General features: G+C 38.6%; 4 protein-coding genes across 8 annotated transcripts; 2 read left to right on the forward strand and 2 right to left on the reverse strand.

Annotated features, from left to right (window-relative positions):
- Positions 1–24503: 24503 nt before the first annotated feature.
- cbx5 (chromobox homolog 5 (HP1 alpha homolog, Drosophila)) lies at positions 24504–34164 on the reverse strand. The gene is made up of 6 exons (XM_053482282.1): positions 34045–34164; positions 32560–32636; positions 31306–31514; positions 30966–31185; positions 30652–30752; positions 24504–27141 (listed from the first exon to the last, which is right to left on the reverse strand). Exons 3-6 carry the CDS (start codon positions 31443–31445, stop codon positions 27000–27002), a joined length of 603 nt encoding a protein of 200 aa, XP_053338257.1. The 5' UTR covers positions 31446–31514; positions 32560–32636; positions 34045–34164; the 3' UTR covers positions 24504–26999.
- A 549-nt stretch (positions 34165–34713) lies between these two features.
- On the forward strand, positions 34714–38309 carry LOC128510186 (heterogeneous nuclear ribonucleoprotein A1-like). Of its 3 annotated transcripts, XR_008356102.1 has the most exons (12): positions 34714–34801; positions 35335–35448; positions 35611–35757; positions 35837–36047; positions 36122–36214; positions 36288–36365; positions 36463–36519; positions 36636–36815; positions 36892–37041; positions 37120–37221; positions 38090–38155; positions 38231–38309. XR_008356102.1 is itself a non-coding variant. In XM_053482281.1 (11 exons), the coding sequence occupies exons 1-10, from the start codon at positions 34790–34792 to the stop codon at positions 37206–37208; spliced, it is 1131 nt and encodes a 376-aa protein (XP_053338256.1). In that variant the 5' UTR covers positions 34714–34789; the 3' UTR covers positions 37209–37221; positions 38090–38254. The 3 variants fall into 3 exon arrangements, 2 of the variants coding, with proteins under 2 accessions (XP_053338256.1, XP_053338255.1); XM_053482281.1 differs by having other exon boundaries at positions 38090–38254; XM_053482280.1 differs by lacking the exons at positions 38090–38155; positions 38231–38309 and adding an exon at positions 37356–37628.
- A 4974-nt stretch (positions 38310–43283) lies between these two features.
- Positions 43284–47339, forward strand: LOC128510210 (heterogeneous nuclear ribonucleoprotein A1-like). Of its 3 annotated transcripts, XR_008356103.1 has the most exons (12): positions 43284–43421; positions 43886–44005; positions 44152–44298; positions 44515–44725; positions 44824–44916; positions 45004–45087; positions 45239–45301; positions 45408–45596; positions 45677–45814; positions 45886–45968; positions 47083–47151; positions 47248–47339. XR_008356103.1 is itself a non-coding variant. In XM_053482323.1 (11 exons), exons 1-10 carry the CDS (start codon positions 43410–43412, stop codon positions 45951–45953), a joined length of 1125 nt encoding a protein of 374 aa, XP_053338298.1. In that variant the 5' UTR covers positions 43284–43409; the 3' UTR covers positions 45954–45968; positions 46124–46408. The 3 variants fall into 3 exon arrangements, 2 of the variants coding, with proteins under 2 accessions (XP_053338298.1, XP_053338297.1); XM_053482323.1 differs by lacking the exons at positions 47083–47151; positions 47248–47339 and adding an exon at positions 46124–46408; XM_053482322.1 differs by lacking the exons at positions 47083–47151; positions 47248–47339 and having other exon boundaries at positions 45886–46408.
- nfe2 (nuclear factor, erythroid 2) lies at positions 47081–52213 on the reverse strand. Its single transcript, XM_053482321.1, has 4 exons — positions 51931–52213; positions 49663–49741; positions 49360–49512; positions 47081–48731 (listed from the first exon to the last, which is right to left on the reverse strand). The coding sequence occupies exons 2-4, from the start codon at positions 49708–49710 to the stop codon at positions 47532–47534; spliced, it is 1401 nt and encodes a 466-aa protein (XP_053338296.1). The 5' UTR covers positions 49711–49741; positions 51931–52213; the 3' UTR covers positions 47081–47531.
- Between the last annotated feature and the right edge of the window lie 8735 nt (positions 52214–60948).

Here is a 60948-nt window from a genome sequence, read left to right on the forward strand (position 1 = left end):
TATTGTATTAATGCACTTGTTCAATAGCAACAGCTCATTCACAGAGACTTTTATGGCAGTGAGAAGATTTCCCCAACAAACCTTTAATTAAAATGACAAGCTACTGTTGGAGTTTTTTTATTACTAATGACAAAGATCTGAGTTTAATCCTTGTGTAGATTAGATTTATTAAGTTTTTTTGTTAAGCCTTTCATTTGTTAGTATAAAGGTATTTATTTACAGTGGGGACGGAATTTTTTTTTCCTCATTATTGTACACATAGCACCCCATACTGTATTGACAGAAAAAACACAGAATTGTTGACATTTTTGCAGATTTATTAAAAAAGAAAAACTGAAATATCACATGGGCCTATGTATTCATACGGAACTGGCCAAGGTTACAAAAGAAATTCTGCTGCACTTAAGGTTTATAAGAGCACAGTGGCCTCCATAATCCTTCAATGGAAGAGGTTTGGGACAACCAGAACCTTTCCTTAAGCTGGGCGTCCGGCCAAACTGATCTATCGGGGGGCGAAGAGCCTTGGTGAGAGAGGTAAAGAAGAACCCAAAGATCTCCTCAGTGATTATAAAACACCTGAAGGACTAGAAGATGGTGAGAAATAAGATACATTTCCCAAAAGGACTTATGGCTGTATTAGATCAAAAGGATGCTTCTACTAAATATTGAGCAAAGGGTCTGAATACTTAGGCTCATATGAGATTCCAGATTTAATAAATCTGCAAAAATGTCTACAATTCTGTGTTTTTTTGTCAATATGGGGTGCTGTGTGTACATTAATGAGGAAAAAAAGAACTTATAATTTTAGCAAATGGCTGCAATATAACAAAGAGTGAAAAATTCAAGGGGGCGTGAATACTTTCCGTCCCCACTATAAGTACCAGATATGTCATAATTTAGGATGAGTCAACTCTGATGCTGATGAATTCTTGATTCTGATTGGTCAGTAGGTGTAACTTCCAAGCAGATGATATTAGGATGTAACTATAGTATATGTGTATATTTATAACTATATTATATATTTATATGTGACTATAAACGGTTAAAAATGTACGTTTTTATAACTCCACTTTTTCAGAAACATGACACAAGAGAAAACAGAAATGTACAGCTGCTATAATGTAAGTGATAAGACATATATAAATATTCCACAGCATTAAGTGGATAGATTGAAAACAGTATGATGTGTCAATCATATCAGAATATCTTAAATAAATAGTGCTGGCAAATCACTGTAAACCCTTAAGTGCTTTAATCTTTGTGTAAAATGACTGAGTATGTATAAATGTGAGCACTTTGTCAGTTGATAAGCATTTCACTTGAAATATGGTGACTTGCGGGTACATGCCAGTATTTATTAGATGTTAGCTGATATGTGTGTCATATCATATAACTTAATCTGACTAATGGTATTTTGATTGTGGTGCCTCAAACAAAATCCCTTATTTCACTTCAAAACTTTCTTAACTGACCAGCTGTTATGTTACATTTACTCAATAAATTTATTTGTTCTGTTCACATTTTCTGGCTTCGGGACCTGCATGTCCTCTTCTCTTATACCCTTTTTACGCTACAGTAGACAAAGAGGCATTGAAAAGAGCCCCAGATACAAGGAGAATGGCTGAGCCAATGATGACGACGTCAAGGCAGCGAAGTCATGAGGTCGAGCCAAAGCAAACAAACCTGCCTTCACGTCATGCCAGAACACACTAACATATTGCAGGCCTTGCCTTGCAGGTTGGCACTGTGTGTCAAGCGGGTCACGGCTGGCGGGAAAAGCACCTGTGGAAAATTGGGAACACGTACGCCGACAGGAGCCGGGGGAGAGCGTGCAGCAGCGATGGGCCATCTGATGGATGAAGTGGAGATGAAACAGGTGCGCTGCTGTCTCTGTGCCTCTCTCGCTGTCTGTCTTTCGTCCTCCATATCAGTGTCCATTGTCTTGTTCCTGTGTCTCTCTCTCTCACTCTCTCTTTTTTTCTCACTTTTGCTCAGCCATCCAGGTTATTAAACCTAACCTATGTACAAGCAGCGTTTTGTTGAGAAGACGTGCCATTATAGCAAACACGCTGTGCGCTCTGGTGTTCTGGGTACGTCACAAAGAGACTGGGTCATACCTGGGTTGTGCTGCCTACTCTTTGTCTTCCCCACCTCCTCGTCTGCTTCTCTTTATTTCTTTCGCTATCTGTTTTAATTAGGAAGTGGCATCTTGGGGATCAGTAGCAGTAATTTATCTACAATAAAGATGGCTTGAATCTTTTCACACACACAAACGCATGCACATACGCACACAGACACACTTCAGGCTTTTTGTTTCCCTTCTGCATACATTTGGCACGTTTTGTGCTACATCTGCATACCATCTTTTTTATATCCCACCCACTTAATTTGTTTGTAGCTGGTCTGTTTCTCTCTCCCTCTCTCTCTCTCTCTCTCTCTCTCTCTTTCACACACACACACACACACACACTCTATCTTCGTTTTATCTCAGATCTCCCTTTCTAATTCCCCACTTCTACTTCACTGTCTCCCTCGCTTTCTTCCTCCCTTGTTTGCCTGATCTTACTCTCTCTCTCTCTCTTTCTTGCTTGCTCACACACTCTCTCTCTCTCTCTCCTGTGCTGATGAATCACCTTCCCCTCCCGTTGAACTCGACTGATAATCCAGGGGAAGCAATAAAGGCGCATCGATCAGCGTCGCCGACAGCCCCACAAGCCAAAGCACAGAGGCAACATGGAAACAACAAGCTGCTGCTCTTGGCTGTGTATGAATGCATGCATGTGTATGTGTCTATATGTGCTGGTTTGTACCAACATTGTTCCTAGGGGCTAGAGTTCCCGAACACTCCTGTGCGTAAATTAATATTACAAGGACACCAGGCTGTAAGACTCTAAATGAAAGCATTAGGCGGCCTTGGCCCTGTAGATTCTTCAGTATTAGCAGTGTGTGTGTGTGTGTGTGTATATATACACATACGCAGAATATGTGGGTTCAGCACAAGCATAGACCATAAATCAGTCGCATTCTTTTGGCCTATAAAAGGAGGAAGAAGGCGGAAAAAAATGCACATGGCCGAGAGCACAGCCAGTGTCTGGCAAAAATAAAGGCTTGGAAATCACAACAATATGTTTGAGGACACATATTGCAAAAGCTAATATTTAAATATTAGATAAATATTTAACTGGCAGAACCCTGGAAAAGTTAAAAGCGTGGCCATGACTGTAAATAAAATCCAAGAGATGTCTAAAGAGAACACACTGCTTTGACAGTACTAGACAGAGTTACATGGAGGGTTTGCACACTCTTTTGAAGTAACACGAACAACACATTTTATAAAAGGAAGTGCGATGGAAAAGAAAGTATTATCCTAGTTATTGTCGGAGGAGGCTCTCTGCACCACTGAGGGGTTACAACAGCGAAGCTGCTAGACCTGAGATAATGTAGATAATCGGGTTCTGAGACCTTTGGGGCTTGAATTTGATTCTTGCTGTGACACGGTGTCAGAGGAGTGACCGCAGTATGGGGCTGTCGCATGAGACAGTTTCAGGAGGTTATGAACCAGCATTAATGCTGCGGCTGCTCTGAAGTCACCGGCACTCCACTATCACAACAGAAAGCTACTGGATTATTAGATATTATTGGATATCACATATATAGCTAGTAGTATGGGATTATTCTAATAAAAAAGTGAGGTCCCAAAGAGGCATCAATAATGTTAGTTCTTCCTGAAATATATTTATTCTGTAGATAACTTCAAGTTGCATGGCAAAGGAACTAATCTATTTTGTTGCAGTGATTTAATAGTGATGTTGTTGACTGTGCAGATGTTATTCAATTCATTGTTTCAATTCAAGTTTTACGATATTATTTGTATGGCAGTGGTCACTGTCGCAAAGCAGCTTTACAGAAAAAAAATTGTATGGATATAAATTAGAAGAATGTAAAAGATTATAACGATTAGTATTCAACATCGTCATTCGGGTGACGCTTCGTCAGGGGGAGACGCTTTCTGAACTACACAGACCAGTACTGAACATTTGGAGTGCTATTAAAGCATTGAAATCAGAATCAAATTCCATGATACTTGATTTTTATTTCTTTCTACATTGTTAAACAATGCTGAAGGCATCCAAAAAATGTAATAATTTCCTTTGAATAGTTGATATTGAGATGTGTCTGCTACGTATGCTCTATAAAGCCTTCATAACGGCTCTAATCAGAGACGCTGGTTGTTAATTGGTTATTTCTGAGGCTGGTAACTCTAAATAAACTTTGACACAGCGGCAGAAGTAGGTTTTGGTCTTGTTTTCCTGGGATTGTCTTTATGAGAGACAGTTTCATTACGGTGCTTGATGGGTTTTGCAAATGCACTTGACACAATACTGTACTGTTCTTGTAAGAACTTTTCCAGCTGACATTTGTGTCTTAAAATAACAACTGATTGTTGTTGTTGTTGTTGTTGTTGTTATATCAATTTACAATATGCAAAGTAAACAAATGGAAGAAAAATCTAAATTAAATCAGTATTTGGTGTGACTATTTTTAAACTCTCAGCATCAAATCTTGCACACTTTCACACTTTCACACAATTTTACCAAGCAGGTTCTAATGATCATTGATTTCATATGGAGGTTGACACACAGTCATTCACTGAAACAGAAACAACTGTGTAGGACACTTAAAACTGGTTAAGGAACAGCAAAACTCAGCTAATCTGCTACTCAAGGTGAGGTTGTGGAAGACTGGTAATGTCACAGGTCATACAGGTGAGACTGAGCACAAAAACAAGATACTGCATCAGCAAGGCCTCTTCCAGGTAATGATTTTCAAGCAGGCTAGGATTTCAAGAAGCACAAAGAAACGAGCAATGTTGAGGATTGTAGTCCGAAGAAGTTTGGCAAGAAGTGGTCTTCATGCTAAGCTAAGTATGAAATGACAACTATGTATGAAATTGTAGGAACTGGGGTGCAGAAAAATGGCAGCAGGTGCTCTTGAGTGATAAGTCAAAATGTGAAATATTTTCCCGTAGCAGAAGGCAGGTTGTTTGCCGAAGGGCTGGAGAGCGGTACAATAATGAGCGTCTGCAGGCAACATTGAAGCATGGTGGAGGTTCCTTGCAAGTTTGGGTCTGCTTTTTGCTAAATGGAGTTGGAGATTTGGTCAGGATTAATGGTGCCCTCAATGCTGGGAAATATAGGCAGATACTTATCCATCATGCAATATCATTAGGAGGTGTGTGATTTGCTCCAAATTTATTCTGCAGGAGGACAACCACCCCAAACGTACAGCCAATGTCATTAAGAACTATCTTCAGCATAAGAGAAGAAGAAAAAGACGTCGTGGAAGTGATGGTTAGGCCCCCACAGAGGCCTGATGTCAACATTTGTATTATTAGTTCTCCAAGATGGAACAACCTACCTTTTCTTTTGTTCTGTGCAAGTGTGCCTAAAAGAATTGTGCTTTTTTGCAGGCAAAAGGTGGTCTTATTTCATATGCATGTAATCAAAAATCATTCACACTCCAGTTGTATTAAAACTTCTTTTGGCCGCACTGTCTTATCTTTGTTTTCCATTCAAGGTTACTGTCTTCTCAGTCACTACTGCGCCAGTGTGAACTATGGGGTAAGCAAAAATGGACACCCCACTAGTGATTTGCATGAAAAAATGAACAGCGTGCAGTGATTCGGTTTTTGTTTTCTGAGGGTGTACCAAGGTCACATACGTGTTAGCGATCGAGAAGGAGCCAGACGCCCTTCCAAATACACGGGTGATGACAAACGCCCGCTCACTTCTGCCCACACTGCCGGCATTCGTAACAAGTTTTAAAGCGTCCTCCCTGAAGTTTGTTGTTCCATTAGGCCCGGTTTGGTCCGAGCAGAGACAGCAATGCATTTGTGGCTTGCAGCTTAGCCTAAAATTATTTTTAATTAGGAAAAACCAAAGCATTTTGACAGATAAACAAAGTTTATTGGAAAGCGAGGGTATTATGAGGAAAAATGATGTATTTGTGTTTTCAAAATCTCTTTCTTGACCGCTCACATAAATTTTACATATGATCACTCAAAATCTTAATAACTCAGAAATACATAGCAACGTTGTTCTAATATGTTCAGACATAAACTCTATAAATATGCAAAATAATAACATACAATATTATTATAATATCGTGTATGTGGATCCCTGGCTATAGTAAGGCAAATTGTCAACTTTCCTACTAAGCCATGGTCATTTATTGATTAGAATTATTTCAGCTTACGACACGGTGTCAGAATCACTTGCCTTGAAAGTGCATATTCTCCGTTATTCTTAATAAAAGCTCAATAAACGTGCTACTGACAGAATGAACAGTTTAATCATTGTTGCATTATTTTTCACTTGTTTGCTTGTTTGCTTGTGTCGTTCCCGGTCTTACATTAGAATTATTCTTTCCTACTGTGCTGTTTATTACCAGAAGACTTATTTACTCGTTCTATATACTCCTTTCCCCCCAAGTACATTATTGAACGCACTATGCACCATATATTATGAAAGACTAATAAATAATATGTTGGGGAAAAAATTTTTAGTTTAAGTGAGAATAAATTCATCACCCTGCAATTAAAGTGCACCAACTTGGGTATTTTCCTCCCATCTCCATTTCCTTTCTCTTGTGATGCGTGGTGGAGGTGCAAGTCTGCGTGCCTCCATTCTGCTGCTAATGTACTGGCAAAGGCAGACTCCATTAGGCCCTGCATGCACCAAACACATTTATGGCCCTTCCTCATTTCCTCCTTTTCATTGGGCCATGATACATCAGGCCTGCTCACATTGGCCTGAATCTGAACTTCTGGTTCGCAATTTGAGAGCAAGGCACCACCTAGTGACCAGCCAGAGAATGGCATATGGGTCATTTAAAGCAGATGATTACCCTGTATGGTGGTGGGTCTGATTCACTAAGTTAAAAAGAAGTTTTAAAACTCACAAAAAAAAAAGATTGAGAAGCTGTGATATACCAAGTTTTTACTTGGTATTTCCAATACGATGGTGTTCGTCACATTCCTAGTACACCCTCTTTGCGTAATGCAAACAATTTTCAATAAGATTTGTCCTACAGCTAATTCCTGTGTGCGTATGTGAAAAGTTATGTGCATGTGTGTGTAATACTGTGTGCATAAAAGTTCTGCATGCATGCTGGCACAGGTCAGTGTGGTTTGCATGTGCAGGCAGCGGCAGACGAGGACTTTGAAAGATCGTACGAGCTGGCGCAATTGCAGGGTGTTGCATCCCACTGTCACTGGGTTCATCTGTCACGAAGTTGGCTGTCCCTGCAAGGCAGCACGCTCTCTCCGCCTTTTGATGGCACACAGACCTCACACTCCACACCTAGTCTTGCATCATCGCTTTACAGCGCTTGCACATTCATTTGTGTGTGTGTGTGTGTGTGTGTGTGTGTGTGTGTGTAAACCTGTGTTGTGGGACATGTCATGGAGCTGTCAAAGTTCTACTCTGACAAAGACTGCCCCCTGCAGCTGCTCATCTGTACTGCTACCTCACACGTCACTGGCCACCCATGTTGGAAGCAGTGTGCTACAATAGTGATTGACCACATCCAGCTATTTATATCTTGTAATTTGAGATGTGATTTCCAAAAAAAATTACAAAATATTTAAAAACAATATTTTAAGCTGGCAAATGCATAAAGGTTAGTACCAAAGAAACCCCCTCTCCATCAACCATCCTTAACTACAAGCTATGGTGAATAACTTTCACCAAATGAACATTTTACAGCTCTTGGTGCAGCTGGAGCATTGTAAAATGAATAACAGCTATAGGTCCTTGCAATAACACTTACACTTCAACATGCCTACAAAGTCCCCTGGAGTCAAGCATGCTCAAAATTATATAGACATATAAATTCCACAAAGACTTATTTTATTGTCTATTTATTATTGTATGCATCAAGCCTTTTAGTACTGAACTTTCCACCAACAGTGGGCATGAGGTCCAAGTGAGTAGACAAATTGCTCCAAAACTACTGTAAGCACCCAATGAATATTTATTCTATCGCTTTGTAACTTAATGATAATCACACACCCTTGGCTATGCTTCACAGACCTATCCTCTAGAACCTGACCTGTATTCATGTCACTGACCTCTTGTTTGTCAATGCTGCTCTTAAAAAAAAAAAAAAGGCACACTTTCTACCTTGGACAAATTCCAACTGAGAACATGGAACCTGATTTTATAAAGCAAAATAACATTAGAAACTTAAAATCTTTATAGGTCCATTAAAATCTAAATTATGTTAGATGTATTGATAAGACATCATAATGGATATAAGTGTACTTTTTAAATATTTGCGCACAGGTCTATTGGGTTTTTTGTAGAGGTGACAATGTGAGAGCCCCCCCCCCCCCCCCCCCCCCCAAACCAACACACCCCCGAACCCCCAGTCAGTGCCAGACCCTCGACTGGACCGCACATGCTTTATGGCGGGCAATTTAGCCACAGCTGCTCTCCAAGCCATCTCAGGAATGAGCGCTCTTAGAATCAAGTGCAATAAAGCAGACACCAGGAGAGGGAGGGAGAGGAACAGTGTAGGTGGAGGGGGTGGCTGGCAAAACACGTCTGGACAGCTACTTAGGCCGTTAAAACAGGGCGGGGGTCAGTGCCCTCTTGGACCTGAACAGGAAAGTAATAAACAAAAGTAACAAAAACACAGACTCAGGCCACAGACTTCAGGCCTCTGGAAGGTTCTAACATGAGCAAAGTCTTGATTTTCACTCAGTTTTTTTCTGCCCTGCATTCTCTGTCCTCTTTCACACGCAACCTTTTCCCTTTTCTCTCTCTGGCCCGGGCTTTGTTGAGAGTGGTGTGCAGGGCCCCAGGATCTCGTCCAAAAAAAAAAGAGAGACAGGGCTGTTATTTACATCCTTGCCCCCCTCTAGAATGCTTTATAGCCCAGAGCAGAGAGCCGTGTGACAAAGAGAGCGCTTGTTGAAGAAGAAAGTTCGAGAGACAAGAGTAGGCAAAGAATACCAAAATCGGAAAAAGAAGGGGAAAAAAAGAAACCAGAAAGATAGGGTGCGCACACACACACACACACACACACAGTGCCATAAATCAGCTTGCGTGTAAAGACACAGACCTTCAGTACCAACAACAGCAGGACAGATGGGATGTTTTATTTAATTAAACATTATTACAGGAGCCCAGTGAACGGATTATATATGACCGTAAAATGTGATAATGTTAGCTTTAAGGTCAAATTTTGTTCATTTTAAAACAGTACTTACAAAAGAAAGGAGTCAGGTTCATAATACTTGACTAATACAAAAAAGGTTCAACGGCTTTGAACATGTAATACTCAACATGTAAATTATTAACTGAAGTTGAGCTACCTGGAGACTTTCAGCTGCTAAACACATATGCTAAGCTAACTCAAACTCAGCTGATGCTAGTCATTTAAGCAATATCCCACAAACAAGAGCGCAATTATCAGCTCAGTTTTGAATACTGCAGGGCTTCTGCTGTTATATAAAGGTGAAATTAATATTAACGACCTGACATTTCAGACTGAAAACAGCTTAATTTTTTCCAGTTTATTTTTTTGTCACACTAGTGGAAATTGATCCCAAAGAAGCTATGTAGAACTTAGGTTCGCTAGCTAGCTAACTCACATTAAGCTAACTCACATTCATATTAATTGTGTTCCAAATTATTAAAATTCGCCATGCCAATGCCAATGATGATGGTTGAAACACTTTTTTTTCAACTAAGAGTGGAATTTTATATTGCCAGTACAGAGGAGCTACATGCAGTAAAATGCCCCACAGCAGTTATACTAAATATTAGCACACATGGACAACAGAGCTCATTGTTATGATCGTTTTTCCCCTCAGGTTTGATATTTACATATAAATAATCACACTTGGAACTAAATGCTAGCAGTTAATAGCTAGCAGTTATTAGCTGGTTTATTAGGCTATTGCACTGTGAAGAAAAATAGGAGTGTGCATTTCACCATGAAGAAACACGTAAATCAAAAAATAAATAAATGAATTATTTAAAAATCACACATATGAAAATAAAAAGCAACACATGTGATCACACTGCAGCACTTCTAACATGTACACCCACTGGTTTCCCACAACTACTACCACTACTGCTGCTCCTACTGTGTGCACTGCTTGCTCGTAATATAGCCTTAATTCTTTATGGCATGAATTGCACATGAAGCATTCATTTGAGAATTATAATCTGCATGTTGATACAATTGCATCACATTGCCTAACCAATGCAGATCAGTCATTTGTCATTTGTCCAAGCTTTTGGGTTCAGGTCTTGTGGCTGGGAAGGCCACTGCTTCCAAAGAATTGTATAAGATGCTCAGGTGTCATGATAGTGCAGTGTGTAGCATAGTCACCTCATGACTTCTGGATCTGCAGTCCAAACTATGGATTAATGCTGCTAATGCCACATTCTGAATGTACCATGAGCACACAGGAAAAAAATCAAAGACTCAACAGATCATTTTTCCACCTCTAATTGTTTCAGTAAGTCTATGCTCATTGCAGCTGATTTGTGTTCTAACACCTTTGGAAACTTTTCTGTATTCTGAAAATGCTTTTCAGCTCATTGGGATTGTAAAGAGTGGCTGTGTGGTAGGCCTTCTGAACCTGACTGGTCATTCTCTCTGACTGTTCTCGTCTGTGTAAACCCTTAAGTTTAAAAGACATACTCAAACCAGCCTGGCACGTCCAACCCAGGTCAAAGCGACTCACATTTCTTTTTCCCTTATTCTAATGACTGATGAAGCACTTAACCTGAATCTGCATGATTTAGTTTTTTTGCACTGAGAAGACTGGCTGACTGGCTGATCACAGAATGGTCATATATACAGGAGTTCCAAATAAAATCTTAGTGAAAACTATGAATTATTGTACATACATCTTATAAATTAAAGAGATATATGAGCCATAGTAGTCTATGACTCTCAACAAATTCCATGAATCAATCATGGAGCAGAAAGAGAGAATGTTGTATCGTAACAAATCCAAGCACACGCTAAAAGGCTCTCTCCCTCCTAGCTCGACTTCCTGAGCACATGGGGAAAGAATAGAGAAAGGCTCGTAAACGCCCACAGGTATAAAATCAACACTGTTCACAACGCCGGTTCCCTCTGGACCAGGGAAAGTGCTCCAGCAGGGTTTACTGTTTCAATGACCCATTTACAATGTGTTCGGACATCCTATTCGGCATCTCACATCCATTCATCATTCAGGCCACTCTAGTCAAAGACTGCTCGGCAGGTGCTACTCGGTCGAGGCCAGGGAATGTTCTCTTGACATTCTTCAGCATCAGTAATACTTTTTTTTATTTTATCATCAAGTATTCATGGAACATTCCTCATAATACTGCAGGCTGCCTTGGATCAGCTTGCAGGACCACAAGGCTGAATTACAACGTGTTATGATTTAGCCCAGCACACTATAAAGCAGCAATAACATTTTAATGTGACAATAATGTGTATATTTAATACAGTTGTAAGAACGTTTTGCAAGGCATATATTTCAGGCAAATGACTACATTAAAATAACCGATGCACCAACGGTGACAAAGTAAGCGGGTCAACCGCATGGGCTTGTCGATGCTGGTGGCCTTGTGTGCTTAGTTTTTCCTCCACAGCCAATCGTAAAACCTTCTTTAGAGAATAACATTCAGCCAAACACAGCCAATTCCATGTGTATACACACACATATCCAGCATGCTCTGATTTACACCACTTCGCTCCAACACCTAAACACCTGACAAGGCTCTCATAAATAAGACCAGCTTGCGTCTCCTGTGTAATTTACACCTGCGCTATTTCTTAAACTAACATGTAACAGGTCTCCGCACTATATTTCATCACCACAGCCTGAACCCGAGCCCTGGGAAGATGAACGAGTGGAACGGCTGTTGAGCATGCATGTGAGGCTAAGAAAAAGTGGACTCGAATGGACTTCAAAAGCTCAGAAACAGGTGAGTTGAAGAAGAGGGAAAGGCCTGGTCGGCTCTGCAAAGATTCACAGAGGGCTTATCTTACCTTAGTTTGGCAAAGCCCTCGGGCCTGAACCATGGCCACAGCCCGCATCAGTAAAACATCAAGGCCTCACATCTCAAATCATAAATCCTCCAGGGATCATTGCTTTTTTACTCTCATTCTCAAAAACACATTTTTGTCCCATAACCTTGATTTATTTAGAGGCCATCGAAAGGACTGGCAAATTCAATACTGAGAACAAGGATACTCACTCCAGTCGAGGCGGTAAACTCAAAATAGCCCCAGAAGCCAGATTTAGGGATAAGTTGCTGTCTGAGCCTGACTGTAACTTTAAACAAAGGTATTTAAACATTGACAAAGAGCACAAACACAATTACACATACTACCATCAAAATACATCAAATCAAGCATATGGCCTGTAGAATCCATAGTGCAGGGGATAATCAATTGACCACATCCTCCCTCTAGTGGCCGAAATTACTATTACACATTCTTAACAAAATACAGCACATAGAGTGCAACATTCTATCACTGACAACAATGAACAAAATGCAATCTAAGGCCAGTGTTTTGGGATTTAAGAACTAGAGACCTTGCTCCACTGGCTATCTGGCAATATTTAGAAAAGTTACTTACAACTTGAAACCCTAAACCTTGCACACATAAACTCATTCAACTACATCAGATCAAATATGTGCTACCAAAGGATTAAACAGCAAATGTCTTCATCAGTCCACAAATCAGATTTTCCTCATAATGGAAAGCTTAGTGTGAGGCGTCTAATTGTGTCAGAGCTTTTTAATTTGGGACGGATTCTAGATTATCTATACAGCACATAATAAGTCTGCTGGCATTATCCTGCCTAAAGCAAAACTAAAAGAACTGGGATAATAAAATTAATTATTATATTTTTTATTTATAATTATTGTTATAAGTAGAAGTAGTATTTAACATTAATAATAAATAATAATATTAGGAAATTTGTAGCAAATAGCAGCTGCTGTTAACAAACAACTGAAATTTCTTTTTAATTGCCATTAGTGTCCTTTCTGTCAACATGTCATCAATTTCATTATATTTATAATGATATTGCATAATCACTGGTTCAGCTACTTTTTGCAGTTTGGGCGTGATCAGTGAAAAGTCTCTCACACACTGCCAGTGCTCGTTGTACAATACTACCACTTCTACTACTACTACTACCTACTACCACTAATAATAATAATAATAATATTAATAATAATAATAAGCAAGATTTTATATTTTAAATGTATGATGCACATTTAGAGCAAAAACTCTACAGTTACATGTAAAAAAGCCACTAAAACATTTTAAGAAAATTATTCTGTTGATTTTAATACCATTTTTATCTCTAAAAAAAAAATCCTAATCATGAATGAATAAACAAACAAACAAACAAAAACAAAATAAATAAATAAATAAATAAATAAAATCCTGCAGCTAACCCTACAACTGCATAATTACACAAAATACCATTTTTTTATCAAAAAATATTGTATCTTATTTGTTACCCATATTATAAGCTTTATTGACTGCATACATCAACAAAAAAAATACAGGAATTAGGAAATGACTCATTATGGTGAGCATGGACTAATAATCATCAGTAAAATTAAATAAGAATATTATTATTTTTTCTATGCTGAACTGATTAAATACATAGTTATCAAAATGCTATATTGATTCTTATACAGTAATAATATAATAAAGGAAAGATATAGACCGATGATTTATTCAAAACAGCAAAACAGCATGAGTATACGTATTTTCAAATATACAATGAAAAAAATTATAAACTTACCATTTGTCCAACTTTTTGCATTACCAGAATACGCACAATAACATAGTCAGAAATATCAGAGTGACTCTACTAAGATTTGACCACTAAACATTAGGCCTCAACTGTGAGGTCTCTGCTCTAAGAAAGTATGACGCGAGCCAGCTAGTCAACTAGTTTCATCCAAAACCTCCCCCTGTCTGATTAACAGCAGGATATGTTGGAGGATTACGCTCAGAAACATTTGGGCTAGATCCACAGAAAACACCACTTTAAAGCCTATACAAATTAAACCCTTCAGTAATATGAGCCTGGAGCTCACTCTGCCAAATGCTCATGTTATCATTGTCCAAGAGTACACAGAACTAAAATGTTTCCCAGGATTAAGCGCTAAGACTTAAGCCAGAATGTGGATGTAAAACAAGTTCTACCTTTGACAAACTTTCATCAGCTAAACTGCCAAAAACCAGGCCTGTTGTCATGTGGAACATTTTGACACTGATACTTTTATTATGATAAAGTGATATGTGATGTGTGTTTAAAAACAAATTCACAGGTTTAAACCTTCAAATATCCAGGTATAAAATATCCGGGGTCTTATGTGCATGGAGTTCGCATGTTCTTCCCATGCTTGGTGGGCATGCAAATTTAGACTAATTGCGTTCCCTAATTGCCTGTAGTGTGTGAAAGAGTGTGCATGTATGTGTGTGTGCCCTGCGAAAGATTGACACCCCATCCAGGGTGTACCCCGCCTCGTACACCTAGGATAGGATACAGGACCCCCTGTATACAGGATTAAGCCTGTAGACGTTGCGTGAGAGCTTAAAATATTTTTCCACATAAAACACAAACAACACAGACTTAGAGATCTCCATTAGACCCATCTCTTGACTAATTAACTAGTAATGGAGAGCAATTAGTACTAAGAATAACAGTCATTTGGTCTATGTAAAGATATTTTAACAGGTCTGAGGAGCTTTAAACAAAAAGATAATAGGTTTTTTTAATTAGGGGTTTAAAACTTAACGCTTTAGGCTAACAATATCAACAAAAGACTGTATTTCAAATAACTCTTTTCTTTCTGAAAGCACAGATCCATTTGAGATTTACGATTTTTTTATGACTCATAATTTATTTATACATTCTTTTATGGCTGTTGTCACATGGGCGAGTGCCGTTAATAATAATAAGACAACACCTCCACTGTTTCGACTGTAACTTATCCTGGTGAACTATTTAAGCTATCTGGGACGCAGCCCAAGTCCAACAGACCAGCTTCATGACGTCATATCCTCTTCGAGGGAGTCTAATACAGGTCTGTTTTTTTTTTTTTTTTTTTGGTTTATTTTTTTGTAAATTGATACTGTTTTGTATTTTTTTATATTTAGATATGTTTTAAAGTTTTAAAATATGACAACAAATTATGACAATAAAACCAGAACGAAAGAACGAGATTTACGGCTCCGTACACTTTATATAGAAAACCTGGAGCACCGGAGCGCCATCTGGCGGTTTGTATGCGATAAGACTTTAAATTAGATCAAATATAATAGCAAACGCGTTTATAAAAAAAAAAAGCGAACAAAAAAAAACATAGTTATTAAAAAATGTATCTTCTAAAAAATATTTATAAAAAAAATTATATAATTAGTTTAAAGTAATATTTCATCAGGTTGCTGGTATGATGAATAAAAAGATGGTTGTGTAGGTTTAGTGCAGTAGGTGAAGGTCTAGTGGAATAAGAGAAATGTGCTTCATTGTTAAATGATGGGGTGTTGATTTGGTGTGGGAGCCGATGATGATCATAAAATCTCATGTAGCACTTTACGACAGCTTCTCAAGTTCCAGACCGATGAGTTGAAGGATGAGAGGAAATGCTCTCTCTTTCTCTGTGTGTATGTGTGTGTGAGACAGAGAGGAAAAGAGAGAGAGAGAGAGAGAGAGATGTTGTAATTGCGTTTTTTTTAACTGCCCATATAATGTGTCAATTGCTTTTTTTGAAACCTGCGATTAAATGGATAATTTAGGTTTTTAGATCAGAAACGTGAGCTTTTCCACAACTAAAATGGAAATGTAATACCCCTCAAAACACGCCACACGTTTTTTTCCCCACACGTTTTTCTGATGATTTCGATTTGAGCGCCATCTTGTGGCCTAAAAGTGCAACAAACGTGTACACGGTTTTGTTTTTATCCGTTTTTTTTCTTTTAATGCCAAGTCACGTTAGCGAGAAAAGGTTTTTTACCATCCAAAATAAATACCACACGAAATTAGTTGCCTATGTACCCTAATTAAATTTATATTTTTTAAAATATTTTTGCATTATCTATTTATATAATACTCCAAGCTAAGCGTAGTTCATTAACTCCCGCTGATAGAATTTCCTAAATAATAATAATAATAATAATACATGTACAACCAACGTCTTCCGAATATACGGATATACAGCACACCGTATTTATCCATGTGAGGTTTTTCTACAGCACATAGCTCCTCGTCTGTCTTTCCCGAGAGCTCAGCTCGTGAGACCCTGCCGTGTGTGTGTGTGTGTGTGTGTGTTTTTAGCCGAATGCGATCTAGCGTCTGCTTTCCACCAAGAAGGAGCGAAAATGTTTAATCGGCATACATACGTACATACATACATACATACAATAAACAGTAAAATGTATTATTTTGTATATTTTCAAATATAAAAATTTTTAAATAATGTAGTAGCAGTAGCAGCAGTAATAATAATACATTCATACATACAATAAACAGTAAAAATAGATTATTTTATGATGTTAAATAATCCCATTTTGCATATTGTTATTAAATAATAATAATAATAATAATAATAATAAAACATGCCACAGTTATGCTATATTATATTATATTATATTATATTAATAGTGTTCTTGATTTTGTATTTATTTTGTTTACTATGTATTACTATGATAATAATAAATTAATAATAATGATAATATCACTTACAATAAACAGTAAAATAAATTATTTTGTGATTTAAAACAAAATTTTATTAGTGTAGTAGCATTAATAATAATAATAATTATAATAATAATAATAATAATAATAATAATAATATCATCATCATCTTTGGACATTCCATAATTCATTATATACTGTAGCTTTACATAACATTATATTATATTATAATATAATATATATTTTTTTCGTTCTCTGCAATTCTTAACAACAACAACAATAATAATAATAATATAGTCTTTGACCACATCATCTATATTATATCATATTATATTATATTATATTATATTATATTATATTATATTATATTATATTGATTCATCTTCAGGTACCATTTTATTATGGTCAGTGTTGCAGTGGAAGGTAAGGAGAATGTATTACAAATAAAAGGATGCTTGTCTGTCAGAAGCAATCACACACAAACGCACACAGAAACACTTTCACATTTATGAGTACAGTAATTTGGAATACCTAATCTGTTGACCTGGTAAGAGTAAACCAGAGACCCCAGCGTAAACTCTTGCAGACATGTGAAGAACATTACAGTATTATTACACAAACATTGCTCCGCTCTTGTTGTAAGTGTACAATTTTTGTTGCAAAATACTGACTATTAATAGAAAGGGTCCACCCCAGGACTAATACGACTTGGGCAGCGGATGAGTCTCAGCACAGCAGTTACACTAACATAAGGTGAAGCACCGCTGAGGTTTTGAGCCCTGCGAACATTTCCTGTCTGTATTATCAGATACACCTACCTTGTTGGTTGGCCTTTTGGGCCTAGAAATACATTTAGACACTGCGGTGTATCTTTTTTTCAAATATAATTCGCCTTTATCAGTGTCTGAATCCCACCTAGTGATAATGATGAGCTCAAACCAGCTTTGATATTAAAGTGTCGAAAAACCCCAGGAACTGTTCATACCACCTCATTGTCAGTGTCACTGTTGTACTGAGAACATCCATCATTGGCAAAGAAATTATGCATGGTAATAATCCATACTTTCAACCACTTTATAGCTAAAAAATAGACTCTGTACGATTAACATAGAGCCAGTGGATACACTGCAACAGGGTACAGGAACAAAAGATTCCTAAAATATGAATGAATGAATGAATAAATGAATTATTTCAAAATTAAGATCTGAAATGCTCGTAACAATGTCTTCTCTCACTGATGTTAAAACAAAGCTGCATTTCCAGGGTACACCAGCAGGAAGCAGTGTAAGCAACAGGACCGGTCATGTTGTGGGCCACCTCATAAACAAGCAGAAGCCATTTTTCAATGGCAGATTGTAAAAACAGAGACAGTTGTATTTGGCGTGAATTCCTGCAATCTGGCTGTGTTGCAGCTAAGGCTAACAAAGCGCTCAAATAAGTGCTGGTCTCGTGTTCACATTGCGTCATCATGAATCATTCAGACAGTGACTGATTCTTTCGTCAATTACTGTGATTGGCAAAACAAAATGAGAAGACTTTTTTATGTTGAAACATGCTCCTGATAAAACAGGAGACTGGTTTTGTGGAAGAATCTTTATTAAGGAATTTTTTTATTGGTTCCCTGTCAGTTTGATGTCCATCATGACTGCTATAGTGAGACAGGTCTGATCCCATGCACCCTGTAAGGTTCTGCTCCAAGCTTGGATGTAAATTGGAGAAACCATGCACAGCAGGTGCTGGAAATTTCAGAAGCCAAGATTTGGCAGTAAGCAGACCCGGGTGGTAGCACAATCATTTCCAACCTCTCCTTTATCCTTCTCATCCAAGTCTGGCCACAGCTGCACCTTGATGCTGGTCCAAGACAAGCTCCCTCCTATTAACCTTTACAGGAGAAATTGACACTACAGGTCTGAGATCAGTGTAACAGGGCGGCTTTCAAGCTACAACCACATCAGGCGCCGGCTATAGGAACCAGATGAGTTTGAAGTCTTTTTACGCCATGGCCTCTGGTGACCTTGTGGTCACCACAGCAACACATCTGCCATACATTTTCACATAGTTTGCTGTGACTTTTAAAAGCAGCCATAGCAAGACCCTCGATCACACAAAGAAATGCATTGCAAGCCTTCCAGAAGTGCTATTTTTGGTCTAAATCAGAGCAGGCATTTTCACAATATGATTCTCGAAGGCTTTTAGGTTGGCTATTAGAAGCTGCCCAATTGGTTGATATGAGTCAGCTGACATGAAACCAAAAGGTTATGTCAGATTGAACTGAGTTGCAAAGAAAAGTAGGTTTTTCTGTTCATCTTGGGCAAGAAAAAAAATGGCTATCCACTTTTTGTGTTATGGAAATTTGTCAAAATTCAGAAGCAATAAGGTGAATTTTTACTTTTTACATAGAGCTCCTTGTGCTGGTTTTGGACTAACAAGCTAAAAAAAAATGCAAGAAGGGTTTAGGGAATGAGCTATGCAGCTATTCAACTCCCATCACTGTGCTACATGTGGACAGATTTAACTGTCTGGAAAATGCTACGGAACACTTCGATCAGAGCCCAAATATTACAGCAGGGAGTTTCAGGGGAAAATGGGAAGCGAGGGAAAGGGAGGATGAGAGCTCGAGAATGAGAAGGGAGACAAAAAAAAGGTGATCCGATCGAAAAAGTAGAGGAGAGTGCAATAGGAGAAATAAGTGAAAAGAGGGGGAACAGAAAAGGAAAAAAAAGGAAAGAGAGAGAGAACCGCAGACCTAAACGGGTATGTGTCTGCTAGAAACCGCCATCTGTTTCCTTTCCAAATTCTCTCACGTTTCAGGATTCCTGCCAGGCTGCCGTGCTTTTATTTCACCCCAGTGTGAGCGTGACAACTTTGATGAAGTCTGAGGATGATGAAGACGATCGTAACCATGAGGCATATCATGTGCTATTACTGTGTGGCTCGCCCTCTGATCCTGTGGGCTTGGCACATTTCAGCACCATACGATATCCTAATATATATCCACACCGTTTAACAATGTCTGCGGGTAAATCACGTCATATTTATTGCAAACTGGTTTAATGCCATATAGTTTTGCAAAGGCGTGCTTTGAGATGAAAAATGTTGAGACCTGGAAACTTTACATGCATCAGAAATGGATCCTTTCCCACGTGTTGTGTACACACAGTACTTTTTTCAGCTAAAACCTTTAGAGTGGAGTACGGGAATTTTAATCAAAGCTTACGTCTGCATCGATAAACCAAGGGATTTCACGGACACTCGATAGAATAATCCCCTATTCATGGTGCATCTCTGCTTGAAAGTAATATTAGTCATTTTCTGACAGTTTTACGAGACGTTTGTGACGGGCTGCCGGGTTTTCCATTAGACAGATGTGCCAATGGCCCAGCCTGAAAAATCAAAAGAATCAGAAACTTCTATTAGCTAAACACATTTTCACACATGAGAAATTTGCTTCGGTGGGTGTGTATATGAAGAAAATCCCACACACTAGGTTAGCACCATGGAAAAAAAAGAGGGATTTAGGACTTTTGTTAAAGAGAGTGAAAAAAATATATGAGTTTCTATAATTAGCAGCTTCCAATTTGTGAACAGAGATTTGTAAAATAAAGGAGGAAATAACGTTTAGAAATAAAAGCATGTAAAAAGGTAGGTTTTTTTTTACAACATTCGAAAAAATGTTCGGGAAAGCCTTGAGAAACTTGAAGCAATCCTAAGCCAGGTTTCAAGGCCCACGAGGCTCTGACCTGAGACCGGAAGCGTCTGCTACGAGCAGAATTAATGCACTTCTCAGCCACGAGTCGGGGAAACTCGAGAAGATTTTTTTAACACAGGAACGGGCGCCGAAAAGGCGACATCGTAAATTTTAGAAACCTGTGCTGCCCCCAGCCCCCCGGCCCACCCCCCCAAAAAAAAAAAAAAAAACTGGAATATCCAGCAGTTTTTCGCTTGTGGTAGAGAAACAGAAAATAATATATTTGTGTGATTTGTAAAATGCACACAAATGAGTAACATCCATAACCCACTGTTGATCATCTAACCTTTCTTAAAAATGTGCTTTTTCTTTTTCCTTTCTGTGATTCCTGAGTATACTTCTAAAATTCTCAAAGACAAACAGTGGATGCCATTAGACACTGGTCTATTTAATCTTGCAATGTACTGTAATGAGCCATATCTTGGGTGGGCATGGAGTCTTAAAGAATTGTGCTTACAGACCAAATTGTCACAAGGTCTTCTGCATGCCCCTTTGATATTTTCATATAAGTACTAGAATGCATGCAAAACACAATTCTAGTTATCATGCTCTATATAGTTTTCATTTTCTCTTTCATTTATTCTCTCTCTCACACACACACACACACACACACATACACTGACCCTCCTTTCTTCAAATTAAATTAGCTTCTACACCCGGGACTTTGAATTAGCACAAATCATGATTAAGTGTTGGTGCAGGATTGCTTCTTAATTAAAATATAGATCTGCACTGACATTAGAAGTCTCAGCAAAGTTTCAACATGTGCTACAAGAAAGTAGCCACCTAATCATATACAGAAGGCTAAAAAATAATATTTAAGCTTCAATGACAGGAAATACAAATTAGACCAGACTGAGTAAGAAATAATGAAGCTCTCTCATTATAACAGAACAGATGTACTGTATTTACAACTGTAACCTTTTTGCGACATCCTATCAAGTGCTCTATAGCTCACCTAAACCCTTTAGACGAATGTCCGCGATGTAGTGCTCAACATTTTGATAATTAACACTGACCCGGAGGCAAACGCGATTAATATTTCTACATCGAAGCCTCTTGTGCGAAACGTTGTAAATAATACATCGAAAGCAGTGCAGTGGTTTGCCCTGAGCTCGTCTGAAACAGCCCATGAATCAGTGGGCAGGGCATTACACACTGACATTTATTCTCCCATCATTCTGTTGATGTCCATGGAGGCAGCGTGAGGTGTGGGGTCTAAACCGTGGGTATGTAATACCTCTGAAGGAGTAAAAACTCTCACACTGCTATGGAGCCCTGCCCGTACGCGGTCAGTCCAGCCTCAGCGAACCAAACCGGTGGTGTACTACCAGCACTTGGACAGCACTATAGTGCCCTTTTCCACTATTAATACCCTGAATCACTGGAATGTAATACCACCGACTAGTGGACTCTCTCTCTCTCTTTCTCCTGTTCTCTCACGCACTGTAATATTTAAGCCATGGGTCTTCAATTTTATCCACAAAGAAGCCACACCTGATTTCACTTGTTTAATCGGTTCACCTTGGTCTCCGATCAGCTATGAAGTGTGTCTGTAATTGAGCTGGAATAAAAGCCTGCAGTCGCACCAGCCCACTGCAGATAAGTTCGAAGACCCAACTGCATTCAGTCCCATGCTTTTTCGGGCCCTCCATGATGTCCTCCTTGCAGCATTTTACTCCCTGAGCCATGGGTAGGTAATACCACTTAAGTAGTGCACACACAGAACCATACACACCGAATTATGTAAGCTTCACACCCATTTTACATATCCATTTATAGCTCAGGCTACCAAAAGAAAAAGAAAAAAAAAAAAGATTTGTGCTTTTAGTGCCCGGGCCACTCTGTGATGTCCTTTCCCAGCTTTAACACACTAAACCATGGACGTATAATACCAGTAAAGCAGCGCTCTCCTTTTTGCGATGTCCCTCTCGCCAGCATCTGCACCCCGAACCGTATCGGCTCACGCACGCCAAGCATTAGCATTTGCATTTTATTGGAGCCGTGGAGATTTAGAGTGCTTGATACATCAGCTTCGAGCAGACAGAATTAGTTAACAATGCATTATCTGCCTTTTATGACTGCCATAACTCTCCTGCTCCCTCGGCCGCAGGAGGAGAAGAAGGGCTGTCGGGGAGGGGCTTGTGCAAGCACGAAGGCTTTTGTCTCAGTGCTTTGCTGCACTTTGAACACGACTGGCACCCAAATTGCGGTGGTGCTGTACCATCGTGCACGGATCAGAGATGGTGCGCGACTGAGGTGCCATGGTGTCCTGAAGAAGCAGCCTGGATGGATGGGCTTGTGCTAGCGAAAGACTGAGTAGATCTTAAAATACTGAGAGAATCGTAGCACTGCATATTCTGCTCATGGCAAAGTTGCCTTGAAGGTCAAAAAGCACATAATATATTGCAGCCAGGGGATCTGGAAGGGAACAGCTTTTTTTTTTCTTCTTCTTCTTACTTCAGTAAACAGTGAGGTCCTGGAACCCAAGCACTGTGTGGAGAGAAAGTTTGTGTGTGTGTGTGTGAAGAAAGAAAGTGGTGCAGTGTTAATGCAGCTCACTGCAGCAGCCCTTTCCCTGGACTCGGGCCCCCCGCCACAGCTGCTTGCCAGCCCCCTCGACACTCATCCATTTGGCTAATGTGCAATGGCACCAAAGCCTAGCAAAGCCCAGTGGAGCTCATTTGGTCGAAAGGCTGCAAAGACAAACTGTTTCCTCGTGCATCTCTGCTTTGACTTGTGCTGGCTCCTGACGAAACACCCATAAACACCTACTAACCCGAGCTCCCATTTTAGCTGGGCGGATTTGTGAAGGAGCGCAAACTAATTCGAGGATCAACTTACTTAAATCCAAACGCTCTGTCTTGTTTTATGCTGTTGTGCGAGACTATTAAGACTGTAGTAAATAAGCACATACTCACAGGCAGGCACCTTTTTCTTTTCACAACGCTTATTCAATTCCAGCTGCCTAGTAGTTTTCTTTATTAACACTAAATGTAATCATATGCATGGATTTATGCCATGTAGTATGGTGTAACGTACATAAATGTTTCTATACCTATCTGAACTTGAAAGGACTTTCCCCTTAAATGGAATTTGCTTTTCCAGAATCTTCTTATACAGTCTTGGTTCTCAATCAGGAACATTTGGTCCCTATAAACACACACACTTTACACTCACACTCTTCACTATGTCTAAATGGCTGTTTTTCTTTCCAAACTCCAAATCGGTTGGCTCTCCACTCTTATTTTCTCTGCCTCACCATCAATGCAGATCCAACCCGTCAGAGAGCTTCTCCTCCAGGTGGAGACGTCGGTGTGTCCGGAGAGGCCCGGCTCGCCATAAAGCATGCTGCCTCGTACTCCCTCCGCTCCCCACGGCTGCAAATTTACTGGTGACCTTTGCATTCCATTTGGAGTGATCCAGCTTTTCTCCTTCTCTCCCCCCCCCTACTTCTTCACTTTGGAAAATTCCACTGCCACTGAGGTAGGCAGGAAAGCAACCAACTATGCATAAGAGCTGAAGGGTGAAAAAAATGGGAGAACTGAAAGATGGCTTGTCTTTAGTGCTGTGAGCTGTGCAGAGGTGAGAGGAGCTACAGGCCTCCCAAACACATTATAGAGTTGTTCTGTATTTGGACAGCTCTAGCTCATCTGGATCGTCTGAAACCTGGAGTTTATAGTTAAAGTAGTAGTAATAATTAAAAATAATAATAATAATAATAATAACAACAAACAGACTAACTTAGTTTGCACTTTTTGCCACTACTTTAAAAAAAAAAACAGCAGCATTTTGGATTTGTCTCAACCTTTTTGGAAAAGCTCTAAAATGAATACCATTCATTTTTAAAAATGTATTATTTTTTTATTTTTAAGAGATTATGAATCATTAAAATAATTAAAAGAAATTAGTGACAGTTACCAAATACTTGAGTGTTGTTCTGCCTGAAATTAAGCAAGAAAGCAGCTCTGTCTTCTTGAACCTCAAATCTGTTGTCAGAGCAATCGGTCGTATTTATAATTTCTTTATTTTGATTTGACAGTTTTGACTGAATGTCCGCAGCAACATTCTACACTTACAAACACAGCTGTGGGAAAGATAATTCACATGTAAGCAGTGTGTGGGCTAAATTAGAAAATGCTTTCCAAGAATATCAATAATAGCCACCATGAGGAACATCTTAAAACCAAATGTCAAACGCTGTACCACTAGGTTATGGCGTATAGCTACTGCATGTGTGCTGTGTGTGTATAAAGAAAGTGTATTTTAAAATAAAGGGAAAAAAAGAAATTAAAGAAAAGCATCCATTAAATCCACAAAAACAAAACAAAAAAATAAACCAAAATAATAATAATAATAATAATAAACAGCTCATACTCTTTGAATTTTTTGGTCCTTCTGTGTACATACTCAAGTTTTGTTTTTTTCCTACACCGTTTAGCGAGCTTGGGTTTAAGAGGTAAATTTACAGATCTCTACACCAATACAAGTAATCAATTCAACAAACAACATCCAACACTAGAACAGTTTTATATGATGTGATGTTATGGGCTGCGTTAAAAGTCGAGCTGTAAATAAGTGTGGAGCTGAGTAGCACCACCTGCTGGAAAAATTAAACCTGTGTTTTTCAGCTTACAAACCAAAAGTCACCTGTATCAATGATAACAGTTTTGGTTTCAAGTCTGTCTTTAAACTATCAAATCAAAACATGACAGTATTGTGGAGTTAAAATGAAAAACTTTTCAAATTCATGTGGAAAACTAGGTTTACTACAATTTGATACAAGACATTAAAAAAATCTATAAGTAAAAAGACATTGAAACTGTATTCTGGACATACATGAAGATCTGACGAAATGATAAAAGAAATGGGAAAGTACTTGCATAACATAACAGGACAAACAAAACAAAAAACTCAGGGCTTACATTTAAAAATGAGATACATATTTATACGTATCTGTATATATAGACAACTGCCTTGACAGGTAAGCAATAGTCCAATCTGAAAAGTAAGTAAAACTGGGATTCAAACAGACATTTTTTGTTACAGTATCTAATCAGTCATAGCAGTCCGACGCACAACTGATGGAGTCTGTTTACAAACTTTTACCCCGGTATCTAACACAACCCATCTGAGTGGGTGTTCCCTCCTATTTCGCACACATACAAGCTAAGAAAACAAGTGTCTGACTATATAACCTATGACGTACATACACACAAACAACATGGTTGAACTATTATCTTTTTTTTTTTATCGGAATCAGTAGCTCTGTCATGTCAATGAAAGTCAGGAAGTTTATTTAGTTTATTGGGCTGAATTTATTTGTCCAGTGGCTCTACAAACACAATTACACACCTGAGCTCATAACCCTATTAAAGACAGGTTTAGCTTTGATTCACTTCATGCTGGAAATTTGAGAAGTGAACCTTAGCAGGGACAGAAAAAAAGAATTTTGTTATATCCACAAAAAGCCCAGTGTGTCTACAGGTTTTCACTCCAAACACAGGTGGCACCCAATTTCACTTTGATTTATTTGATTTATTAGTAGGTGTGACTATCTATCTGTCTGGTCACAACAGCCTCCGGGTGAAGGAGGTGGCCACAAAAAGTGTAAAACACTTCAAAAAACAGCCACAAGGTGGAGCACTTGGGTACAAACATCACTGATTCATGCCCTCACAAGCCTAAAGTAAAACACAATTATTAACAAAAGTGATACCTGTTTCTCCCAATACATTTGTAAGATGAACAATGTTTGTTTACATCCTGGGCATGATCAGATTTGTAATTAACATTATTGTTTTGGGGGAGATGCTTTATTTAAAAAAAAAAAAAAAAAGAATAAAATGCTTCATGTCTAGTAAAAAAGGTTCCAGATTTAAGAAATCTACAGTCAAGGCAGTCCTAAATTCTAAGGACATTCTTTGCAAGATAGAGAATTATTGTTGATGTGAGGAATACACCGGAAATGTCATCAATTCTTTTTTTTCTTTTTTTTACGGGAAAAAAATATGGTGTGACTAATCCAGCACGGCAGATACATAACAACAATCTCTGATAAAACACTTAAAAAATATTAGCTGTCTTCAATACATTTCACCAACTGCTGTATGGAATCTAAACTATTGAGTCAACACACACACAGGGTGATTTTTTTTTTTTTTTTTTTTTTAAAGTAATCATTGGGACACAAATACTTTAAAACATGATAAAGAGGGTGGTGAAGCTCTGCAGGTAAAAACACTATCCATATGATTCCATCAGTCTAACACTTCCATTCCCCAAGCTCTTGTCGTAGTTCTCAATTACTCATTGAACTCATCCCTCAATACTTGAGACATTGTTTGATAAATGAGTTGCCGTTCATATGGGAGATGAAAGGAGACTAAAGAAACTGGGAAGTGACCTCTAATGCCAGGAGGCCAGTGGTGGTTTGAAAATGGTCCATAACAAAGGACGGATTGTGAGTGCACTCGTGTCTGTCTCTAGAAGGGGACTGTACCCTTACACGGCTGCAGCACCCTTCTCCTTCTTCTCGCCATCCTCATGCCAAGTCAGACGCTCCTCGTAGAAAGCGATGACGATCTGGGGACACTTGTGATTGGCCTCCTTTGCGAGCACGAGGTCCGCCTCGTCCGAGTCTTTCCTGTGGAGACAAAGCGACGAGGTTATTTTAGAATCAGTGTGTGAAACTAGTTTGCGTGCTCCATCTGCATATCTTACAGTAACTCACGGAAAGATGCTTCATGTTACTGACTTGTCAGCTGCACAGGTGTCATTTTTCACAAGACTGTAAGTAGGTCAAGATTGGGGTTAATTACTTAAAGGTAAACACTTAAAGGTAACAAAGGAGCTTTTACACTAGATATTGATATTAGTGGTGATCCAATCAGGGTTTTTTTTGGGGCAGATCCCAGATAACAGAAATCAGAACCAACTGACACCGATAACTGATTAAATGGAAGATTACAACCCCAACATGCCTGTAAAGGGTTCTATTGATTGTTTATTTACTATTGATTGTTTATTTACTATTAGCAGTAAAAATTATATATATATATATATATATATATATATACACATATACACACACATACATACATACATACATACACACTCACCTAAGGGATTATTAGGAACACCATACTAATACGGTGTTTGACCCCCTTTCACCTTCAGAACTACCTTAATTCCACGTGGCATTGATTCAACAAGGTGCTGAAAGCATTCTTTAGAAATGTTGGCCCATATTGATAGGATAGCATCTTGCAGTTGATTGAGATTTGTGGGATGCACATCCAGGGCACGAAGCTCCCGTTCTACCACATCCCAAAGATGCTCTATTGGGTTGAGATCTGGTGACTGTGGGGGCCATTATAGTACAGTGAACTCATTGTCATGTTCAAGAAACCAATTTAAAATTATTCGAGTTTTGTGACATGGTGCATTATCGTGCTGGAAGTAGCCATCAGAGGATGGGTACATGGTGGTCATAAAGGAATGGACATGGTCAGACACAATGCTCAGGTCGCCCGTGGCATTTAAACGATGCCCAATTGGCACTAAGGGACCTAAAGTGTGCCAAGAAAACCTCCCCCACAACATTACACCACCACCACCAGCCTGCACAGTGGTAATAAGGCATGATGGGTCCATGTTCTCATTCTGTTTACGCCAAATTCTGACTCTACCATTTGAATGTCTCAAAAGAAATCGGACTTATCAGACAAGGCAACATTTTTCCAGTCTTTAACTGTCCAATTTTGGTGAGCTCATGCAAATTGTAGCCTCATTTTCCTATTTGTACTGGAGATGAGTGGTACCCAGTGGGGTCTTCTGTTGTTGTAGCCCATCCGTCTCAAGGTTGTGCGTGTTGTGGCTTCACAAATGCTTTGCTGCATACCTCGGTTGTAACGAGTGGTTATTTCAGTCAAAGTTGCTCTTCTATCAGCTTGAATCAGTCGGCCCATTCTTCTCTGACCTCTAGCATCAACAAGGCATTTTCGCTCACAGGACTGCCGCATACTGGATGTTTTTCCCTTTTTACACCATTCTTTGTAAACGCTAGAAATGGTTGTGCGTGAAAATCCCAGTAACTGAGCAGATTGTAAAATACTCAGACCGGCCCGTCTGGCACCAACAACCATGCCACGCTCAAAATTGCTTAAATCACCTTTCTTTCCCATTCTGACATTCAGTTTGGAGTTCAAGAGATTGTCTTAACCAGGACCACACCCCTAAATGCATTGAAGCATTTGGCATGTGATTGGTTCATTAGATAATTGTATAAATGAGAAATTGAATAGGTGTTCCTAATAATCCTTTAAATGAGTATATATATAATTATATTTATTCTAAACAGACATGCATAAATATAATTAAGATCTCAGAAAGTATCATAAATGTGAACATTTACTTATTGGAAAGCAACTTAATGTTTATTGTAGATTATAATGAAACTAAAATCAATTATGACTATACTATAATCAAGCATGACTAAAGACAAAAACTTTTTCATTCCTTAACTGGCATCAAAGCGCACTCGCAAATAAAATGCTTATCTAAAACGCAACTGTCCTGCTTTATTTAATCGTGCACATTGAACAAGGCTGCATCAATGAAGAAATCAAAACTCTGCACTGAACTCTGCGAAATAAAGACATCAGTCACTTTGTATTTAACGAGGCAATTTTGGCTTGTCAGAGCCAGAAAGATATTTCTTTCTAAATATCAGAATTTCTGCATTTTTAAAAAACAGTGCAATACCTTTTATTATCCAGTGTGCAGCAGTGCTAAATAGTCGCTAACTAACGGTAAGGTAAACCAGGGCTGCCTTAGCCAGAGCTCCAAACTGCAAGTGACGAATTATGTTAATTGTGTTAAAGCTCTTGGCAGACAATCCCTCACGTGGTTTTTCTTTAGAAAAAAACGGAACATTGCAAATCTTTTAAAAAGACTTGGTATTATTGCCAGACTGACGATGGCATGTTAATGTTGATGCAGATTAACATATTTTGTGGCATCGGTTTACGTGATCGGCCAATTGAAAGACAACTGGTCCGTAAAAATAAAAAATGATTATCGGTTTATCCCCATCGGAGGATGATAATGATATGGTTAAATGATATGGGTAAAAAAAAAAAAATCATTTTTAGCAGTGCTCTCATGTGCCTTCCTACTTTATCAGCTATGGCTGTATAAATCAGAGAATGAGTTTGGCACGTGCGGGCACTATGTGCCCGCAAAACAGGGTGTTCCCTAATGTGAAAACACCCTTTCACTTCCTTCCACTAGAACGGTTGTATTTTATAGTATTTCTAACATATTATCTAATATAAGATATAGAAGTAAAAAATAAAGCAGTTTAAGATTATGTTTTGCGATTTATTTTTCATGAAAATCACTGCAGTTGCTCTATAGAGTAACATTACATCAAGGGCATATGCAACTGCAATTACAGATTGAAACAGCTATCAACCAATCTATCATGTACATATACAACTTACAACTGTCCTTTAAGCAATGAAACTGAATATTATTTAACAGAAAGTGCTGCATAACTAGTGCTGCATAACTAGTTCAGAAAACCTGGATGTAATTTGCAAGCCTTGTTTTAAATGTATTTTAGGTTTAATGTGAAATTATTTTGGCTCATGTAAAAAAAGATTTTATTTTGAAATTTCTACAAACTGGAATGTTTCCCCCTCCCCATCTTATATAGCAGTGTCCCAATAAAAATAAAAAAATAAAAAATATGCCAGTTTGCCAGTAGAGTAGGCTCCTTAAGCTCACTTCCTTGTGAGGAAAGTGAAATTAAAAAATACATTAAAATTCGAAAAACACATTACCTGACCTTCATACCCAGGCTAAATAAATATGCATGTGCATTTTCAACGATGTGTTTCACACTTTACTTAATCTAGGAGTAATTCCCACTGAGAAATAACTACCATGATGGCTCAATGGTATAGGGTGAACACTTTAAAGAAACTGCACTAAAGGCAACACAATAAGAGGTAAATTGGCGACCTATTTACCTCAACAAAAGGCGATTATTTTCTGCCCGAGACCTGCTGAGGAAACATTGACACTCTATTGTCATGCAATAGTTCTGTAGGTGAACTGTGTGTTATTCATGAAACTGTCTGGCACTCACCATTTCATTAAAAACATAAGGTCCCCACAAGAATCAGTCGCACCGATGATCTTCTCTGGCTCCAGGCCTCTCTCAAAGCCTCTGGCGACTAGGATCTCATCCTTAACAGAGCACGGAACGATAATTAGGGTTAAAAACTTTTTAGCACTTTCTAAGACAAAATTGTGATTTTCTGAAAGAGAAATAGAGCAATTGAATTTAAGATTACTAATGTGCTTCTCCTTCTGTTGCATTCTAAGCATGTCATCTGCCCTGAAACAAACGAGCCAAGAGTAATCCTATTTCCAAAACAACAGACAGCAAAAGTCCTATACCTCTTTTTTCCGCTTCTGCTTGCTTCCGCCCTCCTCTTCTTCCTCAGAGTTTCTCCTCTTACCGCCGGTATCTTTTGCACGAGGAGGGGTTGCACTGGATGGTTTGGTCCCGCTGCTTGGAGTGCTAGTGCCGCTGCCGCCCTTTTTGTATGTCTTCATGAACTCTGCGATGAGATCTGGACAGTCGAGATTTTTCTCTGGCTCCCATGTGTTGTGCTTGCTAGGAATGACAAATCAACAAGCGCAAATTTTAACTCGTATGTCTTACAAAAAGTGGTAACGTACACAGTACCTACAACAGAAAGCATCCTGTTAGGAAGGAAGTCAGATGGCGACTTACTCTGTAAACCCTTTCCATTTAAGAAAGTACTCCACTCTGCCTTTTACGACCCTCCTGTCCAAAACCTTCTCCACCACATATTCCTCTTCGTCTGAGGATGAAGCCTCATCATCCTCACGGTTCTGGTTCTTCTTTCCCATTACCGTTTTTAAAGTCTTTTTCCACTCACAGATACCTTAAAGAGTAAGTGAGGAAGGGAATGTATCCCTCTGCAATAAGAAAGTAAGGTGTTGTTTTTGTTTTTTAAGAAAAAAAAAACACAAGCACAGAAATACAAGACACTTCAACACTTATTATAAATGTTCATTGGTCTGCATGGGAATAGAAAAAAAAGAGCTTTTGCTTAAATTTATTACTAGTGTTTATATTTACATTGTTTTCTCATCTGTTGTTATTATATGTTCAAAGTCTTTATTCACTTCTCTTATCTTCACATTAAACTAAATTAAATGATGTAGATTGAAATTGAAAAAATAGAAGAAAATGTTTAATGTGACAGGCTGCAAAGTGCCTAAAGAATCAAATTAAAAGTTGGCTGTTTATGAAACAACCTCAGAAGCAACCCAATTTTCCTTCTCGTCAGTTCCAACCACTCAGCATTAACAGTATACCAATCACCAGCCTGATCATCTGCACCTGTTTCTCACCTGGTCATGCCTTAAGTTACGTTTTTTATTTTTTGTATGCCTGAACGATTCATAGGTCACTGTTTGACTTAAAAAACAAAAGACATTCCTCTGAAACTGTTCAAGAAAAGAGAATGGACTGAAAACGATAGACAAAAAAGTTCCTCAGGAAGCCTCGAGAACTATTCCTGAAGACTTTATTAGAAACACAAGAAGGTCTGTTTTTTTGGAAGCAAAATAAGAATAAATTATGAGTGGCTTAAACATTTTGCACAGTTCTGTGTACAACCACACACCATTTTATTTTTGTTGCTTACCCCTATTTGTTTTTTTATATATTCCCAAGGCAGCATTTTCTTATTAATATTTAGTTTAATTCCTTAGACATTTCTTATCATAAAAATTAAACATCTAGGAAGGGGCGAATCTCAAATGGCTTCCTATTCACTTTTTTGGACCAACACATAATATCTAACGTTCGAAAGTTTGAGCTCCAGTTAAAAAAATATATAAATAGATATTTTCTGAATTGTTAGAAAGCATAAATTCTTTTTATTTTCAACTAACACACTTGTGCGTGTCTGTGTGTGTATATATATTATTATGCATTGCATCATTCAGCACTCACCTACGGTCCTGTTTCAATGCAAGCCAACCAGGTCTGATGTTATTACTGCTGTTTAACCTGCAGCACAAACGTCACCCCTAAAAAAGAAAAAGTGACAAGACAATTCGAACGTGTTAATGAGATGGCTTTATGCTTTTTAGCTAAAACTTGTCATTTTGCTTTGCATCTGGCTGTTTTTGAGTGCGTCTGCATTTACAGTGTTGTGCTTCCATTTTCCCTCCAAATCTCTCACTTCACACTTCAACGAACCAAATTTTTTTTGAGGAGCTTTAACACCTTCAGCTCCTTCAAGAACTTTACATTTATGAGTTTTATGTTTACCTGCTACCTCATCGATAGCAGAATTTCTAACATCAACCCTGCACATACAACATCCCTAAAGAGTGTTTCACAAATCACACAGAAAACTCATTATATTTACACATTTTATGCACACAAGCTCAAAGCTGATCTATTGTAACACATTTAAATAATATTATATAGTCCATAGACTTAAGCATGTAAAAATTATGTAGTTTTATTATGCTGAAAGAAAACACGACTTCTAGCTTAAAAGTCAACAATGTTGCAAAGAGCTAACTTAACCTGAATTTGAGTACAACTAAAATTTTAACAAATACCTTTTTAGGTGCAAGAACAGAACTGTAAATATTCTCATTTGAAAAGTAATTATAGTGCAAAATTAGGTCAGCCGGCTAAGATAACTCAGTAACAAGTATTCCCGAACTAAGCTAGCTAATCATGGCCATATGCTAGCGCAAGGAACCGCCATCTTTTCAATGGCGTTAAAAAGGCAAACTCAGTGTTTTAGTTAGGAAATGTGTATATATTATAGGTAGTGTCGCATTGAAGTGTATTACTTATATAGCAGGAAAACACTGCTTGTTATTACAGGCTAAAAACAATATTTAAAGAGGTGAGACACGCGTTAGCTAGGTCTGCACTAGCATCTTTAGAGCCACCACATTAGCCACCAAAAAGTATAAATTTACACACACAAATTTCTGTATATATATTTTTCATAAATAAACAGTGTTTAATTTTTAGAGCTGCTATAAGATGGAGTGCGCACAATGCTTTAAATACTTTGGGCCATTCTGATTTAGCGTGGTAAGTACCCTGATACTTAGCATGCTAGCAAACATTTCTAGCAAATCTCTGCTAAAAGCACGCTCGTGCATGCCTCACGCGTCTTATTCGCTTTAATTCATCTAAAACTCCTGACTCTGTTAGGAGTCAGCCTAGTGAAGGCACTAATCAGATCAGATCTCGTTTATAATAATTATTCAGTCATCTAAATGCATGCATGCTCCTATAAATCACAGGCCTAAGAAGATAACATTTTTAAGCAGAATTAACGTGCATGGATAAAATCACGACGCATGCACCGCTCACTCTAAAGAATCAAGTGCATTTGCACATGCGTTGCATTGCACTGCATGCAAAATGCTAGATAGGTTGTTACTTAAAAGAAAACCAACTCACACCGACGTCTTCTTCGATGCTCGCACAGTTCCTCCACACATACACATGCATACACACACATGCGCACATACACACACAGCACCGGCCACAGCGCGCCAAAAACACACAATGGCACACAAGGCACGCCGGCTGAATGGCAAATCCCACCCCGTTTACTAGTGCACTGCCTAGGCTCCAAATATAATTGTTTATTATTGTTAATTTTTGTTATACATTTAGTGAACTTTCTATCCTAAATGAACCAGGATTGGATGCAAGCTTTGGATGCTAGGCACCGAATCGTACGCATTAACCATACACCAAGTTTACATCTGATTGCCTTCATATTAAAGCAACCCTGTTTAAACGTGATTTCATTTATTACTATATTTAGATTTATATTAACTGTTGCTGTAAGTACTGGAAACATTAAATATTTTTTAGCATTGTTATTACTATAGACAATTTTAGACACTTCTAGTCAACACCTTACTGACATTAATTTTATATATTCTTTAATCTTTACAGAATGCTTTGCAGAACGCTTAAAAGAGTCAAGTTTGGTTGCACAGGCTAGGCAAGCCCAGTTCTATAAATGACGTTAATAAGGACCAATTGAATAAGAAATAAGTATGACGTTGCATTTGAGCGCGAACTGTAAACCAATCGCGGCCTCCATTAGGCGGGGCTCGGCGACTTGATTTAACGTGAAGTCACGGTGCATTTTTTCTGCGATTTCATTGACTAGCGTGTTGTGTAGTTCGCCATGTCGAAAGAGGTGAGTGTCAGATAAAAATAAAATAAAAAAATAATAACGAAGCTTTGGTTCAATAATAATATGTGGGAGTTTAATTTTGTATTATTTATGTAATTGCAGTGCTTTAAATTATGAGCACGTCAATGGTAAATTATTGTGCGCGATGCGCGTTACAGAAGCGTTAAATAGCCGGGTGTTAGCATGACCGCCATCTTGGTTTTTCTCGTTAGGCCACATGGGCTGTAGCAAACTAGCCGAGCCGGATGCATTGATAGTTTAAGTATTTCTAAGCTAGATGCAATGTATAATTGGGCTTTTTAACGTTGTGAACGTTTCGGTGTGTTGCGCTGGATTAGTGTCTTTTATGCTAGCTTTTGTGGACTTGGTTAGCTCGCTAGCTAATGTGGGTGCAGGAGTTCAACATGGCGGATGTGTTTCATGCGTGCTGCGCGGAAAATCTAAACGCTAGCTGCTGGATGAATTTTGCTATTGCTCTCATTTAGCTAAAAAATAATGTAACAACTCGGGTTTTTTTTGTTTCCTTCTATGAGCAGCCACGAGAACCGGAGCAGCTCCGGAAGTTGTTCATCGGAGGCCTGAGCTTCGAGACAACAGACGACAGCCTGCGATCTTATTTTGAGCAATGGGGCACGTTAACCGACTGTGTGGTGAGTCTGTTTGTTTATATAATGTACGTATGTTTTGCCCAAGAAAACATGCATTTATTTTGTAATTTTTTAGAACCTTTTACAAAAGCCTTTCATTTCAGTATTTATAAGCTTAAGGCTACAGTTCCATTTGTTTTAGCTCATGGTCTGTTATTTCCCAAGGTTATGAGAGATCCGAACTCCAAGCGCTCCAGAGGCTTCGGTTTCGTCACATACTCCTGTGTGGAGGAAGTCGATGCTGCCATGGCGGCACGTCCTCACAAAGTCGATGGCCGCCTTGTAGAGCCCAAGCGTGCTGTGTCTAGAGAGGTAAGTGCATATGTTTATTACCTCCCTTACTTCAAATGCACTTTGTTTATTGATTTGACTAGAGGCTTATGTGTTCCAGGATTCCAACAGACCCTTCGCGCACACTACAGTGAAAAAGATCTTTGTGGGTGGCATCAAGGAAGACACAGAAGAGGACCATCTACGGGACTACTTTGAGAAATTTGGAAAGATCGAAGCAATTGAAATCATGGTCGACCACAAGACTGGTGTCAGAAGAGGCTTTGCATTTGTTACATTTGATGACCATGATGCTGTGGATCGTATTGTTAGTAAGTAGTTTTGGCTGATTTGAAACACTTTGTGGTGTTTGCAGACTGTATTTTAACTCTTTGTGTTCTCCTAGTTCAAAAGTACCACACAATAAATGGCCATAATTCAGAAGTCAGAAAGGCTGTGTCTAAACAAGAGATGCAGAGTTCATCAATGAACATGAGAGGTAAGGTGTCGTCACTTCTGAATTACATGAGATGTTCTCTTTGATAGTAAGCTAACTATTTGAATCCATGTAGGCCGTGGAGGTGGAAACTTTGGACGATATGGCAACGACTTTGGAGGAGGCAGAGATGGGTTTAGAGATGGGTTCAGAGGTAGCCTTAAAACCATTTCTATGCTCTGGGCGAAGTGTGTTGATGCAAACACGTTAGCTGTGAACTGATCATGATTCTGTTTGCTTTGTGTAATTAGGTGGCAGAGGTGGATATGGTGGTGGAGATGGATACAACAGTGGCTTTGGTGGTGATGGTATGCGACATTTTATTTTTTCCTCCCCGTTAGTCACTGTCTCTATATTACTTTAGATTAAGGGTTAATATAAAGTACCAACTTGCCCCTTATAAAAGTAATAATCTTTTACTCAGGTGGTTATGGTGGTAGCGGCGGTGGCTATGGGGGAAACCGTGGTGGAGGATATGGTGGCGGTGGACAAGGCTATGGAAGCGGCGGTGGTGGCGGAGGATATGGCGGAGGAGGATATGGTGGTGGTGGTGGCGGCGGCAGTGGTTATGACAACTATAACAACGGCAATGGAAACTTTGGCGGTGAGTTTATTTTATATTTATAATCTATAGCTGTGAATTTTTTGGAACACCAGATATTGACATATCTTATGCACAGGCAACTTCGGAGGTGGTGGTGGCGGCGGCAGTAGTGGCAACTACAATGACTTTGGAAACTACAACAACCAGCAGTCAAATTTTGGCCCAATGAAGGGAAACTATGGCGGCGGCGGAGGTGGCGGCAGGAATAGCGGCCCCTATGGTGGTGGTAAGTTTTGTAGTAAATGCCACGCAAAACATTTTAGCATTTTAAAACCATAGCCTAATCAACTTTTCTCTTCCTCAGGTGGATATGGTGGTAGCTCGGGTGGAGGTGGAGGATATGGCGGTGGCTCCAGTGGTGGATATGGAGGAAACTCGGGCAGACGATACTAAGTCCCTTTTAAAGGTTTGTATTTAAAATGAGTTTTTCTCCTCCCCCAAGTTAGTCCTAGTTAAAGCACCAAAAAACACTGATTTTACAGAAATCTGTGGATGCTCAAAAGCAGTGTATAGCTTAATGTTGTTGTTCATATTCAACAGGACTCAGTACTTAAAGAGGAGACAGGAGAGCGAGAGGGCTGACAGGGCAGCGGCAGGTTTACTCCCTAGATCTGCTCAGCCATTCAGAAGAGATGTACAGTAGTGCCGTCACAAGCGGGACTGTTTTTATGTGTGGATGTGATGTCGTTTTTTTATTTTCTTTATGGGATGCATTCCATGTGAGGTTTTGTAGAACTTTATTCCGCTAAACTAATTATGTGTAACTCCAAGAATTAAGTTGAAATAAAGCAACTTCCAGTTTTTTTATCAAAACAGCCTCTTTTTATTTTTTTTGGTCTAGACCAGTTGGTCACCATAATTGCGGAAATAAGGTGGAATGTTCTGCCAAGCTATCTGTAGAACTGTTTGCCACCCGTAGTTTGATCAAGTAAAATGCAGGTTAGTTTGTATGATTTCCCGTACCTAGCCATGGAAGCAAGATGAGGGAGGAGTAGGAAGACCTTCATCAAAAAGGATAAGGAAGTGTATGATTTACAGGTAGTCTCTGAAAGACTAGGGGACAGCAACAGAATGGTTTTACTGCCATTGGCAGGTAAGAACAGACTTCGTTACTACAGGACACAACTGATTTTATTCATTGTAGGTACAAGTATTAAATTGAGTAATGTAGTCTGAATCCTTACTTAACTAAAGAATTAAATGAAGCAAGTGTGTGTGAGGCTTTGCTTTTGCTGACTGGCTTTTTTTTCTCTCCCCCCTTTTCAAATCTTTAGGAATACATATGGGATTTATGATCCTGAATGGAGATGCAGGCTTGTTTTTCTGCAGGCAATGTAAAGGTAATAAACATTACTTCTGCTCCATTGATGCTTGAAATGGCATCTTTAAATGATCACCTGTCTTATCTGTTGTAGGACCAAAGACCTGTTGGGATGGGGGGGACCTTTTTTTTAAGCTATGTTTTTTTACTGCTTTAAAATAAAGCTTTTATTATTTTGTAACTTGTGTCTTGGCTTTTTTTTTTCCTTTTTTTTTTTTCCCTCGTGTCTTCCAAGTTTTGTAAACATAGCTTTTTCTGCATTGTATAGTATGAACTTGGCACCAGGACCAAGTTTGACCAGATATGATTGACTGTGCGTTTACATGGAGCAAACTGGCAACTTAAGAGTTTAAAGTGGATCAATTCAATGTGAACACCCAATGTAAACACCCAAGACAATTGTGTGACTGTGAGTAGGGATAAAGTACATTAAGTAATGCATTGTGCTTGATAAACAACCATAATGAAGTTTATTATTGTTTGTAAACTGTATTCTATACTGTTGAACAAGTAATTTGGTTAAACATGACTTCACATCACCTAGAGCAATTAAGTCTGTGTGCCTAATGACCACACCTGGTTCTTCTAAGCAACATCTGGGGCCTGTGTCTCACAGGAGGAAATCGCTCCCAAGTGGCCAGAATTCCATTTTGTCCTACTTTCAGGATTATATTTGGAGTAATATTTGTATCTAGAGTCATAAGAGCTGTTAAGCAAGCTTCTTAAAATATGAATTCACTCATCTCCACCAAAATAGGAGACCTCTGCAGGCGTCTTAACTGGTTAAGAGCAGTGAGAAATTTTTTAAAAAATTTTTGCGGTATGTAACTAATTCATAAATTAACATGCCGTATGCTGTCTGCACAAGTGACTTATACAGTTTTTGAATAACAGGAAATAGGAATAGCAGTCATGGAGTTGTGTGCATCATCCATTGGACACGCATTTTTATATATGCAGTGAAACATTGATATACAGTAACTTTGAGTTTTTTGCAAGATAACCAAAATGTATGAAATGTAATTTATTAATTACATCATGTGATCACACCTGATCCAATGTTTTTCTCTTGTGCTGTGGGCTCATGGGTCACTTGTATAATTTACATCAGTGTGCGCGTTTACTTTAACATTGTGACATGTATGAACGTAACTCTCTTTATGTCCAAGTCTTTAACACCTGCAACAAGTCTGTAACTGTGAGGGAGATTAATCTGTTTAATGAAAATGCAATATCACATTTCCCATGAAATCCTCAAAAGGAGGGAAAAACAAGTGTCATTAGAGAGTTTCCCTGTTAAAGGAATGTTGTAGTTTGCTGACAAAGATGCATGCATACGTACACTAATGGTCATTTACTTATGCACGGCTCTCTTAAGGTCCCACCACAGCATTTTAATTGGTTGGGGTCAGGGCTCATATTTGTTAAGCAACTCAGAATCACTAGTAGGAATTGGGCTCAAAGTTCATTTAGGACTGAAAATCTTCCAGTCTAAAAGTAGGACATAAAATGTATTTATTAAAATAAAGCTAAATTCTGCCCTACTCTTCTCTTTAAAAATAAAAGTTGTACAGAGGCAATTTGTAAAAGCATCAATGCCACCTGTCGATTTGCAGCATTTTTATAAGGAATTCAATTTTTTTCCAAACCTATATGTTTTGAGTGTCGCATGCATACTCTTGTTTTTCATGGCCTTGCTCGCTTATCAAGTCAAAACACGCATGGACCAAGTCCTTGCAATCCAAGGTTTCACTAAACATATTAAACAAATTTTGTTTTTGGATTTGTGTTGGCACTGGTAGTTCCTGCTGAATTAACAGTAGGCTGTGTCATCAAATTTAAGTCATACTATTAAGTTCATCAAGGAACGCTTGTGCCAGTGTAGCTGGCACCCCTTACTGTGTAACAGTAGTGTCATCACCTTTTAGATCATATTGTGAGGTAATAATAGTGGTAGAGAAGTCTCTGTCCTGTGGGTCCCAGGCCATTTGCCTGGAAAATAGGGAGCAGACGAGCTGTCTTGAGAGGCAACCCGAAACGAAATTAATGTTGAGGTCAAAGTCAGGGGGAAAGGTATAATGTGGAGAAAGGCAAACCAACAATGGCAACAGAAGGGGGACAATGAATCAAAAGCAAGACATTTGTATTTAAAACAGGCCTAATTAGATTTGATGAGGAAGGGGGGGAAATCAGAAAAAGAATTGGGCAGAGCCATCTCAATAGCAGCCTTGTTGGTTTTTCGGCTGCTCCCAGCAAGGGGTCGCCACAACAGGATATCCGGTCCACACAACAACTTGGCACAGGTTTTACACCAGATGCCCTTACTGACGCAACCCTCCCACTTGGGACCGGCACTGCATCCAGTGGCTGGGAATCGAACCCGGGCCTTCCGCATGGCAGGCAAAACACCTACCACTGAGCCACCAGTGCCCTAATAGCAGTGTTGTTATAGTAGGTAAACACCCAATGGGAGCTTGAAATACCATGAATGTAGGCTGTATATGTTTGCTCTCATGCAGCAAATGTATGTAGGAGAGTCTAGATATGGTGGAATATATTTTAAAACTAGGAAAAGTAGAAGGCAATGTTAAAAGTCTTTTGAAGTCAAAGATCAGGAAAGGAAGTATTTAATGTTGTTTTTCAGGGAGACTGGACTGGAATGTCAGAGATATATAGGTGGTGGTGATGCAACCAGAACTCCAACTAGATGGTGAGAGAAAATGTGTCGAGAAGAAAGACTGGAAGTTCCAGATAAAGCAGGGACAAGATCAGGGACTGAAGCATTAGACATTTTTAAGGAAGGCTGGTATGGAAAATCGGCTTTAAAAGGACGAGTAATGAGGCCTACAGTTGGCAGTAACATAACCAACATACTGGATCCTAACTGCCATAAAACAATGACAAATAAAGGACATTATATCTGCTGAAGCATTGGAGCAGTGTGAGAAGCTGCAGCGAGTTGACCGCACTCTCCGTTCACAGGCAATGGTGCATGCTGGAGTCAGGATCTGCACGTGGACGGAGCCACGGGTAAACCTCTTGTTGCTTCTTTTAAACCATTGCTTTTCCTTTTGGCATTCCTCTTGGCATTGTGTAAACAAACCTGAATTCTCCAGACCAGCAAATTGCCAAAACTTTGCTTTTATGCCTACTGATGATCAATTGCATAGCAGCCCTTGGCTGCAACTTGCACCAAGCAGTAAAAGCGGTGCAGAATTACCTATATGTTTTTTAGGCTTCAACTTTGTTAAATAAAAAAGCACAGTGAAAAATATGTTGTTTGTCTTAGTTAAATAAGAATATCTTTATTCATCCCACAGTGGGGAAAGGTTAGATTTGCCTAAAACTTACACTGGCTATGATTTTTTTGTTTGTTTGTTTGTTTGTTTGTTTTTACACAAAACCTTTCAAATGTGACCATATATCTAAATCCAAAATTTTATTTCTATGACTTAAATAATATGTGTGTCTAATAATGTGGAATTTGTGCAAAGTCCTGTTTTTTCTGCTTGCTTTTTTCTGGTTAAGAGAATCATTGACAGTTCAGAGAAAATGGTAACAGTTAGCAGTCAGCAGATATAGATTTTTCTTTAAACCCTGTACATGATCTGTCATAACATTAAAATCACTGACAGATAAATTGACTTATATCCTTACAATTGCATGTGTAGAGACAGGGGCTGTATCCAATATCAATTTGGCGATCTTATAAATTTCCTAGGAGGAGTATACAAAAATCCATTGTTAACGTTTTGGCAAACGACCCAAAATAACTGACTTCCTGTTGAGTTGAGCCTATGACATGCGAAAGTTATTCGGCTCAATGAGCTATAATTGTGTACCGAGATTTGTGTGCTTACGTGCAAGTGTGTATGAGCTATGAAGCAAAATCTTGTGTGGGGGTCCTTGAGGGACCCAGGCCACGTGACTTTCGGGCATCCTAATGGCAGCAGATTCCAACCTGTTGAGTTTTTGAGCATGTTAATCCCAAAATTGTGGAGAAAATAAAAAGAATTTTTTGAAAAACAAGAGGGTCCTGCGCACCTTATAGGGCTTGGGCCCTAACTAACAATTAGTTTGTGAAGATGTGTTGGAAGCAGGAAAAATGGAAATTTGTAAAAGCAAGATGAAGTGGGTTAGAGCATTTCCAAAATGGACCATCTTGTTCCTGGTATGCCGTGATTAATACTTACAAATAGTACTAATGTTACAAGGGTTAAAGCTGGCTATGATTTAAAAGATAAAAGTATCCACATCTGGTGCATTTTATCTTGCTACATAGAGGTCTGTGTAGCTGTAGACCAAATAAGAGTTCCTATGTTGTCCCTTTACACCCCAGGACCACCTAAAGTGCTCATCATCAAAATTGGACCTTGGATCAATCCAATCCACCATCCATTAAGAGATCCATGGATCCACCATCCCACAATTTATATAATTAAAAAATTTAAATAATCTGCTGCCAATATTTTTGTGCCAGATTTTGTGCAGTTTATGCCTTGATCGCTTAGAGCTGAGGCAGCACAGTGGTGTAGTGATTAGCACTGTTGCCTTGCGCCTCCAAGGTCTGGGTTTGATTCCCATCTCTGTGTGCATAGAGCTTGCATGTTTTCCCTGTGCTTGGCGGGTTTCCTCTGGGTATTTCGGTTTCCGCCCAGAGTTCAATGACCTGCATTTTAGGCTAACTGGTGTTCACAAAATTCCTGTAGTGTGTGAACGAGCATGTGTATGTGTGTGTGTCCTGTGATGGATTGGCACCCTGTCCGAGGTGTACCCTGCCTCATGCCCTAGGTCTCATGGAATATGCTTCAGGCGCCCCTGCGAACCAGAATACAGGATAAAAAGTTCATTGATGAGAAATCAAACCACTTCAGTGCTGTTATTTCAGCAGTGAAAATATTAAGTAATCCCAATCAACATATTCAGTTTAGCTTTTTCATTGGCACATTTGGTTGTTAACATTAGTAAGTGAGTAGCTTATTAGCACCTTATTTTAAATAATAATTTTCTGAAATTACGGGCTGACTATGACGGGGCGGGGTGTAATAGTATGGTTGCGTTACGTACGACGAGGAATTTATTTAATTGACAGGCGTATTAACCAATCATCGGTTACAGATGGTACCCATAATGCACAGCGATAACCAATCACAGCATACAGAAGGCGGCCCCCGTGGGTCTGATTTAAAATACCGTCGCAGTCCATACTTTTTTTTTCAGTACGGTTTCGGCCGCGTGTGTGCTTCTCCGAGCAGTCTCAATAAAATCGTAATATGCCAAAGGAGGTAAATACGTTAAATTAACATGTTTGATGTTTATATATAGGACAGTATTATGTTTTATGTAAGCGTGTATCCGTGTTATTTTAATCAGAAATGCTTTGTGTGTGTGTGTAGCCTAACGGCCATCTTGTGTTTGTTTGTTAGGCCGCATAAACCGAGAAACTGTTGCCGCGTAGTTTTAAGCATTTTATAAATGATATACAGTCAATTATTGGTAGTTTTTTTATTATTGGTTGTATTTGTGAGGTTCATAGCGTCCTGGTTGTTGCTCTTTGTAGCTTGTTCTTTTGTTAGCCGTCTCTTTCGGTAGCATCATGGCCGCCATCTTGTTTCACCTACCGCGTCTTCTTGCACGTTCACACGACGCATGGAAACGTTCCCTTCGCTTTCTTTCTGCACAGCACGTTGCTAATTTATGTAAATTTTGCTAAAAAGATTACTGTAAGGTAAAATGTTTTGTTTTTTAGGAGCAGCCCCGAGAACCGGAGCAGCTCCGGAAGTTGTTCATCGGAGGCCTGAGCTTCGAGACAACAGACGACAGCCTGCGATCTTATTTTGAGCAATGGGGCACGTTAACCGACTGTGTGGTGAGTCTTAACCGTTTTTATTTCAAGAGCATTTGTCTCGTAGCAATTTTCATAATTCTTGTATCTCAGCCTTTAATAATATTTTATGATTTTAAGGGCTACATTTCCATTTCTCAGTCTGTGCTCATGGTCTGTTTCTTCCCAAGGTTATGAGAGACCCGAACTCCAAACGCTCCAGAGGCTTCGGTTTCGTCACGTATTCGTGCGTGAAGGAAGTCGATGCTGCCATGGAGGCACGTCCTCACAAAGTCGACGGTCGTCTAGTAGAGCCCAAACGCGCCGTGTCTAGAGAGGTGAATACTCACTTGAACGTATGAACGTTCATACCTAAAATATTTAAATCAAGTTTTTCCCCTAATAACGATGGCCAAACCCCAGCCGCTGCATGCACTGCTGGTCCCAGTGCTAAATAAAAAATGTGAGGCTTGCATCTGGAAGTGCATCCTCTGTTAAACCAGTAAGAGAAAGACCAACAACCAATTTAAAATGTTTCTGCTTATGTGTTCTAGGATTCCAACAAACCCTTTGCACACACTACAGTAAAAAAGATCTTTGTGGGGGGCATCAAGGAAGACACAGAAGAAAGTCATCTACGGGACTACTTCCAGGAATTCGGAAAGATCGAAGCAATCGAAATAATGATTGACCATAAGACAGGCAACAAAAGAGGTTTTGCATTTGTGACGTTCGATGACCACGATGCCGTAGATCGTATTGTCAGTAAGTGTCTAGCGTGGATGCTGATTTGTTTAAAGTCTGTCAGTTTTGTTGTTGCTTGGTGTAAATTTATTTTTATTTTTTACATTTTTCCCCCTTAGTTCAAAAGTACCACACGATAAATGGCCATAATTCAGAAGTGAGAAAGGCCCTCTCGAAACAAGAGATGCAGAACTCATCAATGAATATGAGGGGTAAGACTTTGACACCAGTTGCATTTTTGTAGGTATACAAGTTATTTGTTTTAAGCTAAGGAAACGATTTTCCATGTCTCTGTATAGGACGTGGAGGTGGAAACTTCGGTGGTCGATATGGCAACAATGACTTTGGAGGTGGCAGAGATGGGTTCAGAGACGGATTCAGAGGTACGCAATTCAGCTACAGCTTTCATTGCAACCAGAACTTTTACCATATTTTCGTACTGGGCGTCTGGGGGATCTTCCGAATACGACAGCACTGAACTGTACATTGATGAATTGTAAATTCCAATCCTAAAAAAATGTACTGTGTGAGCAGGAGGCAGAGGTGGCAGTGGAGGGTATGGAGGTGGAGATGGCTACAACAACGGATTTGGAGATGGTATGTGACTGTCCATTTCGAGTAGCTTTTTTTTTTTTGTTTTATTTGTAAGGGGATATGGCTGGGTCTAAAAGAATCTGGAACAGTAAACAAATACCTTACGCAGGTGGATATGGTGGAGGCGGTCCTAGCTACGGAGGCCGTGGTGGAGGATATGGTGGTGGAGGAGGACCAGGCTACGGTAACAATGGTGGTGGAGGCTACGGTGGTGGCGGATATGGAGGCGGAGGAGGATACGGTGGTGGTGGCGGCAACTACGATAATTATAACAACGGCGGTGGAAACTTTGGAGGCGGTGAGTTTATGCCTTCAATGTCCACTGCTTGAGCCGATTTCATCACGTTTTCTAGATTGTGAATTTTCTCTTGTGCACAGGTAACTTCGGTGGAGGTGGTGGAGGTAACGGAAACTACAATGACTTTGGAAACTACAACAACCAGCAGTCAAGTTTTGGCCCCATGAAAGGAAGCTATGGTGGTGGAGGTGGCGGCAGGAATAGCAGCCCTTATGGTGGTGAGTTTTGTTTAAATCAAGTAAGAGGTGTAAGAATTTTCAGTCTTTTAGCTAACCTTTCTTTTTCTCAGGTGGCTATGGGGGTAGCTCAGGAGGCGGTGGAGGTTATGGCGGAGGCTCTGGTGGTAGACGATATTAAGTCTTTTTTTTAAAGGTTTGTGATGCGTTGTTTTTACAAAAACTGCATATTGAGATGTTCTTTAGGCAAAGTGTCTTCTTCTTCTGGATGATAAATATTTGTACAAAAAAAAAATCTATTAAACCCTGAGAGGCAGTGTATAGCTTAACATTGTTGTTCATATTCAACAGGACTCAGTACTTAGGAGAGGATACAGGAGAGCAAGTGGAGTGACAGGGCAGCGGCAGGTTTACTCCCTAGATCTGCTCAGCCGTTCAGAAGAGATGTACAGTAGTGTCGTCATGAGAGAGAATTTTGTTTTTGTGTGTGGTTGTGATGTCAGGCTTTTTATATATTTTTTTCTTTATGGGATGCATTCCATTGGAAGCTTTGTGTAGAATTACTTTAAACCAGGGTCCTAATTATGTGTAACATGAACAAAATCAAGAAATAAAGCAACATCCAGTTTTTTTTAAGTGTATTGTTGTAGTCACTGGGGGATACTGGGGACTTGAGTTGTATAGTCAGGCATATAGTAGCGTTGTGGAGAAGACTTTGCTGGCTATACATCTCAAGTGGTGGTTGTCATAATGGCTGAAATCTTTTGCCTCACAGTCCAGGCAGGGAAAACTTGCAGACGATTAAAAAAGGGAAATGTTTTGCAGCAGAGTTAAAATGCAAGATCTCTGCCGAGACATCTGTAGAAAAAATGTTGGCCACCTGCTATTTAGATTGGCAAAGATGAAGCAGGTTAGTTTGTATGACTACCATGACTAGCCATGGAAGCAAGATGAGAGAGGAGTAGGAAGACCTTCGCCATCAGAAGAAATCAGGGAGCATTTGAGTGCAGGTCATCTCTGAAAAACTAGGAGAGAGCAACAGAATGGCTTTATTGCCACCAGTAGGTAAGAACAGACTTCTCCATTACCACTGGACACAACTCATTTTATTCATTGTAGATGCAGTACAGTATTCTGAACTTTGCATTCAGTGTCCTAGTTAAAAAAAAAATCAGGAAAGTAAATACAGAGAGAAGAATGAACTGGTATAAACATAAATTTTCTTAGCAGTGTAACTCGATTCTGTCCCTTCAGATTAATGCGTGCAGTATTGTCTTGACGTGTAATATTTTTTTATTTTTGTCCTCTAGGAATTTGATGCAAAGCATTTCAGATCCACGGTGGATGATTTTGGCCTGTTTTCTTCAGGCTGTGTGAAGGTAATTGCTCGTTTTCTTCTGATGTGATTTTGGAAAATTAATTATATGCTAATTTTTTGTCTTTTTTTTTTCTTCTTCTTTTTTTCTGTGTTTTAGGACCAAAGACATGATGTTGGGAAACTATTTTTACTATGTAATGAAGTGTTTTTTACTATGTAAATAAAGCTTTTTAAAGTGGTGAATTTTAATTACTGAGTTAATGCTTAATTGTATATACATTGGTATCGTGAGATTTGGACCACCTTTATTTTTGCTAAGTAAAGTTGCCAGCAAGCTGTGTTGTGGCCCTGAGCATGATTTGATGGCTATATCAAATGACCCATAAAAATGGTTATAGCATATCCAATGTCTTTGGGACATATCAATTATTAGACCTTCATTTATTCAGCATCCAACGAGTTGTTTCTCTGCATAAGGTAAAGGTTACCATCATTACTTTGTTGGAGTGAATAGTCCTCCAAAGAATATGGGTGTCCTTCCTCATCTCGTAACTGGGAGAATACTTTAGCGTAAAGCTCAGAGAGACGACACTTCAGCATGGTTAAATTTTGCTGGAACTCTAGCCGTTCTCGTGCTAGATGCTCTCTGCGTGCTCTCAGCTGCCCCAGCTCATGCTCCAGGTGCACAATGTTCTCCAACTTCCTCTTCCGGCAGTTCTGTGCCGCAACCTTATTCTTGCCGCGACGGCGGATGTCCCGGACGAGTGTGAGCTGGGCCTCACTTAGCGCGTGTCTGCTTAGAAGCTCGTTGAAGTCATCTACAGGCAGGTTGACTATCTTGTCAAGCGCAAAAGGGATTTGGAGCGCAACTGCCCTCCGCTCATCCCTGGTGAGGGGCCCAGACACTCCAGCCTCCTTTGGTTTTGATTGCGGTGAATGGAAAGAGCCTGCTCTTGGTGTGCTTGCATGGTTTGTATGTGGATCATGCAGAGCTGTAGGTAAAAGCTGCTGTTTCATCGACGCCATGTGCTGATGTGAATGAGGAACATGCTGCTGGGCATGATGTGCGTTTGGTGCAAGTGGAAAGTAGGGATGTCCAGAATAGGAGCCGAATGTGTGTGAATAATCCACAGGTGCATTAACATTTGATCGAATGTGACACTGGTCCCTGATGCGTTCACCCTCACCATCGGTATAGCCATCTCGGGGTAAATATGTAAGTGCCCCTTGCACTTCGTTCTCAGGTGAGGCAAGCGGTGGGCTTGAGCCCAAAGAAAGACCTGAGTCTGACTCAAGATCATCTGGATGTCCATTGCAGTTTTTCCCCTGTCCCTGATTGGGGTTGTTCATGTTCACGGGATCAAATGCGTTCATAAATGTGGGTTGAAGAGATTGTGCATTCGGTGGTAATCTGGTAGCCTGGCAGCCATGTCCATAGTGCATCTCCATGTTTGGATTTAAGCGTTGGTATGAGGATACTGCATCAGCGTACCCAGCTTCAAAACCAGCAGCAGTGTTTGTCTGAGCGTTGGGTGGGATAGGTTCTGCCAGGTTGATTCCACAAGTCCCATAATGCACCATTGGCTCCATGGAAATGTATGAACCAGCTTCGAATGGATTCTCATTGGGGACCTCGAATTCCTACAACACAGCAACAATAATTTTAATTGTATCATTACTCTGGCACTCTCAACTATTTTGCAATAATCTCTAGATTCAATCTCATGTCTGTTTGCATATTAAAGTTATTGTCATTCTGCTTTTCATTGTGAAATACAAGGGTTTAGACCGAAGGAGCCTTTTCAGAAGTCGCCTGCAGGTTACAGATCACATCAGCCCACCTGCACAAATGTGCCACCCGTAGCTTATGCAGGGCTCGCTTAGGTCCGCTCGGGTTTCAGATAGAAACAAATGGCCATTGTGCTGCGCAGGGGGCTGCTGGCAACCTACTGCACTCACCATCGTTCTATCTGTCTTTATCCTTGCGTCACTCAATTGGCCTATTGTTGTACATCTTAACGGAATCGCTGCATTTAAGAGGAATTCAGCTTTAGCTAAATGTTACAGGGCTTGATTTTTCATTAAGATAAATCTTCTTTTTTTTTTTTTTAGGTGAGATTAAGAAGTGTTCTTTTATTGGGAAATGCAACAAAATAGTCATTTTGATAGACATAGACAGTCCCAGGACTTTTTTCTCTTTTTTTTTTTTCCATGACCTTTCTCACAAACCAATAAAAACCCAAACAGAAATTTAATGCCTCAGACTGACCTGCAGTTCTGTGATTGCCATTAGTTCCTGCCAGGTCCAGTCCATCTCTGATTGTTGAGGTGAATAATTGGCCCAGACCCTGCCACTTGCACTATTTCTGTGAGTGCTAGACATCGACACTCCCCCATGAAGTCTGTTAGAGTTTACTGGTCCCTAAGGACACACACACACACACAAAATAATGATTATTTCAACATCAACACACGAAGATTCCTATCAGCTCTCCTCGTCTATTCCATCATTTAAACTGAACGGTGAATGTGGTTATGGTCATCTTAGGACTGATTAATTATTATAACTCACCTCACATCTGAAACTAAAGGGAAGAGCGCTGTTTATAGTTGAACACATTCAGACAAGGCCCTAGTTGCAGTGTCCTCTTCTGAAATATATAAGCATGGAGCAGTTAACTGTTAGTATCACCAGCAAATATACATGTCAATAAATTACCATATTTTTTTCTTTTATAGTTACTAAATTTATGGTAGCAGTAAAATGTCCAAATTCCTAGAAGAATTGTAATGTTTTCTCTGACTTTTATTGTTGTGGGTTTTATTTCTCTATTATTAAGAGAAATTCTACCGTAATTGAACATTCATAGTGCATACAAAAAATAAAACACAACTTCACTATTCCTTGCACAGTATTCGTTCATTTCTAATTAGTATATATAGTTATATATGGCATATAATTAGTATTAGTATAATAGTTATATATGGCAAATTTTCTGCATGATAATCAGTCCAATCTTTACAAAGTAAATAAGTGCCTAAATTTTCTTCATCAGCTTTATAAACAAGGACTGTGTTTGGATTGTAATATATAATTAAATAATTTTTATAATAATTCTATAAATTGTTTACTAGAGGAGTATTAAAACACTTAAGTATGAATGTTATTTATACAGTATGTAATATCTGCACAGTTTGTTTATTACTGTCTTTTACAGTAGCTTTATCGTTTAGATAGAATTTTTGCAACTGTTTGCTTTGTAGTAAATTAATAGGAATATTTTTTTTCCTGTATTTGCCACTGCAATTTCCGAAAAGGTGAAGCAATTTGAAGGAATTTGTATTTTGTTGTTTCCATGGAACTATATATATATATATATATATATATATACAGTATACATACACACACACACACACACACAGAGCCAACTTAAAAAATGTATACACACTTCAAGAAAAGAAAAACTTTATTATAATTACAATATTCTAACATATATCTATGTATAACTTTATACAAAATTTATTATGATTATAATATGACATTATTAATATTATATTAATATAACATATATCATACTATTTTTCTTTTCTTTTGGCTGTATGTCTAGTCAACATGTTGTTTGCTGGACCTCAGAAGGTGACTGATAAAGACTATAAATACAAATGTAGGAATTTTTACACTCAGTTCCAACATTGAATTATATCAGCGGTTATTCTTCCCACTTTCTCTAAATGTCAAAAAGTTCAGAGTTCCGTTGGAGGGTATTTAGCCTATCAGCTGAGCTTGTGAGGAGTAATGTGAAAAGCTGATAAGACAATCTTTTGGGAACCAGGCTGCTGTACAGAAACGCTACCATGGGGCCTAACCACAGAGTTACAGGAAAGTTATTGAAAAGTATGCTGATGGGAAATTTAATTATTAAATATTATTGTTTATCTGAACTTTTTGCATTATTTTTCTTTTCTTTTTTTTCTTTTTTTTTAAGTTAAACACTTTGTAACATTTTATAAATGCAAACAAGAGCATACTGTAATACTGTAACTGTAAAACTGTTAATGGTCATATCTGATGATGAAAAATCAAAATGCAACAAAGATCTTTTCTCCCTTATGTTGAATTGAGTAAAACTGAAAGTGGTACATCCTGCATTTAACACCTTGTCTGCAGCGTTTCCTTTGACCGCTTTGCCAATGTTTGATATAAAATCTGTTGCAGAATAGCCCTGTTTCAACATATTTTATATCCTGATCATACACGTACACACACACATACACACATATATATAGCTCATAGTAAGTCTATAAACTACTAGAGAATGTCTACATGTCTGAACAACAAACTTTTAATAAAAAGCCATGATCGCATTCAGTAGTCCTTATCAATGCATATTTTGGAAAATAACAATTTTAGACATTTATAATTCGAAATTTCTAGATCATACACATTTACATAGTAAAGATCTCCACCACAATAAACTACCATACCACAATGACTGTCTCCATTCTTAATCATTTCCAACATATTCCATCTGACTATAACCATGTTGTGTTCAAATATTTCATAATTTCACTTTGACAAAAAACTACGTATAGGATGTAAAACATATCATTAAAAGCAAGAACAGTTCTAGAAACACATCCCTCCACTAATTAACTAAAAAACAAACCACAGACAACCTAAATATAATTTATGCAGTAGCATGGCATTAACACAGATAAAAAAAGATGAACATGCCTATTTGCAGGATCAGTTTAAGTTGTGAGACACATACTGTACATCACTACAGAACCCGGCCTGTGTATGCATTTTCATTTAAAGTAGAGTGAAGAGGTAACATACCTTAGTTGCATTTCATTGAGCCAATGAGTTCAGGTAAAATATCACATCCCCTCATATTATCCTGCGAGCCAAACTGTAGAACTTGAAGTTCAGATGAAGTTCAGAGCTTCAGAAATCAGTCATTAATTGTTTGGTGTTCATTTTTAACTGATATCTCTGAAGTTGTTAAGTACATGTGAGCGACCTCTGCCTGTATATCTGTCTGTCTGTCTCTCTCTCTCTTTTTCTCTCTCTCTCTTACTCTGTTTCACTCTCACTCTCTTTCTCTCTCTTCTGCTTTGGCTGTTACTTGCATAAATGGGATGGGTCTGTGGGTGATGTAAGCAGCTTTCCTGTAAAGCTCCCACACAGTTTTGCCCTCTTCGTGTCCTTAGTGCAACTCTCACACTTTGACCTCCTAAATTTATGTTTCCCACAAAAACAACCACAAACAGTTATGTCACGATTGTAAGAGTTCGTCGCTAACCACCCTGCAACATTAACCCCCCATCCCCCATCCCCCGACCCGCACCCCATTCCATTTCTGTATTGAAAAAATAAAGACGTTGGGGCATTTAAACGCTCATGATGGTGATTAATTGACATGTGATTACTAAATATTTCGATTATATTACAAGTGTTTTGAGGTGATATTGGTGGGAAAGGGAAGGGGATCAAAAAGGAAGCTTACCTAAAGTTATGCTGTGATGAAAAGCCACCAAGCCACCAAGAGGGGATGTGGTTATGGAACGAAGAACACATGCTGAAGCACCTGGAACTAAATCTGGCACTGCTGTGAGGACCTGCGTGAAGAAGGGGTGAGATGGAGTGGATGGGAGGAGGGGGGGGACGGGGGGCGGCAGCTTTCTGACTTGGTTTAGTACAGATGGAATGTACACCTCTGACAGGTAAGAAAGGCCACATTGTTCCTATATCTGGCAGCCACGAAGGGAGAGAAAGTGGAGGTGGAGGGACAGAGAGCATGTCTTTACATAGCTAGTGACCGCCTGAGTCCTTGGCCTCATCTGACAGTGCCAAGTACACAAGCATGAACTAGCTGTTTTGCTATAAAAATGTATACATATATCACAGCTCGGTAGATTGAGATGCGATTTGAGATTTGAGATTTACGATTTGCGATCGTTGATCTGAAAGGCTAAATTTCATTTGACCAGTGCCACCGAGCCGTTTGCCTTATCGTGTTACAGACCTCTCAATAACACTGTGGACAGAGACAGCTGTATTACACCACTTAAGAGCATTCAGGTGTGCTGCCATCTGCAATCATTAGCTACACACAAAGGTGTCTGTTTATGCCAAAGACTGCTCATGTAGCTGAAGTGGAACTTAAATAGGGTAAGGCAGGCAGCAGCCAATTGGTGTTACTTCATCTAACACTGCCCTGCCATTAGATATTGCTAAGCTCTGAACAGGCATTCTGTCCAAGTTCAAAGCAGGCCTATGATATTAATATCTATTAAGATATTAAAATAATATATTAAAATCTTAAATATACTATAAAAGAATTGAGGGAGAAATAAGTGGATGTAGTACTAAGTGGGTTCAGTATTAACTTTGATGAAGCTACTGTATAATCATGGATTGGAGCACAGCAACATAAATGCTTTGGACGTACAATGTTTGAAATCTTAAAAAGACAAGCTCCACGAGTTGATTAAAATTAATAATGTAAAAAAATAAAATAAATAAATAAACATTGTTTGACCTCAGACTGAAAGTAACAGCTATAAATGTGCTTTAACTTCCTTTTGTGTCATTGTTTCATTTTGAATCCCGAGTGCTGAAAAAGCATAAAACATCACGGGTAGTGCTGCTTTGTGGAAATGATCAGCGATGTGGAGGTGTTATGCTGCCTTCACTCCTAGGTGGATTATTTTCTTACAATCGCACATCACTAAGTTACGGGATTCCTTTTAAACCAGGGCAATTTGCTGATTATTAGAATTTTGTATTATTATTATTATTATTAAAAAATCAGGTAAATTTTATTAGCTTATAGTTACATTCAGTGATTTGAAGAACATCTGCAAAATAAATGAGTGATTAGAACTATATGAGTAACTGCACAGTATAGATATAAAAATCTAAATTATTTACACAAGGACCTATACTCCCTTATGAGTCAAGAAAGCCAAGTGGTTTGTCATTCCTGTAAATACAATTGGTGTTCAAGTCAAACTGGGACTTTTGTTTGTGCAGGATAACAAAACAGTTATGAGAATCATACCATTTATCATACCATAAAGGTAGAAATGTTTCTGCCCTAAATCTGAAAATCAGCCTCCCTATCCTGCCACATCCACCTACTGTATGGCGGATGTGGCAATAATTCCCATCTGAGTTCCTGTAATGTACGAGTGGTTTTAGTGCTTTTCTTCTGCAAATTGCCAACAAGTTATCCACTGACTTTCAAGAATCAGTGTTTGCACTTGCTAAATTTCACTGAATAAACAGTACAGTATTCTTTAAAACATTTGCATCATTTACATGTTTTACTCGGGCAATCGTTTTTTTACGCCCTTATTAACAAAAAAAATAATAAATCACAGCTTGAGACGAGTGCAAAGACAAATGCAAGTTAAATATACAAAGCAACATATTTGAATGGACAGTTTTTATAGCATTACTATAGACTTTACCAATTGTGTAATGTGTGTTGTCACTGGTTAGCCCTTGAGCAAAGCCCTTTACCCTATTTGCTTGAGGGGTGCTGCATCCTGGCTGACCCTATGCTCTGACCCCAGCTATATGAAAGAATCATTTCACTGTGCTGTAAGGTACATATGACAAATAACTGAATATCAATCTTATGCTGTAATAAGTATTCAAAAATTACCGAAATGACCGTCATTTGGTATTTATGATTTTTCTTTTACATTTCTACAAATGACACAACAAATCTGAAAACAGTGCTATTTTATATCCTGCTCGTATGTTCAAGCTATCCTGAAGTAAACACCACCAACCTTTATTATGAAATAAAGAAATGTAATGTTGGCTAGATTGCAAACTTCAGGAGACTGGGTTTATTAGCTGACTGTTATGCTATTATCTATCGTTAGCTTTCTTGCAAAAACAAATTAAGCAGCAATTTGCTACAGAACACTGAATTGACAATTTATATTCAACACATACAGAAAAATACCCAATATTTATCTGGTTAGATTGTCAATCATATTTTGTCAGCTAATGGCTCACGTACAAACGTTTACGCAGGTCGGACGTTGAATTGTGAAATGCTGACCTTCCAACAGGTTTTAGCTTACGTCATTTGCTGATCATTTTCGTCATTTAAAAAAAAAAAAAAACATCTAAAATGGAGGACACTTGATAAATTCTGCTCATCTGTCTCCACTGTCTTAGACTTTGCCACTCAGCATTTGGCACCTGAGGTTTAGATTTTTGGGAAACATTTATTTAATATTTGTATTTGTATTTAATACCTTACTTTTAATTGTCTTAAAGTCCTCTATTATCATTATTATTATTATAATAACTTAGTGTGATCACAAATAGATGGAGCACATTTAAACATTTTACAAAAAAATCAGAAGAGACGAATTATGCTAAAAAAACTAAACAAAGGAGTTGCTAACATAACACTCAACTGTGCACTCAAGTACTGTAATGAGAGTACGCGTAGCTGGTTGTTTTCCCCTCTGTTCATGAGACAAATCTCGAGATACAAGAACTAGTCATTTGACGAAACAAATAATTACACAATTCTCCACTATTTTGGAAAAAGAGGTTTCTTAAATGTGTAAGCTTCGAGAATTGGTGGGAGTGTATAAATTTGATACAATAAATCTGAGACCGAAATAGCTTTTACAAATCTCTTATTGTGGCCGTAACACACCGCAGGGATGGATGTAGGTGGCTGACATCGTTCACAGGAGTGCGTGCCTGCCAGTAATCAGAGAGATGGGACTTCCCGAGGCCCGATTCCTAGCACCCACCCACCCTATTCACCCACCTACAAACACACACATAAAGCCAGCTCGCTATTACAGCGACCACAGTGGTTTGGGATTCGGCTCATTCCAAGCTAAACACCCACTTCGGCTTACTTTAGGTCACGGGGTATCCTGCCTTGTTTTTTCGATTTTTTTTTGCCCTTCATTTTACTCATCTACAATACACTATTACACTATAACCTATATAGTGTACCATACATACTGTATGTTTGTGTTCTCTTCCACGAATAACCACCTACTGCTGCACCCCTGTGGTCTTATGCTTCACTTCCTTCTCCTATCCATTGCATCGCACAACCCGGTGCTGACCACGGGAATTCACACACCCTCGCAGTGACCCCGCCAAACTATTTCTCATCACTGCAAACAAATCGTATTAACAATCCCACATTTTTATGTATGTTGTGTAATTGTGTTTTATGCACCTAAATATGTGTGGCCAGAGAGTGAATTTCACAAATAGATGTGATCGAACGTGGTGCTTTTTTGAATGCATGGAAAAAACCTTCTGACCTAATTACAATGAGAGCATTTGTTTCCTTGGTTTGTGGTTATGTTGGGAAAGTTCATCCTAGCCTTGTGCTGGGAAAAATGGAAAATATGTGCATGTGTGTTCAAGTTTATTTCATTTATTTCCTAGGCAATAATAATCCAGAGTGTAAGATAATACATGTAATACGAAGACGTTTTCCCCGCCATTCAATCTTCAATATTTCATGGTTGTTGTTTTTTTTATTTTTACTACACTATATTATATTTTTCAGGGAACACACACCCAAGTTGTTTTCATGTGTTTGAGCAGGGGTGTATGTATATATATATATATATATATATATATATATATATATATATATATAGGCCAACTAGGGACCATGGGCAGGCAATGGTGACCTTTGTATTTATGAATTTATTTCATTTTTTTTCCAGGGTATGGGTTCGATAGGTCTGTGTGCAGGGAGTTTGTATGTTCTCCCTATGCTTCGTGGCTTTCCTCTGGGTGCTCTGGTTTCCTCCCACAGGCCAAAGAACGCAGGTTTGTCTAATTGTCATTCCCAAATTGCCTGTAGTGTGTGAATGCATGTGTGAATGTTGACTGGAGGTAAATCCACTGTCATAAAAATTGGAATAAATTCATAAATACAAAGGTCACCATTGCCAAAGGTCGCCATTACTGTATAAATACTATATATATATATATATATATATATATATATATATATATTCATATATATAATGTATTTATACAACCTGAAGGGAAGGTAAAACTGAAAAAATATATACTTAAAAGGTATTATAATATATACATACTGTGTGTGTGTGTGTGTGTGTAAATAAATAGAGAGAAAAAATTCCCTGACCCATATTTGTATTTACCAGGGATTAAACCAGGCTATTCGATTTTTCCCCTATAGTGACCTCACACAAGAACATAGGCTTGTCCACAGGTTGTTGCTGCTCTCTGAATGGGTGTGGCTCAGCAGTAGCTTATTGGCTCTAGCAATGAGCTACTGCTGTAGCTCAATAGCAAAAAAATGGCATTTTCTGAAGACCATTAACACACACTTTAGGGAAGCTTTGATACCTGGGATACACCAAAAAAACATACCTTAAATAACACACTGATTTTAGTTACCAGTGGTAAATTAGTGATAATTCAGAATTAACACCAGCTCATGATCAAAGGTTTTGATGGGGCAGGGTATCATAAATAACAACAAACCTCAAACAAACTAAGTGAAGAACTTGTCAGACTTGTGGTATGACCTATGTTACCATCTAATAGACAGTTAAGAGTCAACAATCTACACTCAAGCAGCATGCTTTCTGCAGTTTTGTACCTTTGTTTAGATGCCAGGTTTCAACAAAAGATCCGGTCGAACTACTTCACAAAAACCACACTACAGATCTGAAACTAGCTTGACAAATTGGGTATTGGAAAAAGGACACTTCTCTGTCTTAACCTTTGCTTAGGCAAAAAGGTCACTGTGGTGCCCAGATAGTTCTTATATGCAAACATTATCCACTTTATTCACAATCCTTCCAACCATTGCAATGGACAATGGCGAGGCAGAAATTATGCCTACTCTGGTTATATTAAGTCTTATCAGCACCTTCCGTTCAAGCTACTGTCTTCCCTATCCCTGTTGTGCATTTGTGAATGTCTTATGTCAACTCATTTGTAACAGCGGTGCGATCAAAAATGGATGCCCATCTTGTGATTTGCACGAAAGAAGAGCAGCGTGCAGTAGTTTGTGTTTTCTGTGGTCTGTGGGTTTTTGCTAAAACAACTTACAGAAGAGCAAAAAAGGGGTGTTTGGATATCTGAAAACAAAATTTGGAACGATGAAAGGAAGGTGAAAGTTTCTTTAAGTGAATCATTATTGGTGACGTGAAACGGATTCATCACTACGAGCCTGAGAGTAAACCGCAGGGTATGGAACGGAAACCGACTGTGAAAAAGCTCAAAAATCAGCTGGAAAATGTATCCTTATAGTTTTCTGGGATTCTCAAGGGCCAGTAATAGAACATTATCAGTAAAAAGTTTCAAAAATTAACAGTGATCGTTACAATGAGACGCGTAGTAAAGAGCTGAAGACTATATGCAGAGCCTGCCATCCAAGAGACTGTGATGTCGCATGACAGTGCACGCCTGCACAATTATTACCACAGGGTAAAACTGCCAGACTCTACAAAAAACTTTGTTTTGAGGTGTTAAAGCATCTTCCCTTTAGCCTTGATTTTACTCTATTGTACTTCTGATGAAGAAGTGAAAACTTTTTTAAATGAATGATGTGCTGAAAAGCAAGGTGATTATAACAAAAATAATTTGATTTGTCTTTTCTAAAAAGTGCATTAAAATCAATTCTGCAGTCAAAGTGAGGATAATTTTTGACTCACCCTGGCATTTTAGAACAAAATAGACTGTGAACATCATGGACTTATTTACACTATTTTTGCCTTAAGCCAAATTAGAAATTCTGTCATTAACCTGTCTCAGCCACTGTTCCTTCTCTACTGAAAACGTTGATAAAGGGAGCAACGTCAGTCTTGCCCCAGTGGGCTTCTACTAGGACTTTCCATCTTATTCTAGTACTGTAGGTGCCCCACAATCGCAAATTGGTGCAAGATCTTATAAGACGTATATGTTTTTTAAATAAGCTATATTTTGTAGCATTGTTACTTACAACCTTCCATTGTCTGATTAACAAATTGGCCACATGGCTAGGCATATAAGTCTAGTGCAGAGGTATTTGGCAAAAACTTAAAACTCCTTGCTTACAAAAATCCAGCTAGGAAATATGACTGACTGTGAAAAAGATTTTTTTCATAGCTTTATGTGATGACTTGTAACTATCGTAAGACTTTTGATGAGCTGCTTTTTGCTAATTAATTCTTATGTGCTACTTTAAAATGTAAAAGTAAAAATAAATTATGAAAAAAAAAACAAGTAAAAACAAACTTAAGTACGGTAAGAGTAACTTCACTTTACAGTATTCTACTTTCCATGTCTGGGTTTACGTACACCCTTTATGGTGTTGTGTACATCTTTGTGCAACAGTGCATGCTGGGATGGACGGAGTGGCCGAGCGATAGTACGGGCAGCTCTTCTCTTCCCCCTTCTCAAGCCAGAAACCACAGCAGTTAGCTCGAGCACCTAGTCAAGCTCTTATCAGCACTCGGCAGAGCTTCCGCCACCCAACATCCCCCTTTCCTCTGCCTCTTCTCCCTTTACTGCTACACACACACTCACACACATGCACATGCACACACACACTCACATACACAAACAGGACAAGTGCCCTCACCTTCACAACTTTAGTTAGTCACCATAGTATGAAGAAGTCTCACTGGACACACACTGGTGTGCACGAAGAGATAAAGATGAGCCATTTCGAAAGGTCTTCGACTATCACTTCATTTTATCTCGAGTCCTATTGAGACATCGCTACTGTACGCAATAAGTCTGTGGGTACAGGTTCCTCCTTTGGCTTCGCAGGTTCAACATTTTTTACAGTGAGAAACATTCTTCTGAAAAATCTATTCCTCTTAACTGCAGGTTTCTTAGAACCCCAACGGTATCCGCTGCCGTTTGTGACTTTGTGAACCCAAAGCAGTTAAAAGAAGTTTATTTTTTTAAATAATCATAATTAGACCAAGAATTAAAGTTACATTTCGTACAATGTGCTTACAATACAGTGTCATAGTTTATTAAAGAGCTAAACATCGATGGTTTCAGTCACATAAAATCAATAATCAGTTGAATTTTTTAAAATAGACAAAACACTTCAGAAGTCAAAAATTCACATATATATATATATATATATATATATATATATATATATATATATATATATATATATATGAATTTCTGACTTTTATATATATATATATATACAGTATATATATATATATATATATATATATATATATATATATATATATATATATATACAGTATATATATATATATATATATATATATATATATATATATTTATATACAGTATAGTATGTATATAAATATATGTATAAGTATTATTAGAAGAATAGGATAACATAAAACCTATTTCACGGTGAGGCCATCGATAAAAATATATTCATATTGTTGTTCATATATTAATATTATTATGCAAATTAGGCATTCATTGTGTCATACCCATGCTGTATTTTTTTCAAAATGTTTTCTGTGTTTTAGTCATGTCATATCATGTTGTCAAGATTTCAGTCATCATTTATTAAATGTCACCGCACTGAAAGATCACATCTAACAACTAACAGGCAATATGTTCAAAAGCAACAAGTTCAGGGGTCTGAATATTTTCAGAAGTCTGAATACTTCATCTCTACCGTATAAAGCTGAACATATGAAAATGCCTCACATTATTAACCTATAAAGATACGTTAATGTCACCATATGACTTCAAACTGAAAGTGTGAGTGCAGCGTGCCCTTTGGCTTGCTATCATCCTTTCATTTTGAATTGTTCGTGCTCAGAAACAGAAGTCTAATTACTCACGAACATCATAAAAGTCATACGATGAAGT

Source organism: Clarias gariepinus, chromosome 22, assembly GCF_024256425.1.
Source record: "Clarias gariepinus isolate MV-2021 ecotype Netherlands chromosome 22, CGAR_prim_01v2, whole genome shotgun sequence".
Classification (NCBI taxonomy): domain Eukaryota; kingdom Metazoa; phylum Chordata; class Actinopteri; order Siluriformes; family Clariidae; genus Clarias; species Clarias gariepinus.

Coding starts and splice junctions, on each gene's coding strand:
- LOC128510186 (XM_053482281.1), top strand. Junction 35,449..35,610: donor GCACGTTAACCGACTGTGTG/GTGAGTCTGTTT, acceptor TTATTTCCCAAG/GTTATGAGAGATCCGAACTC. Junction 36,215..36,287: donor TTCATCAATGAACATGAGAG/GTAAGGTGTCGT, acceptor GAATCCATGTAG/GCCGTGGAGGTGGAAACTTT.
- cbx5 (XM_053482282.1), bottom strand. CDS start 31,445: ATGGGAAAGAAGAACCAGAACCGTGAGGATGATGAGGCTTCATCCTCA. Junction 31,186..31,305: donor AAATGGAAAGGGTTTACAGA/GTAAGTCGCCAT, acceptor TGTCATTCCTAG/CAAGCACAACACATGGGAGC. Junction 30,753..30,965: donor AGCAGAAGCGGAAAAAAGAG/GTATAGGACTTT, acceptor TGCTCTGTTAAG/GATGAGATCCTAGTCGCCAG.
- nfe2 (XM_053482321.1), bottom strand. CDS start 49,710: ATGTGTTCAACTATAAACAGCGCTCTTCCCTTTAGTTTCAGATGTGAG. Junction 49,513..49,662: donor CCTTTAGTTTCAGATGTGAG/GTGAGTTATAAT, acceptor GTGTGTCCTTAG/GGACCAGTAAACTCTAACAG. Junction 48,732..49,359: donor TGGCAATCACAGAACTGCAG/GTCAGTCTGAGG, acceptor GCTGTGTTGTAG/GAATTCGAGGTCCCCAATGA.
- LOC128510210 (XM_053482322.1), top strand. Junction 44,299..44,514: donor AACGCGCCGTGTCTAGAGAG/GTGAATACTCAC, acceptor TATGTGTTCTAG/GATTCCAACAAACCCTTTGC. Junction 45,815..45,885: donor GAATAGCAGCCCTTATGGTG/GTGAGTTTTGTT, acceptor TCTTTTTCTCAG/GTGGCTATGGGGGTAGCTCA.